This window comes from Podarcis vaucheri (genome assembly GCF_965113315.1).
Source record: "Podarcis vaucheri genome assembly, chromosome: 5".
In the NCBI taxonomy this organism is placed as follows: Eukaryota; Metazoa; Chordata; class Lepidosauria; order Squamata; family Lacertidae; genus Podarcis; species Podarcis vaucheri.
This window is the reverse complement of record NC_138763.1, coordinates 25,671,577-25,737,145: the sequence shown is the minus strand read 5'-3', so window position 1 is coordinate 25,737,145 and position 65,569 is coordinate 25,671,577. Positions and strand designations below refer to the sequence as shown.

The 65,569-nt window shown below is 42.1% G+C and overlaps 1 protein-coding gene and 2 long non-coding RNA genes across 4 annotated transcripts; 1 reads left to right on the top strand and 2 right to left on the bottom strand.

The window, feature by feature from the left end:
- The first annotated feature begins 16,177 nt into the window (after positions 1-16,177).
- TSC22D2 (TSC22 domain family member 2) lies at positions 16,178-52,802 on the top strand. 2 transcript variants are annotated; one of them, XM_082224116.1, is made up of 4 exons: positions 16,178-19,179; positions 34,563-34,634; positions 49,491-49,542; positions 52,514-52,802. In XM_082224116.1, exons 1-4 carry the CDS (start codon positions 17,225-17,227, stop codon positions 52,763-52,765), a joined length of 2,331 nt encoding a protein of 776 aa, XP_082080242.1. In that variant the 5' UTR covers positions 16,178-17,224; the 3' UTR covers positions 52,766-52,802. The 2 variants fall into 2 exon arrangements, with proteins under 2 accessions (XP_082080242.1, XP_082080243.1); XM_082224117.1 differs by lacking the exon at positions 34,563-34,634 and having other exon boundaries at positions 16,179-19,179.
- Positions 39,362-49,291, bottom strand: LOC309533404. The gene is made up of 2 exons (XR_014220218.1): positions 45,527-49,291; positions 39,362-45,158 (listed from the first exon to the last, which is right to left on the bottom strand). It is a non-coding gene; the product is annotated as an uncharacterized lncRNA (long non-coding RNA).
- Positions 52,803-59,500: 6,698 nt separating the features above from the next.
- On the bottom strand, positions 59,501-61,047 carry LOC309532756. Its single transcript, XR_014220011.1, has 2 exons — positions 60,974-61,047; positions 59,501-60,636 (listed from the first exon to the last, which is right to left on the bottom strand). It is a non-coding gene; the product is annotated as an uncharacterized lncRNA (long non-coding RNA).
- Between the last annotated feature and the right edge of the window lie 4,522 nt (positions 61,048-65,569).

Genomic DNA, 65,569 nt, shown 5'->3' with positions numbered 1-65,569 from the left:
CGGTCCACATACTGCTTGAGCCTTCCTTGTAGAATTTTAAGCATAACCTTGCTAGCATGTGAAATGAGTGAAATTGTGCGGTAGTTGGAGCATTCTTTGGCACTGCCTTTCTTTGGGATTGGGATGTAGACTGATCTTCTCCAATCCTCTGGCCACTGCTGAGTTTTCCAAACTTGCTGGCATATTGAGTGTAGCACCTTAACAGAATCATCTTTTAAAATTTTAAACAGTTCAGCTGGAATACCATCACTTCCACTGGCCTTGTTATTCATTTAAACAACCTTAAATCAATGACTTCCCTTCTTCTCTTTCTGTGGTTCAATGCCAAACATCCCTGCACATCTTACATGAACTAAACCATTCAGTAAACCATTGTTACATTCATCAAAACTTATTTACACTGTTGAATTTATATCAGTGCTACCAGCGTTTTTAAGTGATCACAATTTTCACCCATATATTCAGTAAACATTTCCAGTCTTCTTTAAACGTATATTCTTCTTGTTTTCTTAATCTATATATTAAATCTGCAAGTTGCGCATATCCCATCCAGACAAGCACAATTCTAAGCTGTTATGTCATTGGAATTAAATCTGGTTTATCCTGCAGGCCTTCTACGTATGTTCACACTGAAGTAAGTCCCAAGGAGCTCAGGAGAGTTTGTTGTTGTTGTTGTTTAGTTGTTTAGTCGTGTCCGACTCTTTGTGACCCCATGGACCAGAGCACGCCAGACACTTCTGTCTTCCACTGCCTCCCGCAGTTTGGTCAAACTCATGTTTGTAGCTTTGAGAACACTGTCCAACCATCTCGTCCTCTGTCGTCCCCTTCTCCTTGTGCCCTCCATCTTTCCCAACATCAGGGTCTTTTCCAGGGAGTCTTCTCTTCTCATGAGGTGGCCAAAGTATTGGAGCCTCAGCTTCAGGATCTGTCCTTCCAGTGAGCACTCAGGGCTGATTTCCTTAAGAATGGATAGGTTTGATCTTCTTGCAGTCCATGGGACTCTCAAGAGTCTCCTCCAGCACCATCATTCAAAAGCATCAATTCTTCGGTGATCAGCCTTCTTTATGGTCTAGCTCTCACTTCCATACATACATACAGGAGAGTTTACTCCCACTTAAATGTGCGTAGGGTTGCAGCATTAATTAATTTGCTAACCATTGGTTTATTTTACTACATTTAATAATCCTTGACTGCTCTAACATCACTGGCTACAACAGTATGCAAATCATAGAATCATTGAGTTGTGGAGTTCTAGGGGCCCCCATTAGGGACGCGGGTGGCACTGTGGATTAAACCACAGAGCCTAGGACTTTCCGATCAGAAGGTCGGCGGTTCGAATCCCTGCAACAGGGTGAGCTCCCGTTACTCGGTGCCTTCTCCTGCCAACCTAGCCGTTCGAAAGCACGTCAAAGTGCAAGTAGATAAATAGGTACCACTCCGACGGGAAGGTAAACGGTGTTTCCGTGCACTGCTCTGGTTCACCAGAAGCGGCTTAGTCATGCTGGCCACATGACCCGGAAGCTGTATGCCGGCTTCCTCGGCCAATAAAGTGACATGAGCGCCGCAACCCCAGAGTCGTCCGTGACTGGACCTAACAGTCAGGAGTCCCTTTACCTTTACCTAAGGGACCCCGTTATGGCTAAGATTCCTATGCACATTTAACTGGAAGTAAGCCCCGTTGGTGGTGCTAGAACGTACTTCAACATGCATAGGATTTGGTCTGCATCGTGTGACATTCCTGGGGGTTCCAACAACTCCTCTTAATCTGACATCGTCTCAGGTGGGCAGTAGGTAAGAGAAATTAAATGGGTATCTAAATGTTCCAGTTCTGCCCTTGGGGCTAAACCTAGAGGAAAAGATATCCCAATGAATTACTAACTGCCGCTGCCACCACTTACTGAATTAAGAAAGCAGTAGGATTCTAAAGTGATAAGGAAAGAAAGTTCTAAATGGGGTACCAGATGACCAGTTCCCAAACTCTGGTCTCCAAGTTTTCTAAAACGTTTAGCATATACCTATTCATTACCTTGGCTAATAAGACCATGGAATGAGCTATCCTTCTATAAGCATGTAGAATGTGGTTTTCTGTGTGCACCATGTATATGAATATATACACTATACTCAAATGGAATTACACTTTCGTTGACTGTAGAAATTGTTGGTTGATTTTGTTTGACATAATTAACTCAATTTCCTCTCCAGTTAATGAACGAGGTGGTTTGTTTTTTTAAGTTTCACTGAAATCATAGCCATCAAAGTTGAAGTATATGTATGCTTAAGCAGATAGGAAAATACTGCACCCACAGAAACACCCATAAACACAGAACAATAAATGTCATCACATTTGTAAAATTTATTGTTCTGCAAAAATAAATAACTAATGGGATCGGATACGGGTGGCTGGCATTGGTATCCCGTGGTTTATATAGTGAGTTTCAGAGTTGGATGTGTGGGGAAAAGGGAGATGAAGTTTCTTAAGAAGAGGGATTACTCCTGTATACGGCAAGAAAAATATACTTTAAGAAAAAGACAGGAAAGTGAAGGGAACATATTATTTGCTGAATAATGTACAGTAAGTGGGAACTGGACCGTATGCAAGCTAAACAGTGATGTGTATGAGATAGCAGCCATAGAACTGTCAGAGCTGTACGTAAACCTGTTATAAATATGCTCTCCCATACACACCTTTATTTATTTAAGCTCTCATTCTTTGCTCCTGAATGCATCCTTATCAACAAACAGGGAGGAAGGAAAGACACTGTGTGTGAACGAAAAAAAAGTGAAAGAGAAGTGTAGTAAAAGCCTACCTTTGAACCTGAAAGTCAGATACATTGAGAACAATGTGCAATGCAAGTCCACTGATGCTTCAGGGCCTCTTTTTCAATGAAGGCATCAGCTCCTGGGTGGCCCGGAAATATCACTGCTCTAAAACATGTGCTTGAGGAAAGAAAGCCTTCTATAATTTTTGTATCTTAGATATGTGTGGTGGGTCAAATGAGTGTCCAAATGGTCTCCTCAAGCCTGTCCATTCTGCGTTTTTTGCATGGCCTGAAGGCAAACGAGGCCATCACCTTGCTGAAGGTTAGCAGGTCTGGATGGGTGGCTGCCTGTGAACCACGTTTATGTCCCCTTTGGTTCCATGATGGAAGACGGGCAGGGTATAAATGCAAGAAAATAAATAACATTAAAATGCTGGACCATCAATGTGATTTTCCAATGTTAGGCGCTAGCATTGCAAGCGGTGCAAGGACCAAAGTTTTTTTTACCATGGTCGAAGTTTCCACCTGGAAGCTGAACTGAAGAACTGGTATTGCATGACAGAACAGTAATGTGTTGATAATGAATGTGTAAGCTGAAGTAGATACTGGCATTTGCTATCAAATGAGAGCAACTGCTGTATATGAGATTATCCAATTAAGGGCCTGAGCCAACCTGGAAATAATTAAAAATTGTAGGCCCAGTTCAAAGGTTGTGCTGACCCGCAAAGCTCTTGCACCTCTCCTCTCTTGTGCATGGAGTCTGGTTTCAGGCCTGGGTTTGGCACCGAAACAGCCTTGATTGGCCATGACTGATTACCGTTATCAGAAGAAGACAGGGGTGTGAATGTGTGTGTGACCCTCTTGGTTCTCCTTGACTTCTCATTGGCTTTTGACACTATTGACTATGGTGGTTCTTCAGAACAACTCAAGGAGATGGGCATGGGAGCTATTGTACTACAGTGGTTTCGTTCCTACCTGCAGGGTCACCACCAGAAAGAAATACCAGGACAGGGGTCAGCAAACTTTTTCAGCAGGGGGCTAGCCCACTGTCCCTCAGACTATTTTTTTTGGGGGGGGGGGAGAACGAATTTCTATGCCCCACAAATAACCCAGAGATGCATTTTAAATAAAAGGGCACATTCTACTCATGTAAAAACACGCTGATTCCCGGACCGTCCACGAGCCGGATTTAGAAGGCGATTGGGCCGGTTCCAGTCCCCAGGCCTTAGTTTGCCTACCCATGTACAAGGAGGCAGTTGCTCAGCCCCATGGCTTTTGAATAGTCCCACTAGGGTCTATTCAGTGTCCTAGGCTCTTCAACATCTGTATGAAGCCATTGGGAGCTGTCTTCTGGGGATTTGGAGCTCAGTTGGTTAGAGTGTGGCACTGATAATGCCAAGGTAGCAGGTTTGATTCCCGTAAAGGATAGCTGCATTGAAGGGGGTTCGACTATGATGCTCAACGTCCCTTCCAATTCTATGATTCTGTGATATGCTGATGACACAATTCAGGAGAGGCTGTGAAGATATTGGAACAGTATCTGGAAGCAGTGATGGATGGGGGCTAATAAACTAAGACTGCATCCTGGTCATATGGAAGTGCTGTGGGTGGGTGTTTTCTAGGTCTGGGAATTAGAGGGGTTATATTTCCACTGAACACGGGTTGGCGGGTGTGGCGCTGACGCGGGTGGCAGTGTGGGTTAAACCACAGAGCCTAGGACTTGCCGATCAGAAGGTTGGCGGTTCGAATCCCCGCAACGGGGTGAGCTCCCGTTCCTCTGTCCCTGCTCCTGCCAACCTAGCAGTTTGAAAGCACGTCAAAGTGCAAGTAGATAAATAGGTACCGCTCCGGCGGGAAGGTAAACGGCGTTTCCGTGCGCTGCTCTGGTTCACCAGAAGCGGCTTAGTCATGCTGGCCACATGACCCGGAAGCTGTACGCTGGCTTCCTTAGCCAATAAAGTGAGATGAGCGCCACAACCCCAGAGTCGGTCACGACTGGACCTAATGGTCAGGGGTCCCTTTACCTTTACTTCCACTGAAGGATCAGGTTCATAGTCTGGGAATACTCCTGGATTCCAGCTTCTCACTGGAGTCTCTAGTGACACCTGTAGCTGGAGGGGCTTATGCCCATCTTAGGCTAGTTTGCCAGCTATGGCTATTCCTGGATCGGGGTAGCCTGACCACAGTCGTCCATGCTCTGGTGGTGACCTCCTGCCTAGACTACTGCAATGTGTTTAAGTCCATTGATTTCAATAGGCATCCTCTGAGCAGGACTAACTTTGGATAACTCGTTATAAAATTGACCCATGAAAAAAATAATGCTGATTAGGAAAAGCTAGTATTTACAAAGAGGATGGATGAAAAGAGCATTTTCTTTTTCTAAGAATCATGGATGATAAAAATCCTTTCATGAATCAGGGACAGCCTTCATAACGAGTATATTTTTTTGCCATAATACAGGTTCTTGCAAAGTCTAGCAGAAATAATTGGATTTTCTCAGCTCTTGCCAACACTAAAATAGTTACATGAGATGAAATTGCTGCTGGTTTGTATCTGAGATATCTGAAAATATTCCTAATGCTCTTTTAACTTGGGCTAAATTTAACTTGATCCCGGGAGTCTATTTGATCAGAAGACTGGAATGCTGAATATGCTCTAAGCTAAAATAGGTATGAATCTCAAGGAATAAGAAGGGGGAGGAAATCCCATAAACTTAATAGTGCTTCAGAACTCCATTCTTCTCCTGCTTCCTTTGGAAAGAGGTTTGTCTTAACAGGGGTTTCTGCATCATGGCAAAGGCCTTTAACAACAACAACAACAACAACAACAACAACAACAACAACAGGAGCAGCTTGCCTATTTTATCACATCTGAAAAGCCACAAGAAAGAGGACCTTTCTCACCACATCATTCTCAAACATATCCTTCTCATATGCTACCATAAATGTTTGACTTAGCATGTGGTTAGGCCATTTTTTTAGCATGAAAAAGGAATCTGGAGAGGGAGAATTGTCTCCCACTCCAGGCAGTTTTTCATAAAAGTACTAGAAAATGCTGATGGGCTGATAAAGGCTTGTTAAGCTTTATAATGGGTTCCTTTCCTTTCCGCCTCCCTTTAATAGCTTTGTGGCATCTTGAAAACCCAGAGTTCAGTTCCAAAACCAATATGAATGCCCAGCTTCAGTGCTAAAACATGCAAAACGGTAATAATTAAGAGCGCTAATAATTAAGTGCCTCTGAGCATGCATAGAAAGCTCTTCCCTCTCTCATTCGGGTTGCCAACTTTCTCCAGCAAGGCTCTTGTAATTTTAGGAGTTAGTTTTGACATTATTCAGCAAGTTCAAAAGGTGAGAGAACAGCAACAGGTCAAACCAATGTGGGAAGAACATTTTGAAAGCATAGGATATTTTCATATGCAAAGAGTTTCAATGACTCTAAGCCAAAAATATATAGGGATCTTGCATTGTTTTATTCTTTGTTTTAAATTTTCTGCTACCCTTCAGCCAAAGAAGGTTCCCAGAGCCGCTCACAAAAGAAGGTCTGTGCCCTCATACTTGATCAAAACATGTTTGTTTATCTCTTTGATTTCACTTGGAGATGATAACTAATCCAAATGACATATGACTGAATTTTTCTTCCCCCTCAGACTGGCTCTGCACATGCTAGCAGCTCAAAACACAGTGAGGTCATCCCCCACCCGCTGTAATTCAAGTTGCCTTCTTGCATCGCTGTACACACCAGAGGTCAGGGATGTTGCCAACTTATGTGCATGGCTTGATTTGTTTCCCCATGTTGAATTCCAGTACACTGAAGCTGTCATTGGCGCATGTGCTGTCATATGTGGCTATGCAATGCCCTTTCCTTCGCTTCAGCTTAACCATGGCTTACGTTTTCTAGTTGGATGGGAGCTAGTTTGAGGGAAACTGCATCAAACAGGAGCATTTCTCAAGAGCCTACTGGATACGGAAGGGCTGCAGCTGGCATCCCACGTTGTTGTTGTTCTTCTTTAGTCATTTAGTCGTGTCCGACTCTTCGTGACCCCATGGACCAGAGCACGCCAGGCACTCCTGTCTTCCTGCCTTCCCACGTAAGGTAAAGGGACCCCTGACCATTAGGTCCAGTCGTGACTGACTCTGGGGTTGCGGTGCTCATCTCGCTTTATTGGCCGAGGGAGCCGGCGTACAGCTTCCGGGTCATGTGGCCAGCATGACTAAGCCGCTTCTGGCGAACCAGAGCAGCACACGGAAACGCCGTTTACCTTCCCGCCAGAGCGGTACCTATTTATCTACTTGCACTTTGACGTGCTTTCAAACTGCTAGGTTGGCAGGAGCAGGGACAGAGGAACGGGAGCTCACCCCGTTGCGGGGATTCGAACCGCCAACCTTCTGATCGGCAAGTCCTAGGCTCTGTGGTTTAACCCCCAGTGCCACCCGCGTCCCTTTCACAGGGTTACTAGGTCACAATACTGAGCTTGATCGAATTTGGAATAGGGGTAGGTTCCCCCCCTGCTCCATCCCATACTCGCCATGCCCCTTGCGTAGCCCCAGAATGCCCCTTTCCCTAGATTTACCTTGGCCTTGACTGAGCCAGGATAGAGGGCCTACCCTTGTGTATCTGTGGCTGAACCAGAGACCTGCTTATTCCAAACCCCTCCTCATCCCGGCGTATTTTGGGAATGGGAGGACTCCTATTGCATGACCGAACACTTGTCTGTTGATCGTTATTGTGTAAACTGAAGTAGATGGTAATACTGTATTTGCTTCCTAATGAAAGCAACTGTGAATGAGATCAGCCGGGCAAGGGGCTCAGCCAATTTAAGAAATTGTTTTTTTAAAAAACAGTTGCCCCAGTTAAACAGCTGCTCTGACCTTTAAAGGTCTTGCACCTTTCTCAGCACGTAAAATCAAACCTCAGACAGACTAGTAAGGCTGCAGTTCCAACCCTGCTTTGCTTGGAAGTAAGCCCTGCTGAATTCAAGGGGACGTGCCGGGTAGCCATGGTTAGAATTCAACCATTAGAGATAAATCCCAAATGTTTGTTATGCCTTTTGTTTTATTTCTCAGCCTAGAGGGTGTTCTTCACCTTTCCAGATCCATTATTTTTTGTATTTAAAATTCAGATTGAGAAACAGTTCTTCGTGTAATGTGCAGAACGGCATGGTAATCAGTCTTGCCCAAGCTTCCCATTTATGGAGACTAACAAGGAGAATTCTAAAAGTACAAAACATTGCCAGGGCTTTTCAGTCTTGTACATATATATATATATATTCCCCTTCTAGAAGTAAAAATAGTTTGATTGTGTATGTTTGCTTTACCTTTTGAATAAACTGACTCTAAGGAAGGGCATTTGCTTAGAATACCAAACAATGACACGGAGCTGAATTCATTTTGTTTAATCTCAACTTTACTATGAATGTTTTTGCAGTTGGTTAGTTTGTTTGTTGCATTTATATGTCACCGTTTTCTCCAAGGAGCCCATGGCTCTCCCCTTCCCCATTTAATTCACACAACACTCTATGAATGACTGGCCCAACGTCACCCAGTGAGCTTTGTGGCAGAGTGAGAATTTGAACCCTGGTGAATTTGAACCCTGGTCACCCAGGTCCTAATTGAACACACACTGGCTCATATTCATTGTCAAAGACAAAATCCAGGTTCATGATGAATTTGGCATATTGGTTCACCTATTTGGTTGGCACTGAATGAACAGATGAATGGGAAAGCTCAGTTAACCTTTGATAAATATGTTCCTGAAAACGATCTTTTCCTAACTAGTTAAGGAACCTTCTAGTTAAGGTTCTTTAACCGCCCTGAGACCTCCAGGTATAGGGCAGTATAATAATAATAATAATAATAATAATAATAATAATAATAATAATAAATAATAATATGAATTTTCATAGAATTGTAGAGTTGCAAGGGACCCCAAGGGTCATCTAGTCCAACCCCCTGCAATGCAATTCTAATGTATGCAATTTCAATCTAAACATGACAAAAATAAGTTAATATTTATAATGAGTAGTAATTGTGGTAGTGGACAAACACAATACTTTTGAATCACATGCCAGTCAATGTTATCCCCGAATGAGCCAAGTTACCAGTCAAGTATGAATCAGGCAAACCATTTCCTGTTGTCTGTGGTACACAAAGGCACCTCAAAATTTCCTTTGACTTACCTTACTCACAGCAGAGTCCAAGGCTTGTTTACACTGAAGTAAGTCACACCAAGTCTGTGCACACTATACCTTTAAAGCACATTCAAAGCACATTTCCCCCCTCAAAGAATTCTGGGTACTGTAGTCTGTTAAGGGTTGCTGGGAATTATAACTATATGAGGGGTAAACTGAATTGCCCACAATTCTTTGAGGCGGGGAAATGTGCTTTAAAGGTATATTGCACCCTACTTTTCACCACATATAGGTCTCAAAACGGCTTACAAAAATGAGAAACAAAGGTAAATGAGGCTTACTCCCAAATGGGTGGGTACCCTTAATTAAAATTGGATGGGCTACTGGCAGCCATCCAATGAATGCATAGCCTTTACGATGAAATGTTATGCCATCATTCATTGTGTACCACATATCTGGATTCATATGCTGAAAGTAATAATTATTTCACTAATAATAGTAAATAAAGATTAGCATAACAGAAGAACTGATTGGCCCGAGAATAGGCTTGTTCCTACTTTTTGACAGGGCTACTGTACCTCTGACATCCGCAACAGAAACAAATTAATTGCCAGCTTTTTCTGATATTGAAGTGTGGGGCTGCTTTGTAGCATTTATGCCCGTCACGCACGCTGCAGATTTGATACTGAGGCTATGTACACATTACTCTAGCTCCAGTGTGCTCCCACAGCAGGTATTTGAAGCCAGGAACATGCAACACAATCCAAATCTGTTCTATAGTTTCTTCAGAGAGATACTGCTGGTCTGATGCGTTTCTTCTCAAACCAGCTTCCACCCAATCGAAAACATAAACTGCAGTTAAGCTGTGGTGTGTCCATTTAGGAAAGCTGTTGCACATGTGCAGATCACAGGGCATGTTCAGAGGATGGCTTCATTGGCATTTGGGAGATGGTCACAGGCACAGGGAATAGTAGTAGTAGTAGTAGTAGTAGTAGTAATTAAAAATAATAATTTTTATTGGTACCCCGCCCTCCCTGTCCAGAGTCGAGCTCAGAGCAGCTAACATCATATAAATAGCACAGTATACATAAAAACAGACATCAATTAATTAAAATACATCTTAAAATTAATTCAGACAAATTAAAATCACTGGTCATATAAGGACCTGTGAATAGGCTGAGAGGCCTCCTTCATGCTTGTTCCTTATACAAAGGAAAATAGGTTAGACTGCACCCTGGCCAAAGGCCAGGCGGAACAGCTCCGTCTTGCAGGCCCTGTGGAAAGATGCCAAATCCTGCAGGGCCCTAGTCTCTTGTGGGAGAGTGTTCCACCAGGGCGGGGCCACAGCTGAAAAGGCCCTGGCTCTGGTCGAGGCCAAACAAGTAATGCGCTTCTGGTAAAAACATTCTCCCCCCACTCTGGTGTGTACAGCAATATGCAAATGCTACGTGAAACACTGCGTGGGGGCGGGGGGGGGCTACCTTGCTCAGGTTTTAAGTTGCTAATATGATGTTGGGCTGCTTTGTAGCAAATCTGCTATATCAGAAACCATGTTTTTTTTAAAAAAAAATAATAATTAAAAGCTGTGCGCTCACAAGTAAAGAAAAACCTGCATGCTTACCCGCAACAAACTTCAGTTTCCTGGCTTGGAGTGAAACACGCATTTGTTAAAAATTCTTTTTGACTGCCCTTATCTGCAAAACTTACTTTTTTAAAAATAAAAAAATTAAAGATGCATGCTCAGATAAACAAATACCTGTGCGCATGCTGACAACAAACCACAGGTTTCTGGAACTTATGGTGAACAGGGAAGTACTAGTTGAGGGAAGAGAACAACACAGAGTATTAGTACATCCCAGCAAGCACTGCCCACTATTGTGGATGGGATACATCGAGATGGATTACAGAGGTATAAAACTAAAAGTGTTCATGGGCATAGGTAACCACTTCAATAGTTAGTTTTAGAAAAGAGGTGTTAAACGTTAAATCTTAATGGCTCAAAATATGAAACAGCATTTGGAGTTTCGTCAAAAGACCCTGCAATGGGTATACAAAGTTTGGCAAACTGGGACTGTGTTAAGGAATTCTTTAAAAAAGAGATAGGGAACTTGGGTCCTCCAGATGTTATCTGCGCTAGGTGGCCCAGGCAATGCTCAGGGATGCTGAGAGTTTGGGTTGCATCCAATTATGTTTTGCTCAGAATAAACCCACGAAAATTAATTAGCCTAAGTTAGCCATAGCCATCCGTTTCAGTGGGTCTGCGCAATCTAGTGTTGGATACAATCTTTGGAATCCAATAATGTCCTGAGAGACACCCCTGTTTTAAGATCACTGGTCCATCATAGTTAGCCAAATGTGAGTTGTCTTACCTGGAATTTTCTGCTCACTAAACAGCAGTAGTAGTCCATGCCAAGAACAAAAAGGAATACATGCATGCTTGACACTGAATAACAGTACCGGCAGGCTTGTTTCCAGCATACCAGAGCATAATTCAACAATAGCTGTCTAACTTTTCAAAAATATTATCCCTGTCATGCTGCCAAGGCCATTGTATGGGTTATTTGTGAACCTTTCAGCCAACTTACCCAGGGGCTGTAACTACATAGATATTTGACTTTTCATAAACCTTTCCGTTTTGCTAATGAATCAGTGTGTCTTGTTCATTCTGGTTCTTCGCCTTCCCTACCACTCTCTGCCCACCCCCTCCATTCTTCCATCTCTTGTCAAGTTCCATTCCCCCTTCCTTGGGTCATGCCAGATTTCAGCCAAATAATCCATGTTGATGAACACTCATTAACTATAGCCTGCTTGAAAAGGGCCTCATTACAGGGCTGTTTCAAGTTACACCAAAATCCTTGTGCAAACAATGCTCTTGAATGGAGCATTTAGTGATTAACTCTTTCAAGCTAGGATTTGGAATGTCCTAATATTAAGTGTCAAATGACAATGCATTTTGCACAATGCCAATGTGGGGTGTTGGATCAGGGTGTTTTGCATTGTGGACCAGTGAGTATAAAAGGATGATGGGAATACTTTAGGCAGGATTTCGTGTCACAACTATTGTCCCTCCAGAAGTGATTGGTTCAGTATATAATTTCTGGAGCCTTAGTCTGAAATATTTATGATGGTACAGGAGCAGATACTGTTTATTGGGATATGTGACTATTAACATGTTTGGTGTTGAGAAACAGCTTACAGTACCAAGGGAGGGCTTAACTGGGAATCAGGTCCCTGGTTCCAAAACAAAGAGACATACAATGGTTTGGCCCTGGATCAGTTTATTATCTGTACTCTGGACAAGACTAGTGTCCTGACCTGACCACAGAGTAGCAGAAATTTCCAGCCCAAGAGGTTTGGCTCCATTATAACCAGGAGCTAAGGTACTTTAATATTGCTAACTCACAACTCACACCTTTAACTTGTGCACATCCAGTTTTACATGCTTGGCAATCAGGAAGGAAGGAAGGAAGGAAGGAAGGAAGGAAGGAAGTGAACAGGTGTCTGGGGGGGAAAGACTTTGGCAATCCCATCCACCACTGACCCCAATGTGTTTTGACTATGTACTGTATATGTGATTTTTTTTTGCTTTATACACTAGCCCCAGAAAGTAACCCCAGCGTAAGTTGAGAGTCGCCTGTACAGTTTTGTTTGCACAAAGGAATCTTGATAATTACTTATACATGCACGCAAAGAACAAAACCTTGGCTGCAGTTACTTCCTGAATTATCATCCTGTGAGTTTGGATGTTGTAGAGCAGTTTGTGCCATTGAGATTCCCAGAGGACCATGTTTAATGAAATGCTTACTTTGCTTGTTGAACTGAGAGCTTTCTTTGATGGTTTCTTCCTGGGAGGAAACATCCTCAGAGATCCTAGTGGCCATTAAGGCCAATTGAGAAATGTGATTCATAGCAGCAGTTTTCAGGACGTAGCTGTTTATCCATTCTGAGGTGGACTATGAGGTTCAGGTAAGAGGCCGAGGCCAACATGGTGAAGACAAGTAAACCAGCAGGTCCATCTGTCCTGCCAACTTGCCATGTCTATGCCTGCCCCGGTTTTCCGATTCTTAGTGCCTTGAGATAAGCAATTTGGGATTTACTTACATTTTCTGAGCTACAAAGCAGAAAATGCAAATACAATGTTACCTTTTATTTTCATGAGCACCATGGGTAGGCAAACTAAGGCCCAGGGGCCGCATCCGGCCTAATCGCCTTCTAAATCCTGCCCACAGAAAGTCCGGGAATCAGTGTGTTTTTACATGAGTAGAATGTGTCCTTTTATTTCAAATGCATCTCTGGGTTATTTGAGGGGCCTGCCTGGTGTTTTTACATGAGGAGAATGTGTGCTTTTATTTAAAATGCATCTCTGGGTTAATTGTGGGGCATAGGAATTCGTTCATTCCCCCCCTCCCCCCCCAAATATAGTCTGGCCCCCCACAAGGTCTGAGGGACAGTGGACCGGCCCCCTGCTGAAAAAGTTTGCTGACCCCTAAGCATAGCTGTCAATTTTTACCTTTTCTTGCGAGGAATCCTATTCGGAATAAGGGAATTTCCCTTTAAAAAAGGGAAATGTTGACAGCTATGCCCCTGAAGAACTTTAGTTAAATGTTGGTTTTCCTTTTCAATGTGGACAGTGGGAAGATTGAAATACTTAAAACCATGCAAACTATTCAAACCAAGTATAAACAGAATGCACTTTGTTGATGCAAATATTGCTTGTGGATGCAAATATATATATTTTCATTTAATGAGGGATGTATACAGCATGTAACATTTTCTCTTGCAATGTGTTTTCTCCATGGGTCCCTGATATATGAATTTTTTTGCTGCCTAATAACCTCCAGTGACTATAAGACTTGTTCACACTTCCACTTGTTCCATGCTTAGAAAACATGGGTCCAAGGGGCTTTCCAACGGTGCTTTCTAGACACAGTTTCTAGCACTTTCCCCCTTGCCCTACTCCTTTCCCAAGGAACTCTCCCTCTTTAAGTGTTAAATCGGAGCAGACGTCAATCCAGAGAAAACTGAATTGTTGTTTCTGTTAATTGAAATCAATAGATTTAAATATATGGATGGCCAGCCTTAGATATTACCCATGTTCCAGCGGTGGGCTAATATAAACCTGTTGACATTTCCCCTTGTAAACAAAAGTCATGTCTTGTATTAGACTTTGCAATCTTAATGTGCATTCTCATGAAACTCAAGAGACATAGAAGTTTGTATTCCTAACTCAGTCTGCAAGCTTTGTGAGCTACACAAAATAGTTGAGACTTACTTAGCTTGTTGGCCATAACACAGTCAACTGGGATTTGCCATACCCACTTGTTTTATGGACAAAAATGCAATTGTGCTGATTCATTAGAGGGGGGAACTCAGAAGCCACAAAAGAGTAATATAATTTATTGCAGGGCTGGAAGAACCAGTTGTTGTCCAGATGTTTCTGCCAACAACTCCCATCATCCCTAACAATGGACCAATTCTGCTGGGGCTGCTGCTATCAGATTGAATCAAAAAAACATCTGAAGGGTTGAGGTTCCACACCTTGTGTTTATTAGGACCAACTGTAACACCACAAAGTAGTGAGGAAGCTTTTGAATTCATGGCTTTTATCTTTTCAAAGGACGAGTGGTCATTCCTTCTGTCCCAGTAGGCTAGCCAAGAAAAGAAAAGAAACTGCTTTGCATCTATAGTGGTTTAACAGAATGTGCAGGACCAATCTTCCACATGTCCATGCAGGAGTATTTGTGTCCAGTGGGAGGCCTTACTCACTTAGGTGTGTTTAGGATTGCAGCTTTACCTGCCTGTCTAACTCTTCCCACATTCCAGCTTGTTGCCAACTTCAAAGGTTTCACTTTGCCATCATGCCTTGAAGCCTCTTTTGCTCTCCATCTCCCTTTGCTGTTTTCACTGAGCGTTGTAGTACAAAGCATTACAGGAGCTGAAAAGCTTGCTGCTTACTCTTGTGATGTTTTAGTTGGTCCTATAACTTTGACTGGTGCTGTTCATATACAAAATTAGTATATGAAAATTTTCTTGCACGAGTGAGCGAAGGCCGTTACCTTTGGGCATTTTTTTTTTTTTAGTGGCGCGAGGGTCCTGTGATGCTGAGGTGTTTCTCTCCCTGGGCTCCCCACGAGGCGGGTCCTTGTGCGGAGGAGTTACCCTGACAACACTTTTAATTGCTCTTTTGTGCTCACAGGCAGCATGGTTGAAGTGTTGTAAAAGACACACCCACACTCTCCATGCCTGTTTATGGACAAGTGCCATTTAAAACCAGTTTCGTTAGACGGGCCTCAATCAGCTGGACCTTGTACAGCTTCAGCTAACCCAGTGTTATTAAAAAGTTGAATAAATTAAGGACCACTCTGAGGGTGCTCGAACCTAGGTGTAAAAACAGCATCAAGCTCCTTCGGTAGGGGCATGCCATACTTTCAAGCAAAAACGCACAAGAGGATTTGGGATGCAAGTTGTTCATTTGGCCATCAAATCAGCTTTATTTTATGCGTGGCCAGCGCCAGTCCACCGGACTACTCACTTCTGAGGCGTGTTTTAGTGCACCGCTTTAATACCGTCGACAGGTTTTTGTAGGAAACGAAGCGACCTTAATCCGAATCTTGTGGCGACCGTGTGCAAAATGAACTAGTCGTGAATTCGGATTAAAGACGGCGAAACGCAACGGCGTGGCCTTTCTGTAGGGGCGGGGCAAAGGGAGGAGGGGCGAAGCCCTTCAGAAAACCCTTCAGGGACCAAAAGGTTTCTAGTAATAGGGCGCGTCGTGCCTCCCAGCGTAATATATATATATATATATATAAATAATCCTGTTCCTGTCATTGGCACATTGACGTTCTCGTAACGCGAAAGGGTACGGCAGCCGCCGTTGAGCCTCCCTTTCTCGGCCTCACACGGAGAAAGACTGAGCAAAGTACCACCTCAGCCTCCTCGCCAAAATGGAGCGAGTTGAGGCGGGGGGAGGATGTCACGCCGCCATTGCCTCCCCCACCCTCTCCTTCGACGGAAGGTACCAAGCCCGCAGTGAAGAAAGAGGAGGAGGGGGGCTGCTACGGGGCGAGTGGAACATTCCAAACGGTTGAAATGACGATCTCAGGGGGGAGGGGTTTTTTTCTTTTCCCCTCGGCGGTGACCCCGCCCCTTTCCTATCCTCGGCCGCCTCGTCTCCTCCGCCCGCCCCCTTTCCGTGGCCAGGACAGAACCTCTTCATCCTGGGGGAGGGCGGGGGGAAGGATGGGAGGCGCGCCCGGGCGGCGGTGACGTCAGCGCGCCTGTGCGTAAGAGGCGGTCCCCCCGTGTCGGGCTGCCGCAGTAGCAGCGGCTTAAGCTCCAGTTCCCAGGTTGCCTCGCGGCTCCATTTGAGCCCCATCTTGAGCGAGGGGAGTGAGCAGTTTGAATTTCAGCTCCTTCGGCACAGCGCTGGAGAGCGCAGCGCGCACGGACTTTAAAGAAGGGGGAGGGGGGAGAGAAAGAAGAGAGTGTGAGGCGGAGGGAAAAGGGCCCGGCCGGCTCCTCCGTCGTCGGCGCAGAGAGAGCCGAGGGAGCCGCGTCTAGGAGGCCCGCCCGCCTGAGGGGGCCGCTGTGAGCCGGGCTGGTTCCTCCCCCCTTTTCCTTCCCTCCTCCCGAGAAGATGCGTCTGGTGCTGATCTCCAGGTAGACAGCGGAGGCAGGGCGGCCTGCGCCTCACTTGCCGGCTGCCGCCGCCGCCGCCCCTCTTCCCCGAGACCCGGCGGACGGACAGCGGACGGACTAGCGGCCTTGGGCCCGCCTCGGGGACCGCGGGTCTCGCCGGAAACCCCCGCGGAGAGCGCCATCCCGGCGCTGCGAGCCCACAGCCGGCTGTGTGAAGAGAGCCGCGGCTGCGAAAGGGGGACGGCGGGGCGCTGCTGAGGGAAGAAGGAGAAGAGGAGGAGGAGGTGGTGGCGCCGCCCGCCCGCCCGCCGAGGGGCCCGCAGCCTTACTCGGGGGGAGGAAGAGGAGGAGCTCGGCCGCCGCCCCCCTTCCATTCTCCTCTGCCTCGCTCTCCCTTTCCCCCCGTCGCCAACCCCAGGCCTGGTGGTGGCCGCCTGCTGAGCCGGGGCTGCGTCGCGAGGGCCGGAGGAATGTGCGATACCGCCGGCGACTGCGCTGTAGACAGAACGTGATCCTCCCCTCCGCTGCGCCAGGGCCGGCTCGGACTACTTCTGCCTTCTCCGCCGAGCCTTTTCATTTTTGGGCTCTCTGCTTTTCTCTTCTCCTCCTCCGGCGAGGGCAGGTGGGCGGAACCCCCCATCCTCATTCTCCCCCCCCCCGACGACGACTTATCCTCTTTTATTCTCCCGGGGGAAGCACCATGTCCAAGATGCCGGCCAAGAAGAAGAGCTGCTTCCAGATCACCAGCGTGACGACGGCCCAGGTGGCCAGCAGCATCACCGAGGACACCGAGAGCCTGGACGACCCGGATGAATCCCGCACCGAGGACGTTTCCTCCGAGATCTTCGACGTGTCCCGCGCCACCGACTACGGACCCGAAGATGTCTGCGAGCGCAGCTCCTCCGAGGAGACCCTCAACAACGTGGGCGACGCGGAGACCCCGGGGACAGTCTCTCCCAACCTGCTCCTGGATGGGCAAGTGGCCGCTGCCGCCGTCGCCGCCGCGGCCTCCGGAGGGATCCAGCCGCCGCCGCCTTCCCCTGCTGTGCCGACCGCCAACGGAGGAGCTGTTCCCAGGAGCTCCGCGGTGCTCCCAGCGGCTGCCGCCCCGGCCTCTTCAGCGGCAGCAGGAGGCAGCACTGCGCAGGCAGCTGCTGGCTCTGGAGCCATGCCTCTAACGGCTGCCGCCGCATGCAGTTCCCGCTTCAGGGTGATTAAGCTGGACCACGGTACAGGAGAGCCCTATAGACGGGGGCGATGGACGTGTATGGAATACTATGACCGGGACTCCGAGGGCGGGGCCGTTTTAGCCAGGACTGGGGATTGCATTAGACACAACAGTACTTTTGAACAAGCTGTTCAAGATAGGGATAGTGGCCTAGGTGCTACTGGTGGCTCTTTGATAGTTTCGGGGGTTGCAACTTCGGCACATGGCCCAGACTCCCTGGCTGACAGCTCTCTTGCTGCTGTGTCACAGCTACTCCAGCCAGAGAAAATAAACCAACCCTCTCCACAGCAACCCAATTTTGTCATTGGGCAGCAGCCCATAGGCGGGGCTGTGCCTCACAGTAATGCTCAGCCAATCTATTCAGGGGCTACAGCAGCAAGCCAGCAAATGATGGGGCCTCCGCTGCAGACCCAGGCACAGGTAAATGCACAGAACATGGGACAGGCTGGACCTAATGGGAAAGGCATGCCACCTTCGAATGTAGCGATAGCCCAGACAGGTTTGCCTATGCCACAACAGCAGGTACAGCAAGCTAATGTACCTGTGGCTCAGACTCAGCAATTTGCTTATTCTCAGTCGCAGATTCCACCAGTGCATCTGGTGCCAGCCCAAACTCCTGCCCAGCCGGAATACATTCAACATATGACAGTAATGCAGTCTCAAGGAGCTACTCAACAGGCCATCTCAGGTTCTGTCCCGAGCACTGGAGCGTCCAGTCTTCCAGCAGCACAAATAGCTGGTCCAAATCCCTCACCCATAGCACCAGTGATGGGAGTTTCTTCGCAAACTGGTGAAACTGTAGGACAGGTATCTGGGCTATTGCAGGGTGGCCTGACAACTCCAATTCAGACTGTCATTCCTCAGCCAGGAGGTGTGGTGCAGCAAGGCATTGGCCATGCGGGGGTTGTGCAACAGAAATCTATGACTCAGCAGCAAATGGGTGGAAGCAGTCAAGTGGCTGGTGCTCCTCACAGTATAGTTTCTGGAGTTCAGAATGTGCCTGCAGCTGTACCGGGTACTAGTGTGCCCAGTGTGTCTACAACTTCTGTTACTATGCCAAATGCCCCTGTTACTTTAGTCCAGTCCCAGCTGACCAGCCATACATCTGTCAGTAGGAGCTCCAGTGTTGTCCAGCAACATGTTGGCCTTCCACTAATGCAAGGCACAACCAATGTACCTGCAAATCTGCCACAATCTAACATTGGACAATTTCCAAATCAACCTTTAGGCCAGATTGATGATACTAGAAGAAAATCTGAACCCCTACCTCAACCATCACTTTCTCTTGCTGAAAATAAACTTCTTGTGAAGCCACCTATTCCGGACACTTTAGCAAACCCTCTTAATTTACCTGCAACTACTCCTATGAACAGTCTTGCCAGCTCTGTCTTTGGCATATCTATTCCTGTTGATGGTGATGAAGACAGGTATTTATCTTCTATCTTTTTTTTATGCAGGTGTCTAGTTGCAGACACTCTTACAGCATTTATTTATCAAGTTTAAGTGTCTTAATCTCTTCCAAAGATGTGACAAAGGGGATTCACTACTAAACTACTTGTGTAGCAAAAATGTGTAAACCACCGTAAGGAAGAACTTAAGGAAATGAGACTATGAATATTAAGCTGAATACAAAAAGCAAATCACTGTTTCCGTAGTCTTGAAAAAACAGTTACAAGGACTTTCAAGCCCATCACAATTGATAACTTGAAGTAAGGTTACTCTCTTCCATTGTTTAAAGCACAAGTTGGATATATAGTTAGTCTTTATGCTATACACTTGTTTAACTTGAGCTATGTTAGCTGAATAAATCCAGACCTATTCTCTGTTAATGTTGAATACATATACATGACAGCAATGGAAACATAGTTATCAATGGGTGTGTGTAATTCAGTGGGCAGATTTGTAACATGTTTTCTTCAGCAGTTTCAGTGTAATGGCTGCAAGAGCTTACTAACAAAATGTGCTTCATAGGAAAAAGTAAGGAATTTAACCATAGCATGACATTACTTGTTTTTAAATAGAACCCTTGCTTTATCATTGTTAGGTGTGTGGTTATTATAAAGGGAACAAGCTTTGAGAGATTGGTGAATAACAGTATTAACTTGGGATATTTGTTCAGAGACAAGTCCCATAAAATCAGTGAGGCTTGTTTCATGATGTGTATTTAGGATTGTAGCTTTAGCATGCTTAAACTGAAAAGAAGTGAGTTATAAAGCAACTTGTTTGGGTGTAAGTTGCAAGTTTGCATGTATAGAATTGCATGGTAAAGGGCTTCAGGATTTTCAAGGAAAGTTCTGCTGTTCCACAATTCTTGTTAACAACTGCTGCTGTGGACAGAAGGAAAGACAGGGCTTTTCCTCTCTTTAGGGAAAGTTGTGTGGGTAACACACTTCATATGGGCTCTGTTTCTTTGGGTAAAGTACCAAATTTGGAAATGTAGGCCTTAAATATTCTATGAATAATTGGTAACTTTTTTAAAAAAAAATCACTTCATTAAGAATCTTACTCTATGTGAAAATGTTTACTTGTACAAGCACAGTAGAAGAAAATAAGCAAAACAGTACTGTAGCACAATGAGAGGGGCTGAAGATGCAAACACTTTTCCTTGGGAAATGACTGAATTTCCTTCAGAGAAGTGAGAGGACTGTCCTATTAACCTCTGGCCTAGCTCTGTAAGAGTTCCTCTTTGTAAATTTAGTAGCATAGGGATGGAAATACTTAGTCATCTCTTGCCACAATCTTATTATACCTGTTTATCTGAGACTATGCCCCAATTAAGGGTTAATTCTGAGTAGATGTGTATAGGATTGCACTGTTGGTGCTAATTTAAAGTGTAGAGTAACTTTCCCTAAAATGTGCTTATTTCTTGAAGTCTTTCAAATAGCATATGAAATTGCCTTGTGCATCAGAGTATTCCATTACATTTGAGTTGTTAGCATCAAGTAGAAACTCTCTACTTGAGGAAATTGTAACCTAGTATGGGTATGATCTCTACTTGTCAACAAATCTACTTATGATTAAATACAGAAGAGAACAGGCACCTGCCGCTTTGCAGAAATTGATAGCATAGCATTAGCAATTGGGTATTACATCTAACTTGATTTTGCTATGGTTTACTGAAGTTGAAACCACCACTAATGGAGGTATATATCGTATTTTGTCTTATTAAATAAACATCCTCACTTCAACTTCAAGATAAAGGAAATGGACTTGGTAGGGGGGAAAGGGATAGCTTTGGTATTAAGCCTGATGCTAATATCGAGTTGTAGTGCGAGTGAAAAGGGACTTGTGCAATTCATCTTTCTCTTCTCCCCCTCCCCCTGAGAAACCTCTGGAGAGTTGCCTCTCTCAGACAGTGGATCTGTGTTGCATACTATGCAGTGTGAGGAGGAACTAGCCTGAAATTGTGCAGAGGGATCTGGGGAGTTGCTCTGGTGCACAGTTCTTCCTGATTTTAGGCAATACTCTCTGTTGCACCGCGGCCCCATACAACAGAGTTACCTCTGAACAGGGATTTTGGAGAGGAAGGGAAGCGAGAGAGTGCTTGCATGGTCTGCCTTCCACTTGTGCAACCATTGACTGCAACCCACTGACATAATATTTTTTAAGTGGGTGTGCTAATTTGGTTGGATCTGATGTATTGATAAGAAATTTTAATGTATGTATAGTGCAATCCTAATCACATTTACTGAGAATATTTTTAGTCTTAGTATGCTTGCTTCAAATTGTAGGTTTTGTTCTTCAGTTGGTGGTACTGATTAAAGGCTGTATGCAAGTTATGTTTATTATGGTATTGTGGAATAATGTGTGTAAATAATATTACTTGAACCAAAACTTTTTTGAGCTGACACACATACATGGATTATTTTGTCAATGACCAGTACAGTATAGCAGAATACCTTGGGCTACACCGAATGCAAATAAACTAGTTCTGTGGGACATTGTGTACAACTAGAAATGTCTGTGGGACACTTCAGCTGTCTTATGACAGGCCTCTTCCAAGAAACAACAGTATGCTTAAGAGGGTGTTCACATACTGTTCAAATATTCCCCCCTTTTATTTCTTCAGCAACAGAAGAGTGGCTTGCTGGGCCCCTTCGGCCAGCTTCTTGTGTGTTGATAATTGAGATAAAATATACAGGAGAAATGTTAGGCAGAAACATTTTGCAGAAAGTTATAAAAAGGGGGAGTTGGCTTGTGTTTGGATTTCAAATTACTTACTGTATGGGTACCAGAGATTAACTCTGGATTTGGCCTCCACGAGGATTCTATCAACATGGAATGTGCAAGAGAAACCCATTATCTCAATGTGAGGCCTCTTTTATTGATGTTCTTGTAGTCATATTAAATTACTTAGCTGTCAGTTCAGTTAACCTCTGTATGAGTCATAAAAGGTGTTACATTGAAGTAGCGCTTGTAATGACAATACAGAACATCAGCAACTTAATATTGGTGAAGACAGTATCAAGTTTTCAAACTGTGCTGTTAATGCATGGTGGAGGCTCTTGCTTGTATTAATATTTTTTAAAATTGTCCAGGAGAACAGATTGTTTCCTTGCTCCAGCACCAGTTCAAGAACTGCTTCTAGGTACTTCTATATAGTAAGCTAATGTATATTGGGATGGATCAGGAATGTGGTGCAGCTAGGACCTTCAAAAAGTGAATAGTAGTCTTTAACTTGGGAATTGGTATGAAACAGCCCAAGGCCTTGGTCCTGCTGGGAATATTGCTAGATTATGTGACTTGGTAAGTGTTATTGGATGTTCTCTTTAAATTACTTGTTTCTAGCACGTCTCCAATCAAAGTTTTCAAAAGCTACATTTGGAGATGCTGTAATTTGGTGCCTCTGTATTTTAGTTCTCCTTTTTATTCCAGAAATAATTCATAATTAGTTGGTGCCTGTGTAGTATATAAGTTGCTGGGACAGAGCAACTGGAGCTCACCACCATCGTGCTGATTCGAACCACCAACTTTACTATTGGCAAGGCCAAGAGGCCCAGTGGTTTAGACCACAGTGCCACCTGCATCCCTATGACTCAGCCCTTGCCAGCCTAGCAGTTCGAAAGCACACCAGTGCAAGTATATACATAGGTACCACTGCAGCGGGGAGGTAAACGGCGTTTCCGTGCGTTCTGGTTTCTGTCACGGTGTCCTGTTGCACCAGAAGCAATTAAGTCATGCTGGCCACATGACCTGGAAAGCTGTCCGTGGACAAACACCGGCTCCCCCGGCCTGAAGTCGCCTTTGACTGGACTTAGCCGTCCAGGGGTCCTTTACTGTATCTAGTATCAAAGTAAGAGTTCCAAATTGCTAATATAGAAAATATTCTGGCAATATTGTACATCCAGAAAAGCAGACTGTTTTTTAAGCTGCAGAGCTGTCACAATATATAGAATCTGTTCTCCATGTGGACTCAGAAACTAATAAGCAATGAATGTGAACTGCTAGATGATGCCATATTAATAGAATATATACTGTAGTTACCATTTTGAGTTTATTTTAGTAAATACTTAATGCATTTCAGATGACAAAATCCTCAGATGTGTTTTAATAACTGGCATAAATTAAACTGGTAAAAATGAAACCTTAGATCTTTTAATCCTGTTAAATCCAAACATTCACTAGACTTCTAAAAACATAACTAGCTGATTACTATACTTTTGGCTCTTGAGAAATATGTTGCCACTCTTGAAAGAATACATCACTGGGAAAGCTTGTTTAAGCCTCCTACATGTTTGGCAGATACCCGGTGCAAATATTACCAGACTGGTTAGAAAAGGGATAGATAACTGACCAGTGTGAACTGTGCAGGCTGTAGTCCAGCACTCTAATGAATAGCTGCAATTGTGAAGTCTCCACAGCAGCCGCTGGATTGTTGAAAACCTGATTGTAAGGATTTCTTCATAGAGTATCTCTCTCTGTTCTATGAAAAAGCTTACTTGTATAGCGTGCTAATTGTTGCTGATAAAGTATTATAAATGGTAAAACTGAGCTCTTGAGGCCTCTTTCATAATAGAACAAAACCTTGCATTAGCATCAACATTGATAAGGGTCTCTTTATGCATTGCTCTTATATGCTTGAAGGGAGGGGGAATAAAAGGATTATGCAAATTGAAAACAGTAGGTACTGCTCATATCCTGCTGTTACTGAATTTCATCCTTTAAAGTTGTGTTCTTGAGCATGCTCAGAACAGCTACAGGCTTTCATAATTTCAGCCTCTAAAATAGCAGTTTGCCATGTTGAAGTGATTTGTGGATGTGGACCAGAAACAAATGCAAGTGGGAATCCTGCATAGGCCCGAAGCATTCCCACAGGATGCAGTGCTGCTTCATTCTTCTTTCACATCTAAAAGTATAGATGTAAAATAGAAACAAAGGTAATAAAATCTGTAGTGGATGACAAATTCTTAATTTTACTATGTAAATTCAGTTCTATAGCAGTTAATGACTGCTTCCTTTAAAATCACCTTCTGATCCGTGAGTGCAATTATTATGAATGCACACTGTGAGCAATGCAATCCTTTAAAAGTCTCACTATTAAAATGGGTGGTGTGAAATATTAGTATCAGAGGTTCTAGTTCTCAGTTCTGGGGCCTATGTGGAGGGAGTGATTGAAGGGAGTGCAATGGAATCAAATAGAAGGGTGCATAATGCTTGCAAGCGTTGAAGTAATCTGGTATAAAATAAAAGTTTAAATTATGATATTCTTATCTTGTAATGCCAACTTTCTAGAAGCTTTTTCGCTTTTCTACTTTACAGACTTTAGTGGGCTAATTCTGCATTGAAATGAAACTTGCAAGCAGCAAAACAAGGGAAGTCTTGTAGTATTATGGTTCCTTTGCTAAAGCTGTGTCAGATTTCTTTTTGGCAGGGAGAAATATTATCTTCAGGTTATTAGAATAACATCATCTTGTGCAGCTCAGATGCACACATTGAGCCTTTTATTTTAAGAACATCTAATAACATTTAGTACCAGTGCCACAACTATGTAGCTATTTTCTCCCAGCCATCTATGTCCTAACATAAAGACATAACTAGTGTTTCAATATCAGACAATAGTTAAGACTGTTCTTAGTTTTTTTCCAGCAAGGGAATATTGCTGTATATTTCAAATACTTTATTTGACTTGGCAGACCAATTTTTCTATCTGTATTCATTTAAAAAATGGATCTTGGGTGTCAACATGCATACTTTAAATGAAGCAGGATCTTTTGAAGCAGCATTTTAAAAACTAGTTTCAAAGAAAGCTTTTCTGTTAACTGCTGAGAGCCTACTGCATGTTTGCTATGAAACCAGAGTACATTGTAAAAAAATAATCTGGGGCATATTTTACAGCTCCTAGTTGGTTTTTGTGAGGCCTGAGGCAGGCCTTGTTATGCCTTGTTGCTGCCCCACTTGAGCTGAGCATGCCCTAGTAAGGAGGCAGCAGTCTGGCAGCTGCACATTGCAGTGGAAGGTTAGCAATATTGATGGGCCATTATATTATAGCTATATTTCAAAGCTACTGCTTCTCTTGAAGCATTTTTGAAAAGCTTCCGAGCCAACTCCAGGGTCCCCCCAAAACAGTTTGAGTATCAGTGGCTTAGTGCTGACCAACATGAGAGCTGTTGTACTTGTGAACTAGGAGTGTTATTCACACACTAAGGTGTTGTGTATGCCTTCCGGAGTGGGACGTTTGGAAAACCAGTCTAGTTTATGAAAGGCAAGCTAGAACGCAAAAGTGTTTGCAGAAAATGCAGAGCCATATAAACAGCTGAAGGAGGAAATGAAACAGTAACAGCAGCAAAAAGAAATAGGCCTGCTTTCAGACCTTATTCTGTGTGATTACTTAGCAGCAAAAAAGGTCCCCAAGACATCCAGGTTTGCTGAATAAATGCTTTGTGGGTGGGTTTGAGCCTGTATGCCTTGGCAAGTAGGCAGTTTGTGTGGATTGCATTTATAACCATTCTGTTGTTGATGTGAATAAATCAAAATACTGGGGCATGCTTAACATGGGGCAGGTCCCATTAGATGCCATGGGATTTTGCTATACAGGAGGTTAAAGAGCTGTATAGCAGAATGGCTTCAACCCTTTACTAGAACCCTTCCCTCAAATTGCTGTTGTATGCTTTTCATGTGTCTCTTTGATTTATGCCAAAGAGCATCATCACCAAATAGATACAAGTGAGACTTGCAACAGAAGATTGCAATGATTCATTACTTCACAATAGGAGTCTGCAGTGTCTGTCTCCGGCAGGCCTTTAAGACATGTCCTAAGCTTGTGAGGATATTGTACTTAGGAGCAAGTCACAAGTAAAGACTAATTCCACATTTTCTAGGCCTCCTGTCCCCCTAGTACTATTAACAAACTAGTAATTGGTATTTTACTTTACCCTCTCTTGATCCTTTGACCTTTTCCTTAATAGATGGGTACCACTTATACATGTATGTTCTAGAATGTTAGTACAGCCAGTAGCCTGCTGTGTGTCCTGCCTCTTTGGGAGTTGGCAGCAATTCTACAATATTCTGTACTGGCCAATTCTTAGGGGGCACACTACATCTGTGGGGTTGTAGGAAAGGCCTGAGGCCATGCCATGTGCTCGTATCAGTCATGTGTGAAATCAGTTTTAGAGGAGCCAGTAGTATTTTAAAATCTGTGTGACCGGTAGCTGATTTCAAGGTTTTGGCCTACATGTCTTTGTTTCACTGATTTCAGATGAAGCGCTTCTTAAAGTTCCATCTGTAAGTGTGTTAAGTATCCACAAAGGAGAGGGCCTTCTTCGTGGTGACACCCTGGCTTTGGGATATAAGACCAACATTAATAGCTTTCCAGTGCCAGGTTAAGACTGTTTATTTTACCAGACTTGTAATATTTATTGCATTGTTTTAGTAGCTGGTTGAATGACTATTATTTTATATTCCACTAGGTTTTAATTTTTATTGTCTTTAACATTGTATTAATACTTATATTTTGTGTACACCACCTTGAAATCTATGTGTAGTTGAAGTTATGGTTAGACTTTGTAAAAACCAAATAATTCTGCAAATTCAGGTTCCCCTAAGCATGCTGATACCCTCCCTATTATTTCTCTGTGGACAATTCAGCGGGTGCTCACCACCTGAGTTTGCTATTAAAGGGAGCAATATATGTTCTCTCCCACCCACCCCATTTGGAAGGGAAAAAAAGGTCAGACCTGAAAAGTCTCCTCCAGACTAACAAAACAGCTATTGCAGCAGACATGTAGAAAAAGGTGATTGTATTTCTGTTTGGTTTAGATATTATTTTTACCTAAGCCACCCTTAGGGCTCATGTCAGGTAACTAGTTCCTTTTTGAAAGCCTCAAGACCAATGTTTACTTTTGCCACCCTTCTGCAGGTTTAGCTCCTGCTACCACAATACAGCCCAAAGAAGGGAGATCCCGGCCCTGGTTTTCCCAAGTCTTATAGGTACAGAAATCTCATAACTTGAGGCAGCAACCAATTAGGATTTCCATGCCCTCCCCTCGGTTGGAGAGAAATAATTAGGACCTCTTCAGGAGTTCTATTACCAAATTATTTATGACTTCAAAAGTCAAAACCAGGACCTTGGGTTCTGTGCCATAAACGTTCTTACCACGTGAACTTAATGTTCAGGCACATTATAGCTTATTGAGGGACTCTTACATTATTAGGCCTTCTAAACCAGTAGCTCACTGTCCTTCTTATTCTATGAAACACAGCTTAGACAACAACAGTATCAGGCAATGGAAAGTATTTTGGCATGGGAATTTAAAAAGTAAAATAGAACAAAAACTGGTGTGTTAGTGAGATTGATGAGAGAACACTTAATTTAGTGTAGTAATACCATCTCTACTTGAAGTGTTCTGCTGACTGCTTACGGAAGTGGAACAAGAAGGAATATGCATAGGTTTTTGTTCCTCTGATAAATATTGGGTGTGAAACCAAAAGCACAAATAGAATACAAATATGAATAGCCCTTTTCATTTTAAATTGAGAATGCACACTGAAACACCATTTTAAGTTTCTATGAAAAAGCAGTGAGATACAGGTTATCTGGATAGAAACTAAACTTAGTTTGTACTCATACTCGGTTTAGCCATTTCCCATGAATCCCGTGATTTTTCTGCTGGAAGGTTAAATGGTCTCTTCCTCTGCTATTTTGGTGAGTAGTTCCCCAGCATTTTCAGTAATCACTGTTAGTAGAATTATTTATGGGGTAAATCCCCCTCCCCAAATCAAGAGATGACAACTATGAACATCTGGCTTCTTGAGTTATGCTTTCATAAAAACAATAGAACAGTCAGCCAGCTGGAAAAGAGACTGCTTTTCCTGATTACAGACACTGGTTGCAGGAAATGAGACATGGACAGAGTACTCACTATCCACCCATAATTAGACTGTAGGATGCTTTGAGCATTTTTTGAAAGAATAAAGCCATAGAATTCAGAGTGTCAGTGGAAAAACAGATGGATATGAATGTCTTTGTTCAGATGTAACACTAAACTATGGTTTAGCACAGCAGTGTGGAGTTTCTTGCCCAAAGGCTTAGTTTGGCTCGGTAGGAGCCCTAGCTTGGGTCTATGAAGCCTTTCCCCCCCCCCCAAACTATGCCATCAACTGTGGGGCTGTACGGGAACAATCAGGAATCTTAAAATTGTTCTTTGCCAAGTGGGACATGTAGTCCGTGCCTATTGAACTAGGTGACAGTTGCAAGCCCTGCTGGGATCTTTCTTCACTCAGGAGCTCCCAGCCGGACCCAGTCCCTGCCAAAACGGTGCTTGAAGTTAGTGCAGATTGGGGCTTGAACCCCTTCCTGGGATCTTCCTTTACATCATGGCTTGAACTCAAGGTGCTTGATGGAAACATGAGGTTGATTAACTTGCATTTTTTCAGCTATGTGCATAGACATTCAATTAGTATTTATACATAATGAGTACCAACAGAATTTAAAGATAATACTGCTATTGCAGTGTCAGGAAAAAAACCATTAGAAAGGCATAATTGAAAATCTGGTTCTGTATTATAATGTTAACCAAGGGTTTTGTGTTGATGTTGATTGACTCTGATTTTCTGTAAGCTTTAATAGTCACCCAGGAGGTTTGGAACATAAGGCATCCAACTTTCAAGTATGTTATTTTATGGAAAATGCTATAATATTGCCCTCTTTTCCAAACACAGATGGCCTGTATTTGGAAATATACATTATAGAGCTGTTCATATACAGTGGACCCTCTGGATACGGATTTAATTTATTCTGGGGGGTCCATGCGCATCCCAAAAAATCTGTAACCAGAGGCGCAGCTTCTGCACACACACAGAGTGCAATAGAACGCTTCCGTGCATGCGCACAAAGTGCTTCTGCGCATGGCGAGTGGTGAAACCCGGGAAAATACTTCCGGCTTTGCCGCTTTGACAATCCAAAGATTACATATCCAGAGAGGTACGTAACCCAAGGGTCCATTGTACTGCCTTTCTGCCAAGGCACCCCAAAATGTATTTTACAAGTTAAAACTCTAGATCAAAATAAGATATGATAAAAAGAGCAAAACAATAACCTTATTAGTAAAACTGTTAAAAAGTCATTTAAAAAAGTCAAATAATAAATAAAATCAGCAATAAGCTAAGCACAGTAAACATACTACATATCTGGGTAGGCATTGTATGCGAAAAAGATGGCAGCCAACAGGTCTCATGTGTTGTTAAAACCTCCACAGTAGCTAAGGTTTTTTCTCTCCCAAACTTAGCATAGTATAAGCATACTTTTGTCCTGAACATAAGTTTCCAAGTATGTTGCTAATTCAGCTATCTAATGAAGGAGTCAAAGAATTGCTTTGTATTCTCTCCAACCAGCAGTTCAATATATCCACAGTTTACCCACATGTATGATCTAAAAAATAATTATATGTAGAACAGATAATATTTAAACAGTACCTGGAGTACTTTCCTTGAGTGCTTGGTGAACACATTAACCCCACTCCCACTGTTTCTAATCTCTTCTCAACTTGCTCTTCAGTTCATTATAGTTCATTAATAGAAAAATGTGAATGAACACCAGTGGTATTGCTTACTTTCAGAATTTGGATTCAAAGAAACTAGTCATATTTAAGGTAGAATGTCACATCAACCAGTAGTCTTATCAATATGATGCCTTAATTACCATCTCCACAAATGGCTATTTGCTTTATGCATGACACTTTGTAGTTCAGCATGGGCAGAACATATCACATAAGAAGTCTGTGCCAGTGTTTTGCCTGGCACAGACTGATAATCCTTCTTTGAATACCATCTGCATCACAGGGGAAACTTACATGTACAAGGGAGAGGTCTTTCCCCATTGTGGTACCCAAGCTATGTGATTCCCTTCCCATGGAGGTGTATGCCTGTTTGCTATCTTTTAGACGCCAAGCAAAATCCTTTTTTTATTTACCCAGGCATTTTGAAATGTTGTTGAAACAACTAAATTAATTTAAAACTTTAAAAATCTTGACTATTATCCATTGCTTTCTTTGTATTGTTTTTCTTGTTTTTAATTTAAAACCCCTTTAAATCATAGGTACAAAGTGTTTATATTAAATGTGATCTATCCAGAGAGGTAGCGATAGATCGAAAGTGCTAGCCACTCAAGGCATTCAGAGGAAAATGAAAAGAGAAAAAGCACAGAGGTGGGGAGGAGACGTATAAAACAAGGAAATGGTGTGAAAAGAGGAGACTGAAGCAGGTAAGTTGGTCCAAAGATGGGGGAGGCAAGAAGAAAGGGAAAACAAAGCTGGCTTTAGTCCCAACCGGTTGAACATTGACAGTATTGTTTTCTTGTTTTAAAGGATTGTCAGTAGCAGGTAGCCAGCTGTTCAGGGGCATACTTGCACTGCTTTCTGGCTTGTATTCTGAATAAGTTTTTACTAAAACTGTATTAGGAACATGGTATGCCACACCTGTTTTCTAGAATACTTTAAAAAGTAAATATGCTAGTTGACCCAGGCCCTTCCTTTAGCCTAATTGCTAGTGCGATATACTTCAGCTGCCTCTTTCATATTCTAAAACTGCCAGCCTTGAAGCACTGAATACTGTATCTCGTTAAAAATGCAGGCCTCACAGTTTGAAAAGATAATATTAGGATCCAGGGTCAAAATATTATTAAAAATGTATAACTACTTGAGTGGGATACAATGGAGGAAATGGTTAAACCTTCAATGATAAATTGGGCCAGGGACGTGGGACGCAATATTGATTTTGCACTATGGGAGCAGCTGGGCAAAGTAAATATAAAGTTTACAGCATGCTAAACACTAAGAGAAACATTTATTAAGATGCTGCATAGGTGGTACTTGAAACCAAATAGAGTAGTAAAAATGTCAAAATCAACAAAGGGCAATTGCTGGAAATGTAAGACAGTAGAGGGATCCTTTTACCATATGAACTAAAAAAAATGTTTTAAAAATCCTCTGAAAACCTAGAAGCATTGACAAAAAAGAGAGAGAAACTTGTTCCTCTATGCAACAACAGCTGCACCATAATATGTTTTTGCATATTTTAATCAAAGTGATCCAAAATGCTACCTGAGCTATATTCAAGGTTTGGGCATGCAGTGGCGTTTCCAACTTAAATATGGAGCAACCTGTGGTTTGGGTTTAAGTTTTTTTCCACTTCTAGAAATGCATCTGTCCAGAAAAAAATTTAATATCAAAATGAATGAACATTGTGCAACATAAAATTGGACAAATGACATAATACTAAGCAAATCTTAAAGTCATATTTTTTTCAAGTGACTATCCCTATGATTTTTTCACACAGCTTTTCAGTAGTGCCAAAGTTTTCAGTGCTTTTATATTTTGTCTTACTCCTAAATTAAGTTTAGATTCCAAAATGAGGTGTATGCTATTAAGGCTCCATTCCTTAAAATCTGTACAAGTTGTTTTTTAAAAGAAAAAGCAAGTAAACATTTGTTTGAATATGATGTTTAAACTGCTTTATCAATCTTCTCCCTGAAAAATTTCTATTCAACTATTTCTGGAAAAACTCATTTATGCTGCACATAAAATTTGCATGGCATTCTTTGCCTTTTACAAGTGTAAGTCAAACACGTTGATCTTTGTGGCAGTAGAAAAAGTTCCCTTTCAGAATTTTCTGGAGCAACCAAATAATTGCATAAATCTGTGCCATATTGCAAACTGGTTTTGTAAGTTTATTTCGGCTCCAAAAGCAGTTTACTACATTTCTTGGAGAGCTCCTGTCCAAAAGTTTCATGTCAGGAGGGCTTTGGGCTTGTACATTTCTCTGAGTTGCAGCCATTCTGAAATGCTCTTTAGAGAAAACCCTAATTTAGTTTCTGTGGTTAATATTTTGTTTTTGGATTACTTCATTAGGATAACAGCCCTTCACCTTTCATACATAATAAAAATAATCACATATGCGTAGCTGAAGAAAAATTGGCAGTTGTAGCTGGTGTCGAGAAAACAAAAGTTTTATTTTCTGCTTCTGCTGTCAGTTGGCAGGAATTTTGGAATGAATCTGAATGTGGATAGTGGACTAGCTGAATTATTAGTAACTCATGAAAACAATTGTCAATTTTGTAGACTAAGAATCAAAAGTTCAATGACTGATAATTAATGTTGAGTCATTATTGATCTACATTTAGACATTTCTGCACACTATTGTGCTAACTGAACGTTGTACACTCTCTCTTATCCCAACTCTGCATACCATCCCTTCCGCACCCAAGCCTCATAAAATATTGGGGAAAGTGGTTAACAACTATTTTGTTACAAGCTAATTCTTCCTGAGAAAATGTCAGTCTTGTTACAGACGTGACACGAGAGAGTGTTTTTGCTTTATTTCAGGAGCTATATGTTTGCTTTCTGTTTTGGATTTGCCTTGTAGCGTGATTACATTGAAGCTTTAACCTTGTGTATGTGTGAATTTCGTACTTGACTCTCTCCCAAGCTATTGCTAAGTCGTTGATTAGTGGAAGCAAGCACATCAAGCCCTGCTAGCATAAGCCCCCCAAGATCTGCTTTGGGGGGGGGCTGAAGAATCCCCCCCAAACAGTATTCAGGGGGAGGAGAGGGGAGGTTGTGCCACCTGGCAAGCTGATGTAACAGTCACCTTTGTATGATATTTAATCCCACTTCTAATGTTCAATTTTGAGATAACAATTGCATTTTTATATATACCATGATTCAGTCTCAATGAACTTGCATGCACCCTTCCCTCTCCTCTCTCAATATGGTTGCAAGAAAAGGAGCTCAGTGCTATCATTTTAGTTTAATTACTGTACAGTGGTACCTCGGGATGCGAACGGGATCCGTTCCGGAGCCCCGTTCGCATCCCGAAGCGAACGTAACCCGTGTCTGTGCCGCGGAGCAACCCGAATTTGCCTAACCCGAAGCGTATTCATCCCGAGGTATGACTGTATACTGTGCCACCCAATGCCTAAACTGTGGTTGATATTAACTGTGGCTAGTGGAAACAAGCTAGCTTCATAAAATCTGGTGTGAAATTGACTCGCTTCCTCTAACCATAGTTACAGTGAGCATCTGTTTGTGTTGACACTGTAGTTAATTTTAAACAGAAGCAAGTGCTTTTGAGCTTTCGCAGTCACTTGTTCTCATAATGCTATTACAGTTGCCTCCCCACTTATGCAGGGGTTATGTTCCCGAGTACCACTTGTATAGGTGAAATCACATACAGTGGGGAACACAAAATAGAAAAGCCAGACTCTGCCACAAATCCGCAAAACTCCCTCCAAACCTCCTTTCTCAAACTCCAACTCTCCACAGGCCTCAAAGGTTGGTGCAAAGGATCCTGAGATTGCTGGCCATTTCCCCACTTTTGGGGGCCATTTTTGCCCTTTTAATGCCTTTTTGCAGTTTAAATCAGTTTATTTAATTATTTCCTCGTGCTGCTCAAATATGCAGTCGCTCTTAAGTTGAACGTGTGTTAAGTGGGGAGACGTTTGTATATGACTTTGTCTGGAACAGCCCACTGAAAATTGGGATATGGCGAAAAGGTTGCCTTGTTGAATTCAGGTGTATCAAATGTTATGAGTATTTTGTAGGCTTTATGTCAAGATTAGAGAGGTTCTTTATGGAACACTGAAACTCAAATAAAGAATTTCTTGGCTTGACTCTTTTAGAAAGATTGTTACACAGTATACCTGACTTCTAGGGTCTCCTTTCTCTTGCTATTTTGTGAAATGACTTGTGAAATGTGCAAGTGTGTCTTTGCCGTTTAAGACTATAAATATTCTTGGTCAAAAATATTTGACCAATGTGACAGACTTGTTTGTTTCCAAATGAGCAAATATGAATCCTTCAGTTTATGGTTTCATATTTCACTGCTTGAATTTCCACTGTGTATGTCATCTTAACTTTATAAATGAAAAGTTGTAAAAAGACACGCTTATATAAGAAAACATATTAGGAGGAAAGCCTGCTGTTTGTGAGCTAGAGTATGTTATATGTGAAAGCTAGAAGGAAGTCACCATGTATGGAGGTTGTATCTTCTTAAACATTAGATGCTAGGTAAAAACAGGAAATGCTATCACTGTGTCCTGCTTGTGAATGCCCACAGGCACCTAGCTAGCCACATTTGGAAATGGGCTTGCTGGCTGATCCAGCAAGGCAGTTCTTTTCCTATCTATGGAACTTATATTTTTACACACTTTCTGCTACATGTGTTAGTGAACTCTCTATTTTGTACTACTCTATACTCTACAAGCTGTTGCAGATCTTTGTGTGGGGAGCTCTACATGTTGAAACCTAAAAACTTAATATTTTCCTTCAAGCAAATTGTTATCTGTTCTCAATCTTGTTTCATTTCCTGGCTTTCATAGGAATCCTTCAGCTACTTTCTACCAAGTGTTCCATTCGAACAAGTTACGGGAATCAAAGAACCTCTGGGATAGGTATGAATACTTAAGTATGGAAAAAAAGCATACATGCTGAAGTATGCATGAATGGCTTTGCACTGTGCAGGTTTCTCGTCATCAAGTAGTATGTTCACTTCAACATACCTCTTCTGCCTACGTCCTTCACTTAGCTGCTGTGACTTGACTAGAGCAGCCATAGTATTCAAAAATGTCAGTCAAATGGTTATTCGCTTCTGGGCCATGTGGATTCTGGCCCTGTTCCATGCATCACGTTCTTTTTCTTCTGTAGTTGGCAGAATAGTCGTAGTAATTGATTTATTTGTTATATTTGTATGCCACCCAGTAAAAAGAATGGCATACAATAAATAAGTATAAAAATTATTTAACTGCAAGATAAAACATAAAAGCAAAAGTAGCTTAAAACACAATTTGAAAATAAAACTTGCTGCAACCCCAAAGTTAAAATGCAGATTTAAAATTTGAAAGGACCAGTATGAATAGAAGACCAGGATGAATAGAAAAGTCTTTACCCAGCACCAAAAAGCCTAAGAAATGTTGTTGATCAGCAGCACCAACCTGGCTTTTGAAGACTATCAGTGGAAAGTATTTTTGGAAACTGGTCACTTAAATTGCAGAATGAAAACGCAGCATATGTGGGGAATACTTTGATAGAAAACCATTACAATTGTGCAGCTATAAATTGGAATATAGATAGGGAAAACCTTTGTAAGGATTTGGGCAAAGCTAGACATGTGGCGAGAAACTGCAACAAATTCCAACTTGGAGGACATCACTTGTAAAAGTTGCATTACTAATTCAACATCTGCAGTTTGGCGTTCTCACAATATTAATATTATAGATAGAAAGCTTGGTGGCTTTTCTGGCTTACAGCAAGTTTTCTACTGCTATAGCTTTCTATAGTGTGTTCAGACATTTGTATTTGAACATGAAACACCATCATTTGTTTGCATTTGCCTTACTGAAGCAAAGAAAACATAATGGCTTCTCTAAAGCTTGCTTTTTCACATGCTTGCTCACTTCAGAAGGAACGCATTCTAGTTTGAAGAATTACAGGATTTAAAATCACAATAGTAGTCTGAAATGCTGTCATCTTCTGAATTAAGAATAGAAGATCTCTTAACATTTAAGGGTTTAAGTGCTGTATCTAAACATGCCACTTAAAGAGGGGATTCAGGAACAGCAAGAGTTCATTTCTGTATATCTTTTCTATAACATATCTAGAGTTATGGAGTTTGGTTCAGTGGGGCGGGGGAGTTTGGACAGGGGAACCCACAGTGTGTAGTGTGCTGTTGTTGGGGAATTGAAATGAAGATTAGTGAAAATAGCCTTTTCCAGCAGGAGCCTCTGCTTAAATTCCACAAATAGAAAAAGCCTCTCTGTTTGTAAAAGAGCAGCTTTGAATTCAGCCTGTAGACTTTCTGGTTAAGTTTACCATCTTAACTAGAAAATGTTTGGTATTTCAGTAGTATTAGAGTTTCAAATATATGAATATTTTATGAAAGGTAATGTTAAGGAATATTTTTAAAACACCCTGCATTTAATTCAATGTAGCCATGATCCCAACATTTCCAACGTTTAGGTGTGAGTGATGCTGCTTATTTATCCAAAATGGCACCACCCATGCCCACCCGAGAGAGAGAGAGAGAGAGAGAGAGAGAGAGAGAGAGAGAGATATCAGCAGGCCCAAACAAGGTTTGCAGAAGTACAGAAAAAATCTGGTGAGGGGAAAAAATAAAGTGAGAGAATCCTCAAAACAGACTAGTAAGGACTGACCCCTCCTTAGTAGCCATAGGGTGCTGATGGGACAAGGAATGTAATGGAATATCCTGCAGGAGGGAATGACTGGCCTAACTGGAACAGTAAATCTGTGACATTTTTGCAATATTATTTTCAATACCTTTAGATACCTGTTGACCAACATTTATAAGGAACTCTAGAGAGGGCTTTGCCTTGGAAGCAGAGTTTAGGTATTTTCATAACAAAGCTATCTGTAGATTCAAGTACACTTTTATGAGTTTATGCACATTATTGGCAATCAAGAGCATGTTCTACAGTTATAAAGGAAAACAGGTTGCATCCTATGTTCATTTCTAGCCATTCAGTAACTTTTGCAGTGTAGGTAGATTCCAGCCTTGTATCTTTTGCACCAAGATGTTATCATGTATGAAAGTTGCCCCATTGGCCAAATCTGTTCTTAGAGCAGTATTGAGCGGAGCTCAGGAACGTGAAAACAGGATGATGTGTTTTGATTGTTCACTTTTACTGCCTTGCATGACTTGGAAAGCAATAACTGAATGCATGGCAGAACTGAGTGGTGTATAAGCCTCCTAATACTGAAGTTGAATGACTGCAACCTGCCAAGGTTCTCAGTTGATCTCCTATTTTGTTTGTCATCCAATTTGATCTCTTCTGGAATAAATGGATAACTTTTCTACGTAAGTTTAAATGTTAAGAGTGACCTATATATTTGGGATATATTCAAACAAGTTTCCTGCTTGGCAGGGGGTTGGACTCGATGGCCCTTGTGGTCTCTTCCAACTCTATGATTCTATGTTTCTATTTCACAATAACAGCAGGGGACTATTCATATAACAGAAAGCTTCTTACCTTGTAACTTCAACTGAAAAGAGGTCACTAGCAGTAGTTCGTAAATTAAAACAGGCTACTGCTAGACAATGCACCCTGTTAAATCACTAATGAAGGCAAGTTGCCATCGGAGGCAAGACCTGGAACACAATATTCTACAATACAATTTGTTCCCAGTTTGAGGCAAGCTAATTCTTTATTCATCTCTGGTGGGCTAAATGGGAGTTGCCCTAAAAACTTGCAGCTTGCCTTGAGGATCTGTTTGGTTACAAGGTTGTTTCACTCCAGATTGGCCCCCTGGACAATAAGAGACGCCTGCAGGAAAACAGTTTCATCACATGCAAAAATTCCCTGAATTTTAGGGGGAAGGGTATGATGTTTGCTTTTCCACTCTTTAACAGTTCCTTCGCTGCTTGCCAGAAGTTTTGTAGCTGAAACATTATCACTACTTTCCTGAAGCTGTGGTGGTGTGCAGGGGCTAGCGTTGTCCAATTCTTACAACTATTCTGACATTATAGCATGATAGTATTCTAGAATCTCCCAATTTCCACTATTTTTATGGATGTCGAAAGCCACACAGCATAGGGAACAGTAGAAACAGGCCATCTTTGGTTTGGTAGATTAGGTGGTAACTTTCACAATCTGGTCTCTGCCTAATCGCAGACCTCTATAATAGAACTTTTTCTTTTAGCCTTCCTTTTGAAAAGAGATTTACTGCGGTTGTATTGATGGTTTCCATGAGGGTGTCATTTGAAACTGCTGCTAGAGCTATTTTTCAGGTCTTACAGGTCAGTGGAGTAGTACTGAACTTCTTTAAACATGCAAAGTACATTTTCAGTAAAAATGATTGTGCTGCAGTGCAAAGCTTGACGTGTTTATACTTTTAGATGGTCGGAGTCACAAAGCAAACTGCCTTGCAGCTACACTTACTCAATGGATAAGGTCTATTCTCTTGTGTCTGGCAATTTTCTGGGGAGTGTTTTGAAACCCACAAAATTACGAATAGTTATTTGCAAGAGACTGAAACACCATGTAGCAGAATGAGCATTTTTGAAGACTTTTCTTTAGACTTTTTATATTAATATTTGCAAGAATACCTTTGATAGCTACATAGTTCAAATCTTTTTAAAATTGAAGATGATGACTACCGAGGCATCCTTTGGGAAGCCTCCATGTTTTCTCTGGCTCGCCACTTGAACGCTTGTTGCTAGGTGCATTAGTCTCAGGAGGTTTCCCTGTCTTAAATAACTCAAAATAGATCGGGGAGGGGCATAGAGTAGGTGATTTGAAAGCAGACTTCTTGAACAATATTTTTTTCAAGTTGTATTAAAACCAAGTTTTTAATTTGGTTACTGGCACTAAAAATCCTGGAGGCTACTAGTGCAATGAGGCAGCAGCTTTGGGCCATTGACAGCCCTATATAGAGGCCAAAAATAAGTTTAACTAATTAAAAAATTGAAAATTAATCACCACATTGATATTAGTCAGATTTTATTAATAATTTGTCAGAATCTTTGCCAAACTGCTTTTACAAATGTAGTTTGGAAGACCAACTTAAAGCAGCTCTCTGAAGACAGCTTTCTGATTTTAGTTTGTCCCCATATTAAATAAGGACGTTGCTGCCGTTCTTAGTTCCTGCAGGAAATTTCAACTACAAAAAGAATGCGCAGCAAACGGTGCTACTGAAGCTTCTGGAATAGTCCGCAGTTACAAAAGGTACAGACTGAAGTCTTACAGGTACTGCGTGACTTAAAATTGTTTTTGGTTTAAGAAATCCCTACATCAATTACAAGCCTTGCATTTGAGATACCTACATGTAACTGAAATGCTTTTGGGCTCACTAGCATTGCTTTGTATGAAAAATTACACTTGCATTCAGCTATTGAATTTCAATCTATTTTGTTTCATGAATGGGTGCAACTCTTTTGTTAACACATTCCTAATTAGATCAAACATTGAGAAAAGAGTTGACTTAAATTGTCAGCACACTGCATACTTGCTTGTTGAAAACTCAGTTTTGTGAGTTGCCTAAGATACCTGTCACTAAAGTAGCTTACTCTAGTGACTGTGGAGTGTCTTATTAGGCAATTAGTATGGAATTTAGTACACTTTTCCCAAAGTGATATTTTGTGATACTTAATGCATTTTTATGCCACCCCTTTAACAAAGTGATTTACACGCAGTAGGGAAAACATTACTATTATAAACTGCAGTTAAAGCATTTTCAGTGGTGAATGAGAATATGAACTGCCCATTCTTGTTTTCCACTTCTTGTGCTTTTTCATTGCTCTTGATTATTGCAGTATATTCAGAAACCTTTCAGAGTTATTCACAAACTTAACTTTCAAGTTGGGGGCTGTAAACTGATATGAAGAATAAAATCTTAAATAGTGATTCATATCATCATTTATCTTCCCAGAAATTGGAGTGCATTGGTGTGGGCACTCAGGTCTAAGAGAAGTGTTTCTGGTAGCTGATCAAAGCGGAAGGTGGCTAATCTTTACTAGGCCAGCATAAAGCAAAGTCCTCATACTTCCTACAGATAACGTCACAAATGTTAAAACGAATGTGTGCATTTTGGTGCGTGTGTGCAGAGTAAGCTGACTAGGTATTGTAGGAGAACGACAGCTGCTTGGGGTCAAGGAGGAGCACAACTGGAGCCCCCTTAATCTCCCCCAGAGCCTGGGGTGAAAGGCAAAGCCTGTTCTCGCTGTGTTTTCTGCATCCAGGTACAACTGGCTTGGGACTCTTAACTTCCAGCAGCTGCTTCAGCAGAAGAAAACTGGTGGGCAGCAAATGGCTTCCTTCCCCCAGAGCTCATGGACAAGGCTCTGTTTTCTGCACTGAAAAATACATTATGCACTTAGGCATAAGAAAAGCATTATTCCTCTGAATTTGCATAATTCTGACATTTTTGGTGTTTTGCGTAATGTGTTCCACCTTTACCAGTCATGGTGGAGAAATAATCCTGCAGTCCTGCTCCCAGCGCTGTTTTTTTTAAAGGCATTTCTTCTTATTTATTCAATTTAAAAAGAAAGATAATACAATAAATTGCTTAAAAATGAAACACACAAAAGATACAATTTTGGGCTTCTGCCTTCACAATCTCTGGAAACAATGAGCATTGTTTATTGGAGGGTAATAACATATCCACCTTTTTGTTGATAAAAATCAGGATATTGTCCTCTGCATCTTACAATATTTTCACATGAAGCTGAAAAGTTACTAAGTATTCCAAATAGTAGCATATTTCACAGGGGGCATTTGAAAATCGTTTTCATAATTTATATATAAAATTAACTTTTGTGAGGTAGTTAAAAATGAATCTTTTTGTTTTTGTTTTGTTTTGTTTTGTTTTGTTTATCCCCCAGTATACCTTAATTTTCCAGCAATAGTTATAGACCAGATTTGACTGTAACCACAAATCCTTATTTAACTCTTCTAAATATTTCCATTGTCTTAAAATAGCCATCCTCACAGCTAACAAAAAATATAATTTCAATTCTTTATCAAAATCATCTTCATCTGGCATATTCTATATCCCTAATAATGCCATTGAGGGAGTTGGTGTCATTTCTTATTTTGTTGTCAAATTAATTTCTAAGAATACCAGCTTCCCCAAAGCTGCCACTAAATGACACTCCCACCATAAGTGGAATAGGCAGTGCTCTGATTTGTAGGATTTCAGGAGACAGTAAACACACACACTTTCAAGAATATATTCACTCGGTAAAGCTAAATACTTGCTTTGGAAAGCTGTGGGAGGAGAGAGCTGGATTCAGTTCCTGCTATCACTTTCTGCAGAATTATGACGCATGCAGCCCTCCTCGTGACCTTCCTGTCACATCAACTCGATAACACATTAGAGCAGCATAGTCGTATAAAGGTGTAGTATAAATGATGATAAATAATATTTGAAAAAGAGGTTCATGGCGCTATAAAATTGGTACCAGTCCTGAGTATAATTTTTGAGCTTTACTATCTGATCCTATATCTTATGGAATGGTAGAGTAGGGTACAACTTCAGCACCACAAGTTTATAGTGGAGTACAAATCAAAGCTAAATAATTCACTTTTAACTTACTTGTTATTTAGGTTCAGAGTTTCCTCTGAAGAGCTGGATATGGTTTTAAATACATTTGTCCAATTCAGTATTGCTTTGTCTTCTACGAAAATGACTTCTATATAGGGCGCTCCATCCTGTTCCTCAACCACACAATTTTTCCGTTCCCCCTGCCAGCAGGTAGCCACAATATGTGACCATTGAGCATTGGACTGTTTTGGATCCATTGCTTGAGACCCCCCCCCTTTCGTATTTCTTCCCTTTTTTGTATTTCTGCAAATATTCGGGTTCCACTGAAGTTGCTGGTGCCTATATCTTGTACATAGATGGTTTTATGTCAGCTGGTCTGTATGCTTGTTGACACTCTCAAAGAACAAAGTTTAGTGAGGCAAGGCTTATCCTTGCAGAAGCCATGCTTGTGCTGCTTCAGCAAGGTTTGTTGTTCTACATGCCTGGTTATTTTATCTTTAACAAAACTTTCCACCTGTTTTCCTTGGACAGCTGTTAAGCTAACTAGCCTGTAATTTCCAGGATCCTCCCAGGTCTCTCTTTAAAAAATAGGTGTTAACATTGGGCACTTTGCAGTCCTCAAATACAGGGACTGTTCTAAGTGACAAGTTAAATGTGGGGTTTTTTGTGTGTTTTTTAATCTCCAGTTTCACATTTGAGTTCTTTGAAAACTCTTGGTGACTGCCATTTGGACCCTGTAATTTGTCTTTTTATTCTGTCCATTAGGTCTATCTAGAACTTCATTTCTCATTGCCACTGTTTGCCTCAGTTTCTCACATTCCCTTTCTGGCCAAGTTAGTTCAGGCAGGAAGATGTAAATAATTCATTTAGTTTCTCTGAAATCTGCTCCTGCTTTACCACACCTCTGAGCCCCTTGTCATTCAGGGTTCAACCACCACTGCTACTAATGTTGTCTTTTAATGTTGATGGTTTTTATGTTTTTAGCAACGTACCCCTCAAATTCTTTTCTAAAGCATCCCTTCTTGTCAGCTTGCATTTCTTTTGCCAAAGTTTGCATTCCTCTTTTGTTCTTTTTTGAAGGAAATTACTCTTTCTAATTGCATTATTGACTCTGCTAATTAACCATGCTGGCATCTTCTTCATCCCTGTGGTACCTTTCCTGATCTCCATTAGGGCTGGGCAATAATTGGTTTTCAATATCGCAATATATCGCCAGCTAAACATGATATATCAATATATCACGATATCTGAAATAACGAAGGAACTACGCAGAGGCAAACAGGACAATGTCCTGGCAACTGCTACTACTTAGGGGTCTAAAATGGATAAATGACAATATTATCAATTACCGCACACTAAGTTTCATCAGCAGGCAAGTCAAAATGCAGCCCATCAGGACTTTTGGTTTTGGGCTTCGCTACCCAATGGTGGTATTCAGGACAATCCAAAGTACGGTGATGAGTCATAGTGAATAAAAATAATCTAGGACTGCCAGCTGCCCACAGGCCTGCTAGGCAGAAGTGGCAGCAGCCTGGCAGCAGGGGCACAATAATCAGCAGCCTGCAGTAGAAGCATTGCCACGGCAGTGGGCGGCTGTGGCAGAAGCGGCAACAGCCTACGAGGCCTTGTGGTGGCGGCAGTAGTGGTGGCCTATGAGGGCTTGTAGTGGTGGCAGGAGACAGTGGCAGAAGCAGAAGTGGCCTGCAAGGCCTCGCTGGAGCAGGCTGCCACAGCTTCAACCACCGCCTTCCACTACCGCAAGGAGGACTTGCAGGCCACAGCCACTTCTTGCCACCACTGCGAGGCCTCGCAAGTCCCATTGCTTGTGTTGCCACAAGGCCTCACAGGCTGCCACTACTATTGCCATCTCCCGTCGCTAGTGCAAGGCCTCACAGGATGCCGCTACTGCTGCCATCACCTCCTGTCAGTGATGCGGCTCCCCGCAGGCCACCACTGCTGCTGCTGCCAAATCCTGGCACCTCTGCGAGGCATCTCAGGCCAGTGCTGTTACTGCTGCCACTTCCCATCGCCACTGGGAGGCCTCGCAGTCCACTGCTACTCCCTGTCACTGCCTTGAGGCCTTGCAGGCCGCCGCTGCTACTACCTCCACTTGCCGTCATTGCATGTCTCGCAGGCCGCTGCTGCTATTGCCGCAGGCTGCCACCGCCACTCCCTGTCATCACTCACCGACCACCACTGTTTGTGCCACTGCTACTGCTGCTTCCTCCAGTTGCCACCACAAGGATGCGCAGGCCGCCACTGATTGTGCCACCACCACCAGGCTGTCACCGCTACTGCTGACACGTATCGTGGTCATGTTTCTGCCACTGCTGCTTCTGCCTCCTAGCAGGCCATTTTGACTTGCCTGCTGATGAAACTGAGTGTGTGGTGACTGATAATATTGTCATTTATCCATTTTAGACCCCTAAGTAGTAGCAGTTGCCAGGATGTTGTCCTGTTTGCGTATGTATAATTCCATCCTTATTTTAGTCATTGTGGTAGATTGCAATGATGATATTGCTGGTGATATTTTGATGTTTAGTTGGTGATGTGAGGTTTAGCTGCTGATAAAATTTGCAACGTTTAGCTGGTGAGTTACCACGATGTTGAAACCCAGATATCGCTTAGCCCTTACACACATTGTGATTTGTGATATATTGCCAGCTCAAATATTATGAAACGGTTATCACAATGTGTACTTCAAACCGGTGTTGGACGATATATCGATATATCGCCCAGCCCTAATCTCCATATGTGCTCCAGTTGAGCTTCTAATGCTGTGTTTCTAAATGACTCCCAAGCAATTTGGAAAGATTCAATCTTCTTGACTTTGCCTTCCTTTTTACCAATCACTTATTTTGGGGAAGTTTCCTTTTTTGAAATGTGACCATGGCGGATTTTGGGGACAATTAGCTGTTTACATGTGTACTTAATTTAATAGCAATATGGTCACTTATTCCCAGCTGATTCAGTAACGTTTATATCTCATACCAGGTTCTGGGCACCACCTAAGTCAAGGGTCACCATCCTTCTGGTCAGTTCCTTGACCAACTGTTCTAAGGCACATTCATTTGGGATATCTAGATATAAATACTTGTTTATTTAGGTTGTTGTTATTATTTATTATGAATTTATTACCTCTGGTCTCAGGTTGCTTTATACTTGTTTCTAAACTGGACTCTCCTTCCTTGGAGGTTTCTAAGCAGAGGTTGGATGGCCACCTGTCATTGATGCTTTAGCTGAGATTCCTGCATTGCACAGGGTTGGACTAGACGACCCTTTCAAATCTACAATTCTCTGATTCTATGATCATAATGTTCATATGTTTAAGTCTCTTTGAGTTTCATTTAAAAATAATAGAATAGAAATTTTATGCTTATGCCTTTTTTTTGTAACTGGAACATGTGTAGTCAGTCTGTCTGAGGATAGTTGAAGTCGGCCATTAGTACAACAATTCCTGTTTTGGGTGCTTCCTTGATTTCGTTCTTCATTGCAATATCTTCATGAACATTTTGATCAGGGAGCTGTTAGCATGCCCGCAGAATTATATTGCTCTTGGTATCACCACGTATAGCAATTATGTGGAGGGGTCTGCCCTTTTGAGAGTTCTTTTTCTTGAACTCAGTGCCCTCTTCAACATGAAGAGCAACACCATCTCCGCTGAGTCCCCTTCTGTCCTTCCTATAGGGTCCATATCCAGTGATAACAGGGTCCCACTGGTTATCCATTGCACCAGCTGTATTAACACTGTCCTCTAAGACCAGGCATTCCAGTTTGCCCACCTAGGCTCAGAGGCTTCCAGCACTAGTGTGTAAACACTTACAGTTTCCCTTGTCAAGGGTGTGCAGGACTCTGGAAAAATAAAACACATTTTCAGTATTAAAGCTTCCATTTCTTACAGTACCTATTAAGTGTGCCAACTACCGTATTTTTCGCTCTATAACACGCACCGGACCATAACACGCACGTAGTTTTTAGAGGAGGAAAACAAGAAAAAAAATATTCTACACGAAATAGTGGATATATGATTTTTGTGGTTCATGCTGTGGCCACAGACATGTGATCTGACAGTGAGTTTGGAGTAGCCCAATGCAAAAATCCTGAGGATCCATGTGGATCCATGCTTTGTAACTACGGAGGAGGGAAGGAACGGGAACCATGGATCCTCTGCTCACGACTGCAGCAGACACCCCCCCCGCCACCTGCAGGCATTCGCTCCTTAACACGCACAGACATTTCCCCTTACTTTCTAGGAGGAAAAAAGTGAGTGTTATGGTGCAAAAAATACGGTATTTTTAAAACAAAAGACAAACAAAAAACAAGAATGTAAGGGCCATAGAAGATCTGGGGAATGTTCTCTTGATACGCAAGGTGTATGAAGACTATTTGAAAATGTAAACATGCAAAATATTAAAAGGCTGCTTTTTTAATAGGGTATGAAACCTCTCAAACATAAAAGCCAATTTCCTTTCTTGTCTGCTTTTGAAGGGGGTAAAACTTAGTTTTGCTTCCAAATTCAAATTAGCCCCCTAAATCAGCCTCCTAAATATAGAAGTCCATATTTGAACATGGATATTTAAACAGTATGCTCTTCAGCAATATTTGAGTGTTTATATTACTGAAAAGTTTATTTTAGACATGTTCAGAATAATTGTACCAACTCAAAGGGAAGGATATAGTTATTGGTTCTTCAATAATCACATCTTTTGTGATGAAAACATAGGACTTTTAAGTAAAACTATTCCATCCACTGAAATGGGTCATTTGTTTCCTATATGCGCTTTGCATATCTGTGAACACTGCTCCATGACAATAATAACAACAACAACAACTTATTATTTATACCCTGCCCATCTGGCTGGGCTTCCCCAGCCACTCTGGGTGGCTTCCAAAAAAAATATTAAAATACTGTACTACATCAAACATTAAAAGCCTCCCTAAACAGGGCCGCCTTCAGATGTCTTCTAAAAGTCTGGTAGTTGTTGTTCTCTTTGACATCTGGTGGGAGGCCATTCCACAGGGAGGGCGCCACTACCGAGAAGGCCCTCTGCCTGGTTCCCTTTCACTTGGCTTCTCGCAGTGAGGGAACTGCCAGAAGGCCCTCGGTGCTGGACCTCAGTGTCCGGGTAGAATGATGGGAGTGGAGACGCTCCTTCAGATATACTCAATACAGAATTGATTTTTGTTTTGTCTTTCAACATGAGTAAAAATTGCACAGTAATTCTAAAATCATACAGGTGATCTTTTAAATTGGCTCATTTTTGAATATCCAAGGAAGACGTAATTTCAGTGTTTCTCTCATTTATTCGTATAAACATTTAAACGTTTCAGGAAAACATTACATAGAAAAGGTGAAATTAATTTCCGCTGTACACTTATTTTTCACTTTTGAGGTAAGTTGGGACAAGGAAACCAGCTATTCATATACTGTAATTGTGTTTCACCTTGAAAGGTTGGCCAGGATCAAAGAACCACACAACTAGTTATTTGTGTTTCAGACTTGCGTGTCTTGTACGCTGTTCTGTCCCAGTGCAGAAGGCAGACTACTTTTGAAATAGTTGGGAATGTTAAGAGCAGCATTTTGAGATGCCACTCTTATTGGAAATGTGCGTTTCTTTGGTTTGCTTATCTAGTTAAGCTCTCAAATAGTACAAAATGGCTGGTATTGGTTCCTACATTCACTGAAAACCATTTACTGCTAGCTAACGCTGGCATTTCTAGTTGGAATGACCACTTTTAATAGGCTTCGCTTAATCTTTAAGAATGGCCAAACTGGGGGGAAAACTATTTTCAAATGATAGAGCTTGATTGGAGTGCTGTGACTGGAAGACAGATAGGTTTAGAATAGTTCTTATGCTGCTTCTTGTAAGGTCCAAAGGGTAGAGGCTTTGAGCATAGTCAAACTTTTCTCAAACAGTATTCTAGCATAAGGGGTGAAACAGCCCTGCATGAATAGCAGGTGTGTCTCCATGTAGAAGTGCATTTTTTAGAATAGGCCATAGAACACACATAAACCTTTAAAACTTACAGAGTCCTTGCTTCTTTTCTCAGAGTTGGACTCTAGTTGCCCCTGTTTAATTACTTCCTTTTAAACATTTTATGAAGGTTGTTTAGTAATGCTTTGTGAGTAGCAACCTGTCTTGTCTTGTTGCTCCCCCCTTTTATTTGAAATACATTAAGTGTACATTAATAAAATGGTCAAGAAACTGGCGTTAGAAGTTGTGTGGTACAATACAAATCGATATATTAAGTAGTCATTACTTAAATGGCGTAAACTTGCTCTTCTTGCAATACACAAAATGAGTAATTCTACATAACATATTAAATATGTTCTGAACTAAGCAATACTGCACGTTTGAGGTTGACCTCTGGTGCTGCAGCGGCATCATTTGAAAGGAGAAACAAGTTCTCAATGTTGGGGCAGGGTTTGTAATAACATATAATCCAATTATGAGCATTTAAATTTGTCTTCTGCTTGAATGCTGGATTATGAAAAAGGAGTAATCACATGTAAACTTTTTCAGCAGGGAAAAGTAGGGTGGGTGTCAGAAATGACAAGTAGATAAAACTTGTTTGAGTTGTCTGCTGCTGAATACAAAATGCCACATTTGAAAATATGGCAAAATGAATTTCTCTCCATGGTAAACCTGAGCTTTAAAATTTAAAATTGGCAGTTATTGAATTGCAAATCTCCTTACTGAACTCTTAAGATAAAAATTTCTTAGTTGGCAAGTAGAAACACTTCTCCTCTTGCAAGGAAAGGCACCCAGTTTCACTGAATCTCCCCATCCAATCTTCACTGGTCTTTCATGGCAGCTCTCTGCACCGCATCCCATAATTCTCAAGAGGACCTTCCTGCCCCTAGGAGCAGCTGGGCGGGGGACTGCAGAGGTCAGGGGAAATCCGTGATACCTAGCAGTTCTTCCACTTGCCTAATGCATGCATGTAGCCTACTTTATTTATGTAGCATTTAGAAAGTATAAATCCTAATTTAAAATAGTAAGTTGCAAATCCTCTTCTAATTACAGAAATGTGCTTTCATTTGTTTTGATCAATAAGGGCCAGGATGACGTGCCTCTAATTTAACGCTTGTAGACTTAGTCACAATGTTATAAGCCATTTTGTTTGGTCTTTGTCCAGAACAGTGGCATAGAATTATTGATTTATTTTTTAAACTAAAAAATAAATAAATAAATGTGAGCACAGGGTCTCTGACCAATTAAATTCATGTTGTGCTGTTGATGGTATGACATCTCCTGCTTACAAAACTAGGCCACATTGGGCTTTTGAAGAAAGCTCCTCATCGGGCCAACACACTGAGCATCTTGAAATGGATTTAAGAGTCCTCTGTTAAAGATGATCTCTAATCTCTTGGGAACTACATGTTTTTAAGTTTTATCACATGCTCCAGGTCAACAGTTGTGCCCCATTCGGTGTTATACTGAAAAAAGTTGAAATGCAAACATCCAGTAGCTTTTAAAAAAAAACAACCAACAAAATTGGTCTCATTTTTCTGTGTGCCGCATGTTGGAGGTGTCCAAATTACAGTACATCCTGCTTATAGTATCGTTTGAATTGAGACATAAATGTTGGCTTTCCGTCATATTGGATAATATCTAGGTATATACTGTATATACTGGCTGTCACGGTAGACAAAACAAGTTTGCATCCAAATGCCACTTTAACATACACAAAAGCGGTTGACTTGGTTATAATTGTGAACTATTAAGTTACACAAAAAGGGTGCTCAGGGTACCAAACCATGACAACCAATAGGATAATGACATCACTATCTCATTGTACTCTCTTGAGAGGCCTGTTCACTGCTTAAACAAGGGCCACAGTTTGCGTAGATACACCTTGGGCCCCATTCTGGCAAGAACTAGCCATGTCTAAGTCCCATTGAAAGCACTTAAATGCTTAACACCCATTGATTTTGATGGGACTTAAATATGTCTAACTTTCTCTGGAATTGAATCTTTATGATCTGAGGATATAATTCTTTTCCATCTTGTTCCTGAGTATATGGAGATCCAACTGACCATCCTTAAAGGTTTGTAATTATTGCTGAGATACATAAGAAGCAGCTTGAGCACTGAAAAGCATTATACATAAATGCTGCATTTTTGTTGTTGTGGGAAACCATAATAAAATACACAAGGGGCAATTTGCCTTTCATTCAGTTTTGCTGAACAACATTCCAGAGGTCACTGGAGTTCATGTACATGTGTTTTGTCTTTTCTTTTAAACAGTGCATCTGGTGCGAGTGTTGTAGCCATTGACAACAAAATAGAACAGGCGATGGTAAGTAGAGAACTGAACTGTTTAATTCTTAAAGAGCGCTGGGTTTGTAGCCTGCTGTCGTCATTTTTGCATAACCTACATTGATGGATTGTAAGGCCACATCAGGAAGAGATGTTCAAGGTAGAAAATCATAAAGCAGACACAAGCAATTGTTTGTCTGTTGAGGACTCCATATAGGTGAAAAACAGCAGTTTACATGATAATACAGTATCATGTATAGCATGAACATGTTAGGCTTCAACCTGCTGCTTGCCGGCACTGTGCCCTTATGCCATGCCATTTATGCAATTATGAACAAAGAAGCACCAATTGTAAAGTCATCTGGAAGTTCATGTAGTGCCATTCCAAATGTGTTCATGGGGGGTGGGTGGGAGAATCCATGTGTAAACCGATATATTACTACAGTGAAGTTAATGTACAGTGGTACCTCGGGTTACATACGCTTCAGGTTACAGACTCCGCTAACCCAGAAATAACACCTCGGGTTAAGAACTTTGCTTCAGGATGAGAACAGAAATCGCATGGCGGTGGCAGCAGCAGGAGGCCCCGTTAGCTAAAGTGGTGCTTCAGGTTAAGAACAGTTTCAGGTTAAGAACAGACCTCCAGAATGAATTAAGTACGTAACCAGAGGTACCACTGTACATCATACCCAGGTTCAAAAGTTTTAGCTTACACCAAGACAATGCTAATTCTCTAGTAGCACGTCATTGTTTGGTATGATCAAAAGCATTGCTTTGCTATCCAAAATCTTTGATGTGTTGGCCATTGCTTCAGTACCAGGCCTGTGTAGACCTTGTCTCAGGCCTGGGAGTCTTGTTAGAATAAAGTTTTATGCTCAGACAAAAAGGCAGCTGGCTCCTAGCCGGGCTCCCCAACTGGATTAGCCCTCTGAGGCCCAGGGCAAGTGTACTTGGCTGCCACTCTCCCCTTCCGCGGGCCTGTTCAGTACTGCATCCAGACATTTTAAAAAATAGCACGTGTAAGGATTTTAGTTTACAAAAGGCTTGGGAGCTAGAGGAAGAGCTATTACATCTGCATGCTTTCCAGCCATCCAGTTTTGGAGGAAAAAAATGAAGGGAGAACAAATTCTACTGAAAAAAATAGTAGGGCAAACCATGGACAGAAAACAGTGTTTCTTTCTGCCCTGAGTCTAAGCGAATATTGGTCCGAATGCATTATTCTATTCAATGAAATGCCAAAGTCAGTAGTCTACTTTAATGTTCCAAACTAATATGCTGTTTCCTGTTGTGTTGGTTCCCACCAGTTATGCGAAGATACTTTTGGGCTCCGGAAACAGCTTCATTTCCAAGTTGCTTGAAATTCTTTATTGAAAACATTTTATAACCTGCCTTCCCTCATAAATGTACATCAGATCACTATAGGAATGGTAAAACTGGTTTGTTTTTACTAGCTTAGTCATAATGAAAAAGTAAAAAAGCAGCTGCTGCAAAAAGCCCAGGAAATGGAGTGCCTTCCTCTAATATGTGAAAGGCAGAAAAATAGATGCTAAGTGGTCTGCTCTCAGGAGAGTGTTGCAAAGACTGAGCCCTGCCAGTGAAAAATGCCCTGTGATCAGTTGCCACCTACTTAATCTCTAAAGGCAAGAACAGGCTCTCTGAAGATAGAACTGAATGGTCAGGTTCATCCAGGGGAATGTGATCCTCCAGTCTTTCCATGGGTTTTCTGATAAGAAAAGTGTTGCCACTCAAAACGCGTCAGTTAAGTTGGGCAAGGCTAGCAAGCCCCATATTTTTAATCAGTATTTATGGTCATGTGATGGAGAGCTGGTGGGGATCCCTGTGGTGCAAGTGGATTAGTTTCCAGAGTACCAGCTCTGTTAGCCCCAGTGTCACTGCTGCAAACAAGAGTAGACAAAGATTTTGTTTGTACGTAATCATAAAGAATGTACAGAATTCAAAGCTAAGCAATATGGCAAAATTGGGGGTTACTTCAGAAGCACACAAAATCAATCTAATCATACATACAATATAGGTTCTGTAAAAATAACTTGCCTGTGGTTGTGATCCTCAGATTTAAAAGAGCAGAACTTCTTAAAAATTAGCCAAAATAGGAAGCTTGGGTCACAGCGTTTGTTTTCTTACATTTGCCCATGAGAAAAGAGACCATTTTCATCCAGTTTACAACAGTTTACTTGTCACAGACAAGTTCTGTCCCTGTTTAGCCAGGATGCTGACTTGATGGGCAATAGCAACTATGATTTACTTCATAGGGGTGTTGAAGCTTAAATATAATTATCTGAGCTCCTTGAGGTGTGAGATATTAATGTAGAGCCTAGGGCTTGCTGATCAGAAGGTCAGCGGTTCGAATCCCTGCGACGGGGTGATCTCCCGTTGCTCAGTCCCAGCTCCAGTTCAAAAGCATGTCAAAGTGCAAGTAGATAAATAGGTACCACTCTGGCAGGAAGGTAAACAGCGTTTCCATGTGCTGCTCTGGTTGGCGAGAAGTGGCTTAGTCATGCTGGCCACATGACCCGGAAGTTGTCTGCATACAAATGCCTATAGAGCGAGATGAGCGCTCAGCCCCCGAGTTGTCTGTGACTAGACCTAATGGTCAGGGGTACCTTTACCTTTTTAATGTTTATGGGTTTTCAGCCACCATTTTGGAGAGCTCTCTGAACCAGAGCATTGCTTATTATCTATTACTGTCAACAAAAATATTATGAAGCTTGTTGAGAGTAAGAAATCCCTGTATTTAGGTTACCTCCCTGAAAGCAACATATAGACATTGTAGCATTGGTGTTTTTTGAGTGCTTTGGAAATTGGCCATAATACAGCAAGTGAATTCAATGCTGGGGAGTTAATCCTGTGTATTTTGATTTCTAGATATTTCTATTTAACTTGTGGTGCTAGGATCCAAATTTAACTGTTAATGAAGTTACGCCCAAGAATTTGGTGCAAAGTAAAAGTCTGTTTATAGAAATTCAATCTAACGATTAATTTGCCGTTTGCAGGATCTGGTGAAAAGCCATTTGATGTACGCAGTCAGAGAAGAAGTGGAAGTACTGAAGGAACAAATAAAAGAATTAGTCGAAAGAAACTCTTTACTTGAACGGGAAAATGCACTGTTAAAATCTCTCTCAAACAACGATCAGTTATCCCAGCTCTCAACCCAACAGGCCAACCCCAGTAGCACTTCTCAACAGCAAACAGTGATAGTACAGCCAACACAACCTCCGCAGCAGCCGAATGTCTCCTCAGCATAAAGCTTTCTTGCCTCATTAAGAAACTGAAAGCAATCTGTCCTTGTGTGCCACTGGTGTTCTTTCCACTTTATATGAAAGCGAGTAGCCATGCTTCAGTTGTGTGTTTTGGCCTTTTCAGTATTAGACAATCATTCTACAGGAGCTTTCCCTCACTGAGATGTCATGCAGCACAGTTGGTGTTCAGTTATGCCATCAGTGCAAAAGGGAAATGATAGAAGGAGTTATAATGCAAAAGTCTGCATTTATTTGGTGCACATGAGTGGGGTCTTTAAGAGCTTTGGTGAGGCTCTTCAAGGTTTCCATTACTCATGGATTACTTTGAGCCTTGCTTTTTCACATAGCAACAAACTCATCTTTAGAGCCACTGTTCTTTCAATTATAAGTAACATTTGCCTACATTAGTTTCATTTATTTGTGTTTTTATTTATTACAGGGCTGCTATTCATAATGTACATGAACAATGTCACAGAACTTTTAATTTTTTTAAAAAAATAAATGTAAGTATCAGTAAAAATTGATATAGGCAGGATTGAGTTTAATAGATAAAATGTTTAGGCAATAATTGAACAAAAGAATCCTGGCATATTTCTAACACTAATGGCAATTTACCTTTTGGTATTTATTTTCAGTAGTTAAGACCCAGCTTGAATGTAAATTTTTGTATATTGTAAGTATGAAGACCATAGTGCGTCTGTACAGGTAGTCGCCAGTCATTGTGAGATAATTGATGGGCTATTTTGATGAAGAAAACTTTGCTCATTTCTGTTTCTACTTTCTAATAGAGAAATTGCCATGATTCCTCTGCTTTTTGACATTTCGTATGATTATTATTATTTTTTGGGTGGGAATAAAAAGCTGTGAAATTGTTCAACCTACTTTGTAACCAAAGAAGCAAAGCTGTGTAATTGAGTTTTTATTTTATAATGCACATTCTTTATGTATTTTTATTTAGTGTTCTCATTCACATTTTTCTTTGCTGTCTAGCATGATCTGCATGACCTATAATCTTTGAACCACTTTCGTACCTCATGTTTTATCCAGCACTCTTATTGTGATATGTAATAGTCTGTGAACAATGTCAAATAATAAAAAAAGAACAGCTAGTGTTGGTGGAGCTGAGCTGGTGTGTTACGCACTAGTTTAAAAAATGAAGTGAGCCATCTTTTGTTCATTTAAAATGGTGTTTTGAATTTCGTATGCAGAAAACGTTTTGTTACATTGCAGATTTTAATGTATTTAATAAATGCAACATGCAGATTAAGTGCAGTGTATACTGAGTATTTAAATTAAAATGTACATTTCATAAATACAGTTTCAAGAGACCATTTGTGTATACTAACGTAGTATGTCAGAAGTTGATGTACAGTATATTTTAACACTTTCTGAAATTAAACTGCAGTTTTGTTGAAAGATTTGCCTCTGCATGTGTTCAGAATGTGACGAGGGTTTAGGTCAGTGATTAGAGTTAGCTTGAAAAGAGCAAATGAAGAACACCAAGGCTGCAATCCTAGACTTGCTTATATGGGAGTAAATCCCTTGAATGTAGTGGATTTATTTCTGAATGAACACACATAGGATTGTGCTGCCTGTTTTCTTAGCCCTTTTGGCTGAGGACCAACTTTTCCTCAGCAAAGTAACTGGAATTAGTGTTTCTGTCTTTCATAGTTTATGATTTTATGCCTGGTTCACACAAGCTGAAACCTCATTTTAGAGAGAAAGTATGCTATTGATAACCATCACCCACACCTTTCCCCCAATGTGGTCCTAAATACTTCCCCTGCTAAGATGCAGGATATCAAAGTGGAACATACAAAGCGTCACTTAAACCAAACATACAAAGTAGGAACATACAAAGCGTCACTTAAACCAAAGCCAATTACCACTGCACGATTCTGAAACATTATGGAGCGGGTGGTTTGAAGTTTAGTGTGAATCTAGTCATAAGCTAAATTTTTATTTTAAGGGATATAGAAGAGAGTCACATATACGGCCACATAGGCTTTTAAGGTAATTAGTGTAGAATGGGTGGAATCCAATGGATGTCTCCACTGACAGAAGGCAGCTGTCAACAGAATGGAAGGGGAGGCAATTTTTGGCAACCTCTCCCCAGAGCAGATTTTTATTTGGGGGGCGGGCAGCTGCAGGGGGCAGAAGGAATTTTCAAAAGTTGCCTCCCTGTCCCATTGCAGATGCCTTCTGTCAGTGGAATGATACTCGCTGGATTCCACCCAACTTCACACTCTTTTTAGTTTTCATGCAAGAACAAGGTTTCGTTCTGCAAAGTAAACCAAGACTGCTTTGCAACTTAACGTCGTCTTTCACTTTACTAGCTCTTGGGGGTATAAAATGGAATCTTTGTTATGCATTTTACACCACCATGCTGTTGCAAATGCTCCCGTTAAAAGTGTTTTGATGTGGATCATCACCAGCAAACGTCCCGATGCACTTCTGTGGTACAACATTGGCCTTGTTTATAATACCAAAGACCACCCAGGCACACTCTGGCTTTAGTAGGACACAGACGTCTCATAAAATAGCACCAATAAACTCCCTGTAGTCTGGTGCATTTCATAGGGTAAAGAATATGACAATTATGTGTCTCTTGCAGTGTATTACTTAAATTGGCCTTGCAGAACTGGCAAGCGTTATTCCCAGTTGACCACAACACAAAGTGATGATGTTGCATTGTGTTGCCACCCAGTGATCTATGTGACCAAGCCCTGGAGAATGTACTATTTTCCCCCTCTTAAACGTTATTTCGGGCACCATTTCAGTAAACAGATATGCTTAAAATGTATTGGTGAAAGAGGAAGTCTCTTGAAAAGCCCACACTTCATTCCTGTAAGCAACAGTGGCGATTATAATGTTTTAACAAGCCAACTAAGCCCACGGCCTAGAAAATATATCACTATGACTTTGCTTAATCCTTCAGTGGTCTAGTCCCCTAACAAGGGCCCATAGCTGTGGTAGTATATAGAGTGGTATATATAGAGCCTTAGGATCTGAACTATAATGACATCTGCCATTCTGGACAGCATCAAATGACCACACTGAAGCAACTTTATAATTTTATGTGTGAGTTGCTTAGTTCTGGATAGGCAACAAGACACATGGCCAAGTCTGGCTTGCCAAAGGATTTTGTGTTTGTGTGTGTGTCAGAAATTACAATTCTTGTGAATTCAGGGACAAATTACAGGAAGCCTCAATGGCTTAACTATATTCGGTCTGTGTGCTATGTATTGCCAGCTGACATTCATATCAAAGCCATCATAGTAGCGATTGACAACCTTAACCTCTATGAATAATTATGGCAATCTGGAGTGTTTGATAGGGTTAAACCTGCTGGACAGCTTAGTGTATGAAGAATTGGTGTACCTATCCCTGGATGAGAATACTGTGGAGGGGAAGGACTTTAGGGGTAAGTATATGGGAAGGTTAAGCCATGTAGAGGAATAGGAGTTATTGGCAAGGCTCCTCTCCTCTCCTGCCTATTGCTAAGAGCACATTGAACAAAAAAGAACTGAAATCCTGGAAAATCAAACAGCAATACATAGTAGTATTTCTTCCTGGTGGAACTTTTGAAAGGTAACTCATCTTTATAGTGTTTAATTCATTATTATTTAGTGGATTTTAAAAAAAACAGATCCTCAAAAGTTCATTTTAGATTAAAGATGACCTCCCAAGTTTCACAGAAAACTTCCTGCACATTAGAATTGCTAACATGTCTTGTATGTTGCATAGCAGATTTTAACAGCAGGAATAATGTGTGTGTGTGGACATAACCCATTTTAGGGGTAATCATTTTCAGCCTATCTGTATAATGGAAGATTCAGAAAGGAAATGAGGATAGCAGAACAGCTTCTGTAGGGTCAAAGGCATTGCTGAGATCACCCAGGAAAAGGAACACATTGAAAACAAGCATGATGGCATGAAATGGCAGATGATAACATTTAAAATACTCCCGTCATTTTGTTTTCACAGTTGGGTGAAACTCTTTGACAGATCTGGCAGTAGTTTAGCTTGTCATGCTGCAATATGACAATTAGCTGGAATTTCCAGTTTTCTCCTGCCAAAACCCAAGGGTTGCATCCAGCTAGGTTCTACTCTGAGTACGACTAATTTAGATCCATTCATTTCAATGGGTCTTCTCTGAGTAGAACTATCCTTGGCTACAACTCAAAGTGGGCAACATCTGACTGATTTAGTGAGACTCCAAATGTTTAGGAAAATTGATCATAAAAATTGAAAATACACATTTTGATTGGTCTGTACTGTGCACTTCCTCCTCAAATTCTTCAGGTTGCCACAAACATTTATTCCTGGAGTTTCCATGGTGTTTAGGAATCTAGGAAGTTGCCTTGTACCAAATCAGAATTGGTCAGTCTTGGCCAGTTTTGTTGACACTGGCCAACAGCATTTCTTCAGGGGCTTCGTATGGGATATTCCCAGCCTGAAGATTCCTAGGGTTGAACCTGGAATCTTTTGAAAACATTGCAGGTGCTCTACAACTGAGCTACAGTCTTCCCCCAAACGTTGTCTTTCCATTGTTTTGCTCTATTTCTTCGGCAGCTCGTAAAGCCATTTATTATAGCAAGTGACTGAAGAATAGGGCTTGGTCCATCACAACGAGGAGTTCAAGCTGGGTTTGGATTGTGGAACATTCACATTTCACGGCCAACCGATTATGATGGCCAACTTAATCCCTCCAGATGTTGTGCATTTGAGTCCCACTTGTCCTCAGGCCAGCTGCTGCCTTTTCATCCAGCAGCAGATAGAAGATAGGTGTTTCCAATAAGTTTGAAGAACTTAGGCAGCAGGTGACATCAGCGGCTCAGACTACAGACACTGGGGCTTCTGAATCTGGAATTGTATCTTAAAACCCTCCCCTGTGCTCTTGGATCATCGGATGGGACTGTGGTCCAAGAGTGCTGCAACCATCTGAGATCCAGCTGGTGGCAAGAAAGAGAAGCACATTTTCCGTTTTGGCACTCATTCTGGAATGCCTTCCTTTCTAGAGGCCTGCATGGTCCACGTTCTGTAAGCGTTTTCGAAAGCCTCTTTTTGTGTGTGTGTGAGATGCTGCAGGGGTCCATTTTGTGGCTGAACGGCTGATGGAAATACAAACAATGAAGTTGTCACTGAGTTGCCGGGACTTTGTAGGAATTGCCTGTGTCCCCTCCCCCCCTCCCCTTGCTCTTTTCCTGTCCTCATTTTTTAAAAAAATAATGTTTGAAGGGTTTGTTTCTTCCATGCTACTGCAACTCCTTAAGATCAGGCCGAAATTGCTTCTGAGTTCTTGTCGTCAACCCGGCGAAAGGGGAGGTGGGAGACAGGAATAAGAGAAATAAAAAAATTGAAGATTTACATTGCAGGCCGGGAATGTTTGCAAAGTTTCTTTGCTTGGGTCTGTCAGTGAGAGTGGAGTTAGGGGACGGGGGCCAAACACACCATTGTTTGTTTATATGTGCTGTTGCTAGTCTTTACAGGCTATATCAGCCAGCAGCTCCCTATCCTATCCTGCAAAGCCTCCTCTTTGTTTTCTGTGTGACAGCACCAGCTTAGTCAATCAACTGCTGCAGTCCGTGTTTGCATCACATGATAGCAGCTAACAAAGAAAACAAAACCTTTTGAACATGGGGGTGGAGGAGGGTTTTCAACGCTATGAATGCTTGCAGAGGAGCCATGCCAGCTGCTCCCTGCTTATTGGGTCTGCCTGCCAGTTGGGTCTTTTTTTAGCACTATTCAGCAATACCACATAGGTGCCTGCACATGCAAGAAAGGAGCCAAACCAAACCAAAAGGAAGGAGAGAGAGAGAGCACTAGGATTAGGCAGATAGGCCCCATGCCAGGCAAATGCATGAAGAAACGTATTAGGGGGTTCTGTTTCACTGCTATTTCCCTGCTTCTTCCTGAATTTTTGCCCCAATTCAAATTTTGATGATTCTTCGAAAGCTCAAAGGTGGGGGAGCCTAGGATCCTCCACTGGAATTGAATGGTCAAGCATTTAATAAAAGCAAAAGTGCTTTGAATCAACTGCAGAAACTTTTTAGACATGGGTGTAGGATAAATTAAACTTGCTTCTCAAGTTAATGTACCATGTAGGCCTTTAAAAGGCCCCTTCAGTATTGTGTTAGAATCTGAACGAATCTCACTGCTTACACATCACATGTATGTTGCCCCACCTTGAGCTCAGAGCATCAATTTAGTCTCCTATAAGGAGTAAGGTAGGGATGCGGGTGGAGCTGTGGTCTAAAGCACTGAGCCTAAGGCTTGCCGATTGGAAGATCGCGGTTCAAATCCCCGCAAAGGGGTGAGCTCCCGTTGCTCGGTCCCAGCTCCTGCCCACCTAGCAGTTCAAAAGCACGTCAAAGTGCAAGTAGATAAATAGGTACCGCTCTGGTGGGAAGGTAAACAGTGTTTCCGTGCACTGCTTTGGTTTCATCAGAAAGCAGCTTAGTCATGCTGGCCACATGACCCGGAAGCTGTCTGCGGACAAACGTCGGCTCCCTCGGCCAATAAAGCGAGATGAGTGCCGCAACCCCAGAGTCGTCCACGACTGGACCTAACGGTCAGGGGTCACCTTAGGAGTAAGGTGGGTGGAGAGTGACTTGCTTTTTCACGGTCAAGCAGGAATTTGAACTTGAGTTTCCCCCACATCCGCTGCTATAATACATCTAATTCACCCAGCTCACCAAAACAGTGGAAAAGTTCAGCAGCCTTGTAAAAAAATCAGTGTGAAAATAGAAGAATAGTTTATTAAACATACTGATGAACGTTTGCAATTGTCAACAATGAAACCCGTTTTTCCACCAATGTCAACAGATGAAGCCCTAGCATAATAAAACCGATAAATCAACAGCTGCCATGATCTGATACAAGATTGCCCCAGGGAGTGGAGAATGCTGCTGGAATAGTGTTTAGGCCCATGTAGTCCAGGGATGGGGAAACCAGTGATGTTCGGAGTCTTGACAAAATCTAGAACACAGCTCCCCTTTCCCAATTTAGTTCATCCTGTTTTTCAGTAACCCACCAGATGCTTCTGGGACGCCTACAAACAGGGCACAGAGTCAATAGTCCTCTCCTCCTCCTGCTTCCCAGCAACTGTGATTTAGCAGCATAAATGCCTTTGGACACAGCATTTCCATATAGCCACCATGGCTAATAGCCATTAATAGCCCCGCAACACCCCAGTTGTTAAGTACAGCAGCGATTTCCAGAACTTAGAGATCTGAGTCATATAGATGTTGTTGCTGCTTCCTATAGACCTTTCTTTTTTACTTTTTTTAATGGTACAAAATGCACAAATCTAATTCCGGAGCCTTGCAGCATACCCAGTAATGGGTTCTTGTGAAACTTTTCCTTTCTGAGAATGATTAACTTGGGAATGCTGCCTTGTGCTGTATCTCCACCTGCTGGCCAGAAGGGTTTAAAACAAGCAGGTTTTTTAACACGTCATTATGGCATCTATTACCTTCGCCTTGAATGGTGAGCAGGATAAAACTGTTGGGCTAGGATGAGAGTGTCGCAAAGTCAAATCCCCACTATGTCATGGGTCTTACTGGCTGGGTTTAAAAAACCAAAATCTTCTTAATGTATAGAGGAGCTGCATGTTAAAAATGAGATAAGGCAGTGGTCCCAAGTTCCTTCAAAGGAAGTGCAAAGTACAAGGGCAGTACCTAACAAAGTAAGTGCTTTAAAGGTACTTGCACAATGGTACTCTCATCGCCTCCCATGTCCTCTCCAAATTTGCTCTGGAGAGTTGGGGGAAACCCCTGAACAGATTTAGGGGCTATGAGGACACAGCCCAAATTTCTTATGCTAACAGAACAACTTTGTGGGATATTACTTGATGGGATTAACCAAATGCTTGCCTTAGGCCTAGAACAGGGGTCTGCAACCTGTGGCTCCGGAGCCTCGTGTGGCTCTTTTACACCTTTGCCGCGGCTCCGGGGCGGATACTAGCGAGGGGAGGAGGCGCATTGTGCGCCCCGACACTCCCCACTGTGGCGGGCGCTGTACTGGCTGTGACGTCGCATGGGGGCGGTGCGTGCGTTAGTCACGCACCGTCCCATCACCTTCCCGCTCGCTGTCAGATCGGAGGGCAGCAGCACGCATGCTTTAAATGTCGCAATGGTTTTACGGTTCCCAGGTTTTTTTTCCTTCAGAAATGGGTCCAAGTGGCTCTTTTTGTCTTAAAAGGTTGCAGACCCCTGGCCTAGAACAACCTTTTAATGTGTAAGACAGGCAGGTCTCCCCCATTCTTTTCCCGTTGTCTCTGTTCAAAACACAAGTGAAAAAGGAAAAAGCTGGTATGTCTCCTCTCCTCACGAGTTTGTTGAACTGGATCCGCCTCATTAGGAAAAAGTACCAAATGTTCTTTACTTCCATGCCATTCAAAAAAAACAACAACCTTGAATGATCTTCATTTGACGCTGCCTTCCACGCCTGCGGGTTCTTGCATCAATTTTCTGAGAAACCGTATTTGCACTTCCTCTGTACTTCCCCACACTCTTAATTTAAATATAGCTGCAACAGGATCTAGTAATGTGCAGGTTTGTTGGGTTAAGATGATTCTTGAACGCTCCCTCTTGTGTAATCAGTCCTCCTCTCTCAGGGCCAAGATCTTCAGTTACTTAGTCAGAGCTGCTGGTTGAGAGAAACCTGGTGAAATTCAGGCTCTAAAATGGCCCATTGGGTCATGTTCTGTACTCACAGAACGAGCGCCTGCAAATATCTACTTAGCTGGAGGGGTTGCGTCCCAGCCTCCCGTCTCCCAGTCTCAAATTCCCTCTCCTAGAATTTACCTCTCTGTGGCATCTCCCCTCTCCCTGCCTCAATGTCCCTCCCAAGACCACATGTTCCAGCTTCCTCAGCTTCCAAAAGGGTAACAATATCTCCTCCCTCCCTCCCCTGACAGAAAAAGACTCCCTTGGTGTCGGGGTGAAAGGGGAAAAAAAGGGAGGGGAGTTTCTCTCCTGCAAGTCATGGTGCTGCCTCCCACTTCTGAGATGACTCATTCAGGCTCTGGGCTATGTTTCTGGCTCAGTCTGTGTGCCTCTTGCACCTCCTAGTGGCTCAGGCTGTCATGACGGTTTGTCAGAGGACCAGTATAAATATTAGAGAAAGAGAGAATGAAGGCACTTTCTTGATCACCGTACTTAATAAATAAATAAAACATTTCTCTATAACCAGACCTTTGGCTGATTAACATCCTAGGGCCTTTTAAAAGTCTTTGCGGGAGCAGTGTTATTGGCTTGTTTTTGTTTTAGTCTATTTTGTGGTGTACATACACACACACACACATATAATTTTTATTAGTTTTTTTAACATATCATTTTCAACAGTAATTAATCATACTTTTTATACTACTTATTATTCAAATTTTTGACTTCCATCAATCCTATCCGAAAATTTTCCAACCTAATCTCTCAGTATGCAATAATAATAATAATAATAATAATAATTTGTTATTTATATCCCGCCCATCTCGCTGGGTTTCCCCAGCCACTCTGGGCAGCTTCCAACTGAATATTAAAAACAATACATTAAAAACTGCCCTAAAGAGGGCTGCCTTCAGTTGTCTTTTAAAAGTAAAAGAGTTGTTTATTGCCTTGACATCTGCTGGGAGGGCGTTCCACAGGGCAGGCGCCACTACCGAGAAGGCCCTCTGCCTGGTTCCCTGTAACCTTACTTCTCACAATGAGGGAACCGCCAGAAGGCCCTCGGCGCTGGATCTCAGTGTCTTATCTTCCCTATTACATTTCAAACTCATAACCAATATCTCTATCTTTTTCTACTTTGTAACACTTCATATATTTCTCCTTACAAAACTTCTTGTAGTCCTACTAGCGTAATTTGTTGATTATAGTTGCTCTTCAAATAATTCATATACTTCTTCCAATCTTCTGTAAATCTCTGATCCCGCAGGTTTCGAATCCTTCCTGTCATTTTGTCCAATTCTGCAATTCTTGTATTTTGTGTTTTTTATGTTGTGATCTTTGGAGGAAGGGCAGTATACCAATTGAAATAAATAAATAAACAAAATGAGTTTTAAGTCGATTAACCAACTGATCAACTGAACACCGCACTGCTAACCTGTTTTTGAGGTGCCCTTTTTGGTGCTTTCAAAACCTGGAAGAAGAATGCAAACTAGCCCGATCTACTTACTATTGGACATAGGCACATGATGTGCCCGAAGTGACAAGTGTTTCATCTCTGCCCAACCCAGTGAATTGTCAGTGCAGTGCAATAAGTCCATAGAGTTCCCTAGGGAGAGAGACTCAGGTCTTATTTAAGCTCAAATGCTACACACATCCCCCACCCCAAAGGGAACAGTGACGGACATGGGCACTATGGCACCCTGTGCCAGGCCAAAATTTGGTGCTCCTCTCCCAGCCTCCCCCAACGCAGGTAGGGAGGCGCCGGGCTTTGGGAAGGAGGGGCAAGGGCTCTAGTGGAGTTGTAAAGCTCTCCTAAAGGTAAAGGTAAAGGGACCCCTGACCATTAGGTCCAGTCGTGACCGACTCTGGGGTTGCGGCGCTCATCTTGCTTTATTGGCCGAGGGAGCCGGCGTACAGCTTCCGGGTCATGTGGCCAGCATGACTAAGTCGCTTCTGGCGAAACAGAGTAGCGCACGGAAACACTGTTTACCTTCCCGCCAGAGTGGTACCTATTTATCTACTTGCACTTTGACGTGCTTTCGAACTGCTAGGTTGGCAGGAGCAGGGACCAAGCAACAGGAGCTCACCCCGTCGCGGGAATTCGAACTGCGACCTTCTGATCGGCAAGGCTCTGTGGTTTAACCCACAGCGCCACCCACATCCCACCTACCTCCTTCCAAAAGCCGGGAAAGCATTCACTAGGCTATGTGAAACAGGCAGGAGGACTCCAGGACCCCATCAGAGCCCAACACCTCACTTACTGGGTTTTGAGATGGCGCCCCCTTGTGTGCACCATCCCCACAGCCCCAAATCCACCCCAAGGGATACATTCCATGGGTGGGCTCTACGTTACACAGGAGCAATGCAGCTGCAATTCTATGCCGTCAAACTTAGACACAAGCATTATTTTCATTGTCTGAAATTTTAGCTGTTCTAGCAAATGCTTTGCCAGAGCTTGACGGTAGCAATATTTATCTACCTGTTTCAACTCCCCAAGCACCAGACACAAATCTGTAAGCATCAGTTGTGCAAAGAGCTGAAAATGTTGCAGCAGTTAAGATTTGTTCAGCCTTAGATATTTATTCTTCCGATTATGCTGCATGATGATTTGTGTCCCCATTATGTAGCTGGTCTAGCCAGCAGGGGGCAGTGTTGGTCAACATAAATTTTGTTCAGAGTCTGCGTTACTGTGGATCCTACATAGAGTTTGAGATTTTGTTGTACAGCTCCCAGACTGCACCCTGGTGGATGTTAAAAATGATTAAACACTAGTCCCTATCAGGATTTCAGTGTGATTTTAGGGGCTCGTATCAACCGAGTCACGAGTCTTTATCTGAGTCTAATAATTAGGTTCAAGTGGATGTGAGGGTGATCTGACTGTAACATCTGCCACCCCACTGATCACCAGGGTAGATTCAGCTGATCTGACTGGCTAGGCGGGTGCCACCCATCCCTCCCAAACCTGCACACTCAGTGGAAGAGGCCGATCATGCCAGATAGAAGGACTGTACCGTTCTTCAGTCAAGATAGCTACGCTCCCTATAGAACCTCCAAACTAGCTCAAGGTCCATAATTAGGTTCAAATAGTGAATCAGAATCCACCATGATGGGAGTGCCCAAGCTGGTCCACAAGCTTCATTCAGGTGGTCCACCACATTTCTGTGGATTTCTCATTGATTTTTGATTGCATTTTGATTGCTTCTTTTATTTCTTATATTGTATTTTATTTTATTGCATTGCCATTTGAATTCTATGGAACCTTAACCAGTTGATTATATAGATGTCTACACATAAGTAAACCTCACCAAGTTCAATGGGACTTACTCTCAGGTAAATGCTTAAAAAAAGCACCTGTAAACTTTTCCACTCCCCAATTGGTTATGCACATGCTTCAGGAAAAACATCTTATTCAAACCAAGCCTTGGTTCTGGCTTTGTTGTTTAGCAAATGTGTGTGATGCTTTTGAATTATGGTGCTGGAGGAGACTCTTGAGAGTCCCATGGACTGCAAGAAGATCAAACCTATCCATTCTTAAGGAAATCAGCCCTGAGTGCTCACTGGAAGGACAGATCCTGAAGCTGAGGCTCCAGTACTTTGGCCACCTCATGAGAAGCCTTGACTCCCTGGAAAAGACCTTGATGTTGGAAAGATGGAGGGCACAAGGAGAAGGGGACGACATGGTTGGACAGTGTTCTCGAAGCTACAAACATGAGTCTGACCAAACTGCGGGAGGCATGCTCTGGTCCATGGGGTCACGAAACATCGGACATGACTAAACAACAACAACAATGTGTGTGTGTGTGTGTGTGTGTGTGTGTGTGTGTGTGTGTGAGAGAGAGAGAGAGAGAGAGAGAGAGAGAATAACCTGTTTGAACGATTTCTCCTTGTGCTGGTAAGCATTTATAGGAGAGGTTAGAAAAGCAAACAACCAGGAACACACACACACCCGTCTCCCTTTGTGGCAAAATTTAATTTAAATAATTTAAATAAACATGCACATGGGGAAAATAGAGTAAGAGAGGGATCGAATTAAGGGCATCAGATTCTCTTTGCCTGACTTGCCACTGTCTTCACTCCCAAAGTAAACAAGGGTAGAATACACCCAATTTCTTCTCAGTTACTATTTCTTCTCACTCTGCCATCC

What these genes read in the sequence shown, in the direction of transcription:
- TSC22D2 (XM_082224116.1), top strand. Translation starts at nt 17,225, where the DNA reads ATGTCCAAGATGCCGGCCAAGAAGAAGAGCTGCTTCCAGATCACCAGC. An exon ending in GTTGATGGTGATGAAGACAG is followed by an intron (nt 19,180 to 34,562) that starts GTATTTATCTTC and finishes TGGCTTTCATAG; the next exon opens with GAATCCTTCAGCTACTTTCT. An exon ending in TCAAAGAACCTCTGGGATAG is followed by an intron (nt 34,635 to 49,490) that starts GTATGAATACTT and finishes TCTTTTAAACAG; the next exon opens with TGCATCTGGTGCGAGTGTTG.